This window comes from Paramisgurnus dabryanus, chromosome 4 (genome assembly GCF_030506205.2).
Source record: "Paramisgurnus dabryanus chromosome 4, PD_genome_1.1, whole genome shotgun sequence".
NCBI classification, from domain to species: domain Eukaryota; kingdom Metazoa; phylum Chordata; class Actinopteri; order Cypriniformes; family Cobitidae; genus Paramisgurnus; species Paramisgurnus dabryanus.
Genome location: NC_133340.1, coordinates 48,399,543 through 48,471,631, shown reverse-complemented (window position 1 = coordinate 48,471,631; position 72,089 = coordinate 48,399,543). Strand labels below are relative to the sequence as shown.

Genomic DNA, 72,089 nt, shown 5'->3' with positions numbered 1-72,089 from the left:
TACCCTAGCAACAGAGTAAACAAAGCCTTATATCTCGGCATCAGAACATCGTAGAGACACGGGGGTTGGACCGTTTGACTCGTGACTCGGAGTGTAATCATTATGGGATGCCAATTTTTTCCCTAGCAACCAAATACAGTACCCTAGCAACAGAGTAAACAAAGCCTTATATCTCCGCATCAGAACATCGTAGAAACACGGGGGTTGGACCGTTTGACTCGTGACTCAGAGTGTAATCATTATGGGATGCCAATTTTTTCCCTAGCAACCAAATACAGTACCCTAGCAACAGAGTAAACAAAGCCTTATATCTCGGCATCAGAACATCGTAGAGACACGGGGGTTGGACCGTTTGACTCGTGACTCAGAGTGTAATCATTATGGGATGCCAATTTTTTCCCTAGCAACCAAATACAGTACCCTAGCAACAGAGTAAACAAAGCCTTATATCTCCGCATCAGAACATCGTAGAAACACGGGGGTTGGACCGTTGGACTCGTGACTCGGAGTGTAATCATTATGGGATGCCAATTTTTTCCCTAGCAACCAAATACAGTACCCTAGCAACAGAGTAAACAAAGCCTTATATCTCCGCATCAGAACATCGTAGAGACACGGGGGTTAGACCGTTTGACTCATGACTCGGAGGGTAATCACTAGTGGATGCCATTTTTTTCCCTAGCAACCAAATACAGTACCCTAGCAACAGAGTAAACAAAGCTTTATATCTCCGCATCAGAACATCGTAGAGACATGGGGTTTGGACCGTTTGACTCGTGACTTGGAGGGTAATCACTAGTGGATGCCATTTTTTTCCCTAGCAACCAAATACAGTACCCTAGCAACAGAGTAAACAAAGCCTTATATCTCCGCATCAGAACATCGTAGAGACACGGGGTTTGGACCGTTTGACTCGTGACTCGGAGGGTAATCACTAGTGGATGCCATTTTTTCCCCTAGCAACCAAATACAGTACCCTAGCAACAGAGTAAACAAAGCCTTATATCTCCGCATCAGAACATCGTAGAGACACGGGGGTTGGATCGTTTGACTCGTGACTCGGAGGGTAATCACTAGTGGATGCCATTTTTTTCCTTAGCAACCAAATACAGTACCCTAGCAACAGAGTAAACAAAGCCTTATATCTCTGCATCAGAACATTGTAGAGACACGGGGGTTGGACCGTTTGACTCATGACTCGAAGGGTAATCACTAGTGGATGCCATTTTTTCCCTAGCAACCAAATACAGTACCCTAGCAACAGAGTAAACAAACCCTTATATCTCCGCATCAGAACATCGTAGAGACAAGGGGTTTGGACCGTTTGACTCATGACTCGGAGTGTAATCACTAGTGGATGCCAATTTTCTCCCTAGCAACCAAATACATTACCCTAGCAACAGAGTAAACAAAGCCTTTTATCTCCACATCAGAACATCGCAGAGACACGGGGGTTGGACCGTTTGACTCGTATCTCGGAGTGTAATCACTAGTGGATGCCAATTTTTCCCTAGCAACCAAATACAGTACCCTAGCAGCCGAATAAACAAAGCCTTATATCTTCGCATCAGAATATCGTAGAGACATGTGGGTTGAATTGTTTTACTTTTGGCTTGGAGTATAATCATATATTGTCCCCCGAAATTTGCCACGGCAAGCACCACTTCACATTTTCTTCAGGAAATGTACCTATCTAGTTTATAATTATTATTCTTCTTTTTCTGGACACTTTTTCGGCGCGTAACTCGTCCCGCACGGTTTAACGTAGTCCCACGAAAGAGGGCTCAAATTGACCGGATTATTGAGGAGAGGTGTGCTATGACTTTTATAAGGGATCGGGTGCAGGATTTCTGAAAGGGGGGCAAAAAACCACCCGAAAAATCCCATTGACTTAACATTGCGCCCAACTTTGACAGGTCATAGCTCCGCTAGAGGATTTTATAGAAACATGTGGGTTACAACATTTGAAGAGGGTGGTAGGCTCTGTAAGAACATGGATCACAATGGGGTGTAAGTTGTACCCCTGGGGTGTAAGAGGCACCCAAAAATTCCCATTGACTTATAATGGGGCAGGAAACATGCCCATATAAGGAAATAAAAAAGTTCCAGCTGGGATATCTTCGCTTTACAATGTCCTACAGACAAGTGGGTGGGCTCATTTCACTCCGGCATCCAATCAGTCTCTCAGGATCATCTCAGAGCTATTAAGCCACGCCCCTAGCAACAATTTTGGTCACCCTAGCAACATCTCCCATAGACTGCCATTATAAAATGCCCAGATGGATATCTTTGCACCTGAGTGTCATAGAGACATGGGGGTGGGCTCATTTTACTCAGGCATCCAATCAGTTTCTCAGGATCCTTAAAGACTTACTAAGCCACGCCCCTAGCAACCACTTTTCAGCACCCTAGCAACATAAAATTCAAACAGTTATATCTCAGCATCCGAACATCGTAGAGACACAGGGGTTGGACCGTTTGACTCGTGACTCAGAGTGTAATCATTATGGGATGCCAATTTTTTCCCTAGCAACCAAATACAGTACCCTAGCAACAGAGTAAACAAAGCCTTATATCTCCGCATCAGAACATCGTAGAGACACGGGGGTTGGACCGTTTGACTCGTGACTCTGAGTGTAATCATTATGGGATGCCAATTTTTTCCCTAGCAACCAAATACAGTACCCTAGCAACAGAGTAAACAAAGCCTGATATCTCCGCATCAGAACATCGTAGAGACATGGGGGTTGGACCGTTTGACTCGTGACTCAGAGTGTAATCATTATGGGATGCCAATTTTTTCCCTAGCAACCAAATACAGTACCCTAGCAACAGAGTAAACAAAGCCTTATATCTCCGCATCAGAACATCGTAGAGACATGGGGGTTGGACCGTTTGACTCGTGACTCAGAGTGTAATCATTATGGGATGCCAATTTTTTCCCTAGCAACCAAATACAGTACCCTAGCAACAGAGTAAACAAAGCCTTATATCTCCGCATCAGAACATCGTAGAGACATGGGGGTTGGACCGTTTGACTCGTGACTCAGAGTGTAATCATTATGAGATGCCAATTTTTTCCCTAGCAACCAAATACAGTACCCTAGCAACAGAGTAAACAAAGCCTTATATCTCCGCATCAGAACATCGTAGAGACATGGGGGTTGGACCGTTTGACTCGTGACTCAGAGTGTAATCATTATGGGATGCCAATTTTTTCCCTAGCAACCAAATACAGTACCCTAGCAACAGAGTAAACAAAGCCTTATATCTCCGCATCAGAACATCGTAGAAACACGGGGGTTGGACCGTTTGACTCGTGACTCGGAGGGTAATCACTATGGGATGTCAAAATTTTCCCTAGCAACCAAATACAGTACCCTAGCAACCGAATAAACAAATCCTTATATCTCTGCATCAGAACATCGTTGAGACACGGAGGTTGGACCGTATGCCTCAGGACTCAGAGTGTAATCATTATGGGATGTCAAAATTTTCCCTAGCAACCAAATACAGTACCCTAGCAACCGGATAAACACAGCCTTATATCTCCACATCAGAACATCGTACAGACACGGGAGTTGGATCGTTTAACTTTTGGCTTGGAGTATAATCATATTTTATTTATTTATTCTTATATCTGGACACTTTTTCGGCGCGTAACTCGTCCCGCACGGTTTGTCATAGACCAATGAAACAGGGCTCAAAATGACCGGCTTATTGAGGACACGTCTGCTATGACTTTTATAAGCGATCGGGTGCAGGATTTCCGAAAGGGGGGCGAAAAACCACCCGAAAAATCCCATTGACTTAACATTGGGCCCAACTTTGACGAGACATAGCTCCGCTCGAGGATTTTGTAGAAACATGTGGGTTACAACATTTGAAGAGGGTGGTAGACTCTGTAAGAACATACATCACAATGGGGTGTAAGTTGTACCCCTGGGGTGTAAGAGGCACCCGAAAATTCCAATTGACTTATAATGGGGCAGGAAACATGCCCATATAAGGGAATTAAACAGTTCCAGATGGGATATCTTTGCTTTACAGTGTCGTAGAGATAAGTGGGTGGGCTCATTTTACTCGGGCATCCAATCAGTCTCTCAGGATCATCCCAGAGCTATTAAGCCACGCCCCTAGCAACAATTTTGGGCACCCTAGCAACATCTCCCATAGACTGCCATTATAAAATGCCCAGATGGATATCTTTGCACCACAGTGTCATAGAGACATGGGGGTGGGCTCATTTTACTCAGGCATCCAATCAGTCTCTCATGATCCTTACATAGGTATTAAGCCACGCCCCTAGCAACCACTTTTGAGCACCCTAGCAACATAAAATTCAAACAGTTATATCTCCGCATCAGAACATCGTAGAGACACGGGGGTTGGACCGTTTGACTCGTGACTCGGAGTGTAATCATTATGGGATGCCAATTTTTTCCCTAGCAACCAAATACAGTACCCTAGCAACAGAGTAAACAAAGCCTTATATCTCCGCATCAGAACATCGTAGAGACACGGGGGTTGGACCGTTTGACTCGTGACTCGGAGTGTAATCATTATGGGATGCCAATTTTTTCCCTAGCAACCAAATACAGTACCCTAGCAACAGAGTAAACAAAGCCTTATATCTCCGCATCAGAACATCGTAGAGACACGGGGGTTGGACCGTTTGACTCGTGACTCGGAGGGTAATCATTATGGGATGCCAATTTTTCCCTAGCAACCAAATACAGTACCCTAGCAACAGAGTAAACAAAGCCGTATATCTTCGCATCAGAACATCGTAGAGACACGGGGGTTGGACCGTTTGACTCGTGACTCGGTGTGTAATCACTATGGGATGCCAATTTTTTCCCTAGCAACCAAATACAGTACCCTAGCAACAGAGTAAACAAAGCCTTATATCTCGGCATCAGAACATCGTAGGGACACGTGGGTTGGACCGTTTTACTCGTGACTCAGCGTGTAATCACTATGGGATGCCAATTTTTTCCCTAGCAACCAAATACAGTACCCTAGCAACAGAGTAAACAAAGCTTTATATCTCTGCATCAGAACATAGTAGAGACACGGGGGTTGGACCATTTGACTCGTGACTCAGAGTGTAGTCACTATGGGATGCCATTTTTTTCCCTAGCAACCAAATACAGTACCCTAGCAACAGAGTAAACAAAGCCTTATATCTCCGCATCAGAAAATTGTAGAGACACGGGGGTTGGACCGTTTGACTTGTGACTCGGATGGTAATCACTAGTGGATGGCAATTTTTTCCCTAGCAACCAAATACAGTACCCTAGCAACAGAGTAAACAAAGCCTTATATCTCCGCATCAGAACATCGTAAAGATACGGGGGTTGGACCATTTTACTCGTGACTCGTAGTGTAATCACCAGTGGATGCCAATTTTTTCCCTAGCAACCTAATACAGTACCCTAGCAACAGAGTAAACAAAGCCTTATATCTCCGCATCAGAACATTGTAGAGACACGGGGGTTGGACCGTTTGACTCATGACTTAGAGTATAATCATATATTGTTCCTCGAAATTTGCCACGGCAAGCACCACTTCACATTTTCTTCAGGAAATGTACCTATCTAGTTATTATTATTCTTCTGATCCCCAAAATTTTTGACTGTAACTCCTCCTAGAGCTTTCAAGCTACATTCACCAAACTTTCCAAAAGTCTTCAGACTGGTCTGACTTAGCGTGCTATGACTTTTCTAACTGATGGGACCTACCGAATTCCTAAACGGGGCGTTCAAACACCCCAAATTTTCCATTGACTTAACATTGCGACAAACTTTGACGGGTCATAGCTGCGAGCGAGAAATTTGTAGAAACTTCTGGGTTACCACATTTGAAGAGGCTGGCAGGCTCTGTAAGAACATGCCTCACATTGGGGTGTAAGTTTCACCCCTGGGGTGTAAGGGGCACCCAAATTTCCCCATTGACTTATAATGGGGCAGGGAACATGTCCATATAAGGGAATAAAAGCGTCCCAGATGGAATATCTTCACTTTAGAGTGTCGTAGAGACATGGGGGTGGGCTCAATTTAGTCAGGCATCCAATCAGTCTCTCAGGATCGCCCCATAGCTATTAAGCCACGCCCCTAGCAACCATTTTTGGGCACCCTAGCAACATATCCCATAGACTGCCATTATAAAATGCCCAGATGGATATCTTTGCAGCACAGTGTCACAGAGACATAGGGGTGGGCTCATTTTACTCAGGCATCCAATCAGTCTCGGAGGATTCTTATTGAGGTATTAAGCCACGCCCCTAGCAACCAAATATGAGCACCCTAGCAACATAATAAACAAAGCCTTATATCTCTGGATCCGAACATCATAGAGACATGGGGGTTGGGTCTTTTGGTCATGTTAGCCTTATGCTAGCTCCATGCTAAGTCATACAAGCTTCATGCTAGTTTCGTGCTAGCTTTATGCTAATTTCATAATAAATCTTGCTAATTTCATGCTAATCATGTTAGCATCATGCTAGCTTCATACTAATTCATGTTAGCATCATGCTAACTTCATGCTAATTCATGTTAGCTTCATGCTAGCTTCATGCTAATTTATGTTAGCATAGTGCTAGCTTCATGCTAATTTATGTTAGCATAGTGCTAGCTTCATGCTAATTCATGTTAGCTTCATGCTAGCTTCATGCTAATTCATGTTAGCATCGTGCTAGCTTCATGCTAATTCATGTTAGCATCGTGCTAGCTTCATGCTAATTCATGTTAGCATCGTGCTAGCTTCATGCTAATTCATGTTAGCATCGTGCTAGCTTCATGCTAATTCATGTTAGCATCGTGCTAGCTTCATGCTAATTCATGTTAGCATCGTGCTAGCTTCATGCTAATTCATGTTAGCATCGTGCTAGCTTCATGCTAATTCTTGTTAGCATCGTGCTAGCTTCATGCTAATTCATGTTAGCATCGTGCTAGCTTCATGCTAATTTATGTTAGCTTCGTGCTAGCTTCATGCTAATTCATGTTAGCATCGTGCTAGCTTCATGCTAATTCATGTTAGCATCGTGCTAGCTTCATGCTAATTCATGTTAGCTTCATGCTAATCATGCTAACATCATGCTAGCTTCCTGCTAATCATGCTAGCATCATGCTAGCTTCATGCTAATCATGCTAGCATCATGCTAGCTTCATGCTAATTCATGTTAGCATCATGCTAGCTTCATGCTAATTCATGTTAGCATCATGCTAGCTTCATGCTAATTCATGTTAGCATCATGCTAGCTTCATGTTAATTCATGTTAGCATCATGCTAGCTTCATGTTAATTCATGTTAGCATCATGTTAGCTTCATGCTAATTCATGTTAGCTTCATGCTAATTCAAGTTAGCATCATGCTAGCTTCATGCTAATTCATGTTAGCATCATGCTAGCTTCATATTAATTCATGTTAGCATCATGCTAGCTTCATGCTAATTCATGTTAGCATCATGTTAGCTTCATGCTAATTCATGTTAGCTTTATGCTAATTCATGTTAGCATCATGCTAGCTTCATGCTAATTCATGTTAGCATCATGCTAGCTTCATGCTAATTCATGTTAGCATCATGTTAGCTTCATGCTAATTCATGTTAGCGTCATGCTAATTTATGTTAGCATCATGCTAGCTTCATGCTAATTCATGTTAACATCATGCTAGCTTCATGCTAATTCATGTTAACATCATGCTAACTTAGTGCTAAACATGCTAACATGGTAACTTTTGGTATCATGTTTACGGAAAGTTATAATACTAAACTAAACTTGTTTTAAATTTCTCTCAATCTGTTTTAAACGTTCAGGCTAGGCTTTGTCAAGCCAACATAAAGTTTGTCTTCAAACTTTTCTATCTAGTTATTATTATTATTAGTGGTGCTTGCATTTATGCAAGGCATCACTATTATTATTGCTCATACTTATTATTTATTTATTTATTATTCTTATATCTGGACACTTTTTCGGCGCGTAACTCGTCCCGCACGGTTTGTCGTAGACCAATGAAACAGTGCTCAAAACGACCGGCTAATTGAGGACACGTCTGCTATGACTTTTATAAGCGATCGGGTGCAAGGTTTTCGAAAGGGGGGCGAAAAACCACCCAAAAAATCCCATTGACTTAACATTACGCCCAACTTTGATGGGTCATAGCTCCGCTCAAGGATTTTGTAGAAACATGTGGGTTACAACATTTGAAGAGGGTGGTAGACTCTGTAAGAACATGGATCACAATGGGGTGTAAGTTGTACCCCTGGGGTGTAAGCGACACCCGAAAATTCCCATTGACTTATAATGGGGCAGGAAACATGCCCATATAAGGGAATAAAACAGTTCCAGATGAGATATCTTTGCTTTACAGTGTCGTAGAGATAAGTGGGTGGGCTCATTTTACTCGGGCATCCAATCAGTCTCTTAGGATCATCCCAGAGCTATTAAGCCACGCCCCTAGCAACAATTTTGGGCACCCTAGCAACATCTCCCATAGACTGCCATTATAAAATGCCCAGATGGATATCTTTGCGCCACAGTGTCATAGAGACATGGGGGTGGGCTCATTTTACTCAGACATCCAATCAGTCTCTCAGGATCCTTACATAGGTATTAAGCCACGCCCCTAGCAACCACTTTTGAGCACCCTAGCAACATAAAATTCAAACAGTTATATCTCGGCATCAGAACATCGTAGAGACACGGGGGTTGGACCATTTTACTTGTGACTAGGGGTGTAACAATTGGGCACATCATTGGCCACTCCCAAGCCACGCCCCTAGCAACCAAATTTGAGCACCCTAGCAACCGAATAAACAAAGCCTTATATCTCCGCATCAGAACATCGTAGAGACACGGGGTTTGGACCGTTTTACTTGTGACTCGGAGTGTAATCACTGGGCACATCATTGGCCACTCCCAAGCCACGCCCCTAGCAACCAAATACAGTACCCTAGCAACAGAGTAAACAAAGCCTTATATCTCCGCATCAGAACATCGTAGAGACACGGGGGTTGGACCGTTTTACTTGTGACTCGGAGTGTAATCACTGGGCACATCATTGGCCACTCCCAAGCCACGCCCCTAGCAACCAAATACAGTACCCTAGCAACAGAGTAAACAAAGCCTTATATCTCCGCATCAGAACATCGTAGAGACACGGGGGTTGGACCGTTTTACTTGTGACTCGGAGTGTAATCACTGGGCACATCATTGGCCACTCCCAAGCCACGCCCCCAGAAACCAAATACAGTACCCTAGCAACAGAGTAAACAAAGCCTTATATCTACACATCAGAACATCGTAGAGACATGGGGGTTGGACCGTTTGACTCATGACTCGGAGGGTAATCACTAGTGGATCCCATTTTTTTCCCTAGCAACCAAATACAGTACCCTAGCAACAGAGTAAACAAAGCCTTATATCTCCGCATCAGAACATCGTAGAGACATGGGGTTTGGACCGTTTGACTCGTGACTCGGAGGGTAATCACTAGTGGATCCCATTTTTTTCCCTAGCAACCAAATACAGTACCCTAGCAACAGAGTAAACAAAGCCTTATATCTCCGCATCAGAACATCGTAGAGACACGGGGGTTGGACCGTTTGACTCATGACTCGGAGGGTAATCACTAGTGGATGCCATTTTTTTCCCTAGCAACCAAATACAGTACCCTAGCAACAGAGTAAACAAAGCCTTATATCTCCGCATCAGAACATCGTAGAGACACGGGGGTTGGACCGTTTGACTCGTGACTCGGAGGGTAATCACTAGTGGATGCCATTTTTTTCCCTAGCAACCAAATACAGTACCCTAGCAACAGAGTAAACAAAGCCTTATATCTCCGCATCAGAACATCGTAAAGACACGGGGTTTGGACCATTTGACTCGTGACTCGGAGGGTAATCACTAGTGGATGCCATTTTTTCCCCTAGCAACCAAATACAGTACCCTAGCAACAGAGTAAACAAAGCCTTATATCTCCGCATCAGAACATCGTAGAGACACGGGGGTTGGACCGTTTGACTCATGACTCGGAGGGTAATCACTAGTGGATGCCATTTTTTTCCCTAGCAACCAAATACAGTACCCTAGCAACAGAGTAAACAAAGCCTTATATCTCCGCATCAGAACATCGTAGAGACATGGGGTTTGGACCGTTTGACTCGTGACTCGGAGGGTAATCACTAGTGGATGCCATTTTTTCCCCTAGCAACCAAATACAGTACCCTAGCAACAGAGTAAACAAAGCCTTATATCTCCGCATCAGAACATCGTAGAGACACGGGGGTTGGATCGTTTGACTCGTGACTCGGAGGGTAATCACTAGTGGATGCCATTTTTTCCCTTAGCAACCAAATACAGTACCCTAGCAACAGAGTAAACAAAGCCTTATATCTCCGCATCAGAACATCGTAGAGACACGGGGGTTGGACCGTTTGACTCATGACTCGGAGGGTAATCACTAGTGGATGCCATTTTTTTCCCTAGCAACCAAATACAGTACCCTAGCAACAGAGTAAACAAAGCCTTATATCTCCGCATCAGAACATCGTAGAGACATGGGGTTTGGACCGTTTGACTCGTGACTCGGAGGGTAATCACTAGTGGATCCCATTTTTTTCCCTAGCAACCAAATACAGTACCCTAGCAACAGAGTAAACAAAGCCTTATATCTCCGCATCAGAACATCGTAGAGACACGGGGGTTGGATCGTTTGACTCATGACTCGGAGGGTAATCACTAGTGGATGCCATTTTTTTCCCTAGCAACCAAATACAGTACCCTAGCAACAGAGTAAACAAAGCCTTATATCTCCGCATCAGAACATCGTAGAGACACGGGGGTTGGACCGTTTGACTCATGACTCGGAGGGTAATCACTAGTGGATGCCATTTTTTCCCCTAGCAACCAAATACAGTACCCTAGCAACAGAGTAAACAAAGCCTTATATCTCCGCATCAGAACATCGTAGAGACATGGGGTTTGGACAGTTTGACTCGTGACTCGGAGTGTAATCACTAGTGGATGCCAATTTTTTCCCTAGCAACCAAATACAGTACCCTAGCAACAGAGTAAACAAAGCCTTATATCTCTGCATCAGAACATCGTAGAGACACAGGGGTTGGACCGTTTTACTTTTGGCTTGGAGTATAATCATAAATTATCCCCCGAAATTTGCCACGGCAAGCACCACTCACATTTTCTTCAGGAAATGTACCTATCTAGTTAGTGGTGCTTGCATTTATGCAAAGCATCACTATTACTATTCCTCAAAGATATTATTATTATTATTCTTCTTTTTCTGGACACTTTTTCGGCGCGTAACTCGTCTTGCACGGTTTGGCGTAGTGCCATGAAAGAGGGCTCAAATCGACCGGATTATTGAGGAGAGGTGTGCTATGACTTTTATAAGCGATCGGGTGCATGATTTCCGAAAGGGGCGCGAAAAACCTCCCGAAAACGTCCCATTGACTTTACATTGCGTCGAACTTTGGCAGGTCATAGCTCCACTCTAGGATTTTGTAGAAACATGTGGGTTACAACATTTGAAGAGGGTGGTAACCTCTGTAAGAACATACATCACATTGGGGTGTAAGTTGTACCCCTGGGGTGTAAGAGGTGCCCAAAAGTGCCCTAATGGAAAGTCAATGGGGCGAAAATCCCATAGACTAACATTGCCAAAAAAATTTGACAGGTCACAGGTCCAAGTGAGGATTTCATAGAAACATGTGGGTTACTAAAATTGAAGAGGGTGCTAGACTCTGTCAGGACGTCCCCCACAATGGGGTGTAAGGTTACCATAGCAACCATTTTGGGCACCCTAGCAACCTATACCATAGACTGCCATTATAAAATGCCCGGATGGATATCTTTGCACCACAGTGTCATAGAGACATGGGGGTGGGCTCATTTTACTCAGGCATCCAATCAGTCTCTCAGGATCCTTACAGACTTACTAAGCCACGCCCCTAGCAACCACTTTTGAGCACCCTAGCAACATAAAATACAAACAGTTATATCTCGGCATCAGAACATCGTAGAGACACGGGGGTTGGACCGTTTTACTTGTGACTAGGGGTGTAACAATTGGGCACATCATTGGCCACTCCCAAGCCACGCCCCTAGCAACCAAATTTGAGCACCCTAGCAACCGAATAAACAAAGCCTTATATCTCCGCATCAGAACATCGTAGAGACACGGGGTTTGGACCGTTTTACTTGTGACTCGGAGTGTAATCACTGGGCACATCATTGGCCACTCCCAAGCCACGCCCCTAGCAACCAAATACAGTACCCTAGCAACAGAGTAAACAAAGCCTTATATCTCCGCATCAGAACATCGTAGAGACACGGGGGTTGGACAGTTTTACTTGTGACTCGGAGTGTAATCACTGGGCACATCATTGGCCACTCCCAAGCCACGCCCCTAGCAACCAAATACAGTACCCTAGCAACAGAGTAAACAAAGCCTTATATCTCCACATCAGAACATTGTAGAGACATGGGGGTTTGACCGTTTGACTCGTGACTCGGAGGGTAATCACTAGTGGATGCCATTTTTTCCCCTAGCAACCAAATACAGTACCCTAGCAACAGAGTAAACAAAGCCTTATATCTCCGCATCAGAACATCGTAGAGACACGGGGTTTGGACCGTTTGACTCGTGACTCGGAGGGTAATCACTAGTGGATGTCATTTTTTTCCCTAGCAACCAAATACAGTACCCTAGCAACAGAGTAAACAAAGCCTTATATCTCCGCATCAGAACATCGTAGAGACATGGGGGTTGGACCGTTTGACTCGTGACTCAGAGTGTAATCACTAGTGGATGCCAATTTTCTCCCTAGCAACCAAATACAGTACCCTAGCAACCGAATAAACAAAGCCTTATATCTTCGCATCAGAACATCGTAGAGACATGTGGGTTGGATCGTTTGACTCGTGACTCGGAGGGTAATCACTAGTGGATGCCATTTTTTTCCCTAGCAACCAAATACAGTACCCTAGCAACCGGATAAACACAGCCTTATATCTCCACATCAGAACATCGTAGAGACACGGGGGTGTGATCGTTTTACTTTTGGCTTGGAGTATAATCACTAGTGGATGCCAATTTTCTCCCTAGCAACCAAATACAGTACCCTAGCAACCGGATAAACACAGCCTTATATCTCCACATCAGAACATCGTAGAGACACGGGAGTTGGATCGTTTTACTTTTGGCTTGGAGTTTAATCATATATGATCTCCAGAATTTTGCCACGACAAGCACCACTCACATTTTCTTCAGGAAATGTACCTATCTAGTTAGTGGTGCTTGCATTTATGCAAAGCATCACTATTACTATCTTGCATACTTATTATTAGTGGTGCTTGCATTTATGCAAGGCATCACTATTATTATTGCTCATACTTATTATTTATTTATTTATTATTCTTATATCTGGACACTTTTTCGGCGCGTAACTCGTCCCGCACGGTTTGTCGTAGACCAATCAAACAGTGCTCAAAACGACCGGCTAATTGAGGACACGTCTGCTATGACTTTTATAAGCGATCGGGTGCAAGGTTTTCGAAAGGGGGGCGAAAAACCACCCAAAAAATCCCATTGACTTAACATTACGCCCAACTTTGATGGGTCATAGCTCCGCTCAAGGATTTTGTAGAAACATGTGGGTTACAACATTTGAAGAGGGTGGTAGACTCTGTAAGAACAGGGATCACAATGGGGTGTAAGTTGTACCCCTGGGGTGTAAGCGACACCCGAAAATTCCCATTGACTTATAATGGGGCAGGAAACATGCCCATATAAGGGAATAAAAAAGTTCCAGATGGGATATCTTCGCTTTACAATGTCGTAGAGACACGGGGGTTGGACCGTTTTACTCATGACTCAGAGTGTAATCATTATGGGATGCCAATTTTTTCCCTAGCAACCAAATACAGTACCCTAGCAACAGAGTAAACAAAGCCTTATATCTCCGCACCAGAACATCGTAGAGACACGGGGGTTGGACCTTTTGACTTGTGACTCGGAGTGTAATCATTATGGGATGCCATTTTTTTCCCTAGCAACCAAATACAGTACCCTAGCAACAGAGTAAACAAAGCCTTATATCTCCGCACCAGAACATCGTAGAGACACGGGGGTTGGACCGTTTGACTAGTGACTCAGAGTGTAATCATTATGGGATGCCAATTTTTTCCCTAGCAACCAAATACAGTACCCTAGCAACAGAGTAAACAAAGCCTTATATCTCCGCATCAGAACATCGTAGAGACACGGGGGTTGGACCGTTTGACTCGTGACTCAGAGTGTAATCAGTATGGGATGCCAATTTTTTTCCCTAGCAACCAAATACAGTACCCTAGCAACAGAGTAAACAAAGCCTTATATCTCCGCATCAGAACATCGTAGAGACACGGGGGTTGGACCGTTTGACTAGTGACTCAGAGTGTAATCATTATGGGATGCCAATTTTTTCCCTAGCAACCAAATACAGTACCCTAGCAACAGAGTAAACAAAGCCTTATATCTCCGCATCAGAACATCGTAGAGACATGGGGTTTGGACCGTTTGACTCGTGACTCGGAGGGTAATCACTAGTGGATGCCATTTTTTCCCCTAGCAACCAAATACAGTACCCTAGCAACAGAGTAAACAAAGCCTTATATCTCCGCATCAGAACATCGTAGAGACACGGGGGTTGGACCGTTTGACTCGTGACTCGGAGGGTAATCACTAGTGGATGCAATTTTTTTCCCTAGCAACCAAATACAGTACCCTAGCAACAGAGTAAACAAAGCCTTATATCTCCGCATCAGAACATCGTAGAGACACGGGGGTTGGACCGTTTGACTCGTGACTCGGAGGGTAATCACTAGTGGATGCCATTTTTTTCCCTAGCAACCAAATACAGTACCCTAGCAACAGAGTAAACAAAGCCTTATATCTCCGCATCAGAACATCGTAGAGACACGGGGGTTGGACCGTTTGACTCGTGACTCGGAGGGTAATCACTAGTGGATGCCATTTTTTCCCCTAGCAACCAAATACAGTACCCTAGCAACAGAGTAAACAAAGCCTTATATCTCCGCATCAGAACATCGTAGAGACACGGGGTTTGGACCGTTTGACTCGTGACTCGGAGGGTAATCACTAGTGGATGCAATTTTTTTCCCTAGCAACCAAATACAGTACCCTAGCAACAGAGTAAACAAAGCCTTATATCTCCGCAGCAGAACATCGTAGAGACACGGGGGTTGGACCGTTTGACTCGTGACTCGGAGGGTAATCACTAGTGGATGCCATTTTTTTCCCTAGCAACCAAATACAGTACCCTAGCAACAGAGTAAACAAAGCCTTATATCTCCGCATCAGAACATCGTAGAGACACGGGGGTTGGACCGTTTGACTCGTGACTCGGAGGGTAATCACTAGTGGATGCCATTTTTTCCCCTAGCAACCAAATACAGTACCCTAGCAACAGAGTAAACAAAGCCTTATATCTCCGCATCAGAACATCGTAGAGACACGGGGTTTGGACCGTTTGACTCGTGACTCGGAGAGTAATCACTAGTGGATGCCATTTTTTCCCTAGCAACCAAATACAGTACCCTAGCAACAGAGTAAACAAAGCCTTATATCTCCGCATCAGAACATCGTAGAGACACGGGGGTTGGATCGTTTGAGTCGTGACTCGGAGGGTAATCACTAGTGGATGCCATTTTTTTCCTTAGCAACCAAATACAGTACCCTAGCAACAGAGTAAACAAAGCCTTATATCTCCGCATCAGAACATCGTAGAGACACGGGGGTTGGACCGTTTGACTCATGACTCGGAGGTTAATCACTAGTGGATGCCATTTTTTCCCTAGCAACCAAATACAGTACCCTAGCAACAGAGTAAACAAGCCCTTATATCTCCGCATCAGAACATCGTAGAGACACGGGGTTTGGACCGTTTGACTCGTGACTCGGAGTGTAATCACTAGTGGATGCCAATTTTCTCCCTAGCAACCAAATACATTACCCTAGCAACAGAGTAAACAAAGCCTTTTATCTCCACATCAGAACATCGCAGAGACACGGGGGTTGGACCGTTTGACTCGTATCTCGGAGTGTAATCACTAGTGGATGCCAATTTTTTCCCTAGCAACCAAATACAGTACCCTAGCAACAGAGTAAACAAAGCCTTATATCTCCGCATCAGAACATCGTAGAGACACGGGGGTTTGACCGTTTGACTCGTGACTCGGAGTGTAATCACTAGTGGATGCCAATTTTCTCCCTAGCAACCAAATACAGTACCCTAGCAACCGAATAAACAAAGCCTTATATCTTCGCATCAGAATATCGTAGAGACATGTGGGTTGAATTGTTTTACTTTTGGCTTGGAGTATAATCATATATTGTCCCCCGAAATTTGCCACGGCAAGCACCACTCACATTTTCTTCAGGAAATGTACCTATCTAGTTATTATTATTCTTCTGATCCCCCAAATTTTTGACTGTAACTCCTCCTAGAGCTTTCAAGCTACATTCACCAAACTTTCCAAAAGTCTTCAGACTGGTCTGACTTAGCGTGCTATGACTTTTCTAACTGATGGGACCTACCGAATTCCTAAACGGGGCGCTCAAACACCCCAAATTTTCCATTGACTTAACATTGCGACAAACTTTGACGGGTCATAGCTGCGAGCGAGAAATTTGTAGAAACTTCTGGGTTACCACATTTGAAGAGGCTGGCAGGCTCTGTAAGAACATGCCTCACATTGGGGTGTAAGTTTCACCCCTGGGGCGTAAGGGCCACCCAAATTTTCCCATTGACTTATAATGGGGCAGGGAACATGCCCATATAAGGGAATAAAAGCGTCCCAGATGGAATATCTTCACTTTAGAGTGTCGTAGAGACATGGGGGTGGGCTCATTTTACTCAGTCATCCAATCAGTCTCTTAGGATCACCCCAGAGCTATTAAGCCACGCCCCTAGCAACCATTTTGGGCACCCTAGCAACATCTCCCATAGACTGCCATTATAAAATGCCCAGATGGATATCTTTGCATCACAGTGTCACAGAGACATGGGGGTGGGCTTATTTTACTCAGACATCCAATCAGTCTCTTTGGATTCTTATTGAGGTATTAAGCCACGCCCCTAGCAACCAAATATAAGCACCCTAGCAACATAATAAACAAAGCCTTATATCTCTGGATCCGAACATCATAGAGACATGGGGGTTGGGTGTTTGGGTCATATTAGCTTCATGCTAGCTTCATGCTAAGTCATACTAGCTTCATGCTAGTTTCGTGCTAGCTTTATGCTAATTTCATAATAAATCTGGCTAACTTCATGCTAAATCATGCTAGCTTCATGTTAAATCTTGTTAGCTTCACGTTAAATCATGTTAGCTTCATGCTAGTCATGCTAGCATCATGTTAGCTTCATGCTAATCATGTTAGCATAATGTTAATGTCATGCTAATCATGCTAACATCATGTTAATCATGTTAGCTTCATGCAAGCTTCATGCTAATCATGCTAGCATCATGCTAGCTTCTTGCTAATCATGCTAGCATCATGCTAGCTTCATGCTAATCATGCTAGCATCATGCTAGCTTCATGCTAATCATGCTAGCATCATGCTAGCTTCATGCTAATCATGTTAACATCATGCTAGCTTCATGTTAATCATGCTAGCATCATGCTAGCATCATGCTAGCTTCATGCTAATCATGCTAGCATCATGCTAGCATCATCCTACCATCATGCTAATCATGCTACCATCATGCTAGCTTCATGCTAATCATGCTAGCATCATGCTAGCTTCATGCTAATCATGCTAGCAACATGCTAGCTTCATGCTAATCATGCTAGCATCATGCTAATCATGCTAGCATCATGCTAGCTTTATGCTAATCATGCTAACATCATGCTAGCTTCATGCTAATCATGCTAGCATCATGCTAGCTTCATGCTAATCATGCTAGCAACATGCTATTTTCATGCTAACATCATGCTAGCTTCATGCTAATCATGCTAGCATCATGCTAGCTTTATGCTAATCATGCTAGCATCATGCTAGCTTAATGCTAATCATGTTAGCATCATGCTAGCTTCATGCTAATCATGCTAGCATCATGCTAGCTTCATGCTAATCATGCTAGCTTCATGCTAATCATGCTAACATCATGCTAGCTTCATGCTAATCATGCTAACAACATTCTAGCTTCATGCTAACATCATGCTAGCTTCATGCTAATCATGCTAGCTTTATGCTAACCATGCTAGCATCATGCTAGCTTCATGCTAATCATGCTAGCATCATGCTAGCTTTATTCTAATCATGCTAGCATCATGCTAACTTCATGCTAATCATGGTAGCTTCATGCTAATCATGCTAGCTTCATGCTAATCATGCTAACAACATGCTAGCTTCATGCTAATCATGCTAACATCATGCTAACTTCATGCTAATCATGCTAGCTTCATGCTAGCTTCATGCTAATCATGCTAACATCATGCTAGCTTCATGCTAATCATGCTAGCATCATGCTAGCATCATGCTAACTTCATGCTAATCATGGTAGCTTCATGCTAATCATGCTAGCTTCATGCTAATCATGCTAACAACATGCTAGCTTCATGTTAATCATGCTAACATCATGCTAACTTCATGCTAATCATGCTAGCATCATGCTAGCTTCATGCTAATCATGCTAACATCATGCTAGCTTCATGCTAATCATGCTAGCATCATGCTATCTTCATGCTAATCATGCTATCTTCATGCTAATCATGCTAGCATCATGCTAATCATGTTAACATGATGCTAATCATGCTAGCATCATGTTAGCTTCATGTTAATCATGCTAGCAACATGCTAGCTTCATGCTAATCATGCTAACATCATGCTAGCTTCATGCTAATCATGCTAACATCATGCTAGCTTCATGCTAATCATGCTAACATCATGCTAGCTTCATGTTAATCATGTTAGCATCATGCTAGCTTCATGCTAATCATGCTAACATCAAGCTAGCTTCATGCTAATCATGCTAGCTTCATGCTAATCATGCTAGCATCAATGCTAGCTTCATGCTAACCATGCTAGCATCATGCTAGCTTCATGCTAATCATGCTAGCATCATGCTAATCATGCTAACATCATGTTAGCTTCATGCTAATTCATGTTAACATCATGGTAGCTTCATGCTAATTCATGTTAACTTCATGATTGCTTAATGCTAATTCATGTTAGCATCAAGCTAACTTCATGCTAATTCATGTTTGCATCATGCTAGCTTCATGGTAATTCATGCTAACATCATGCTAACTTCATGCTAATTATGTTAGCTTCATGCTACCTTCATGATAATCATGCTAGCTTCATGCTAATCATGCTAACATCATGCTAGCTTCATGCTAATCATGATAACATCATGCAACTTCATGCTGATCATGCTAGCTTCATGCTAATCATGCTAGCTTCATGCTAATCGTGCTAACATCATGTTAGCTTCATGCTAATCATGCTATCATCATGCTAACTATATGCTAAATCATGTTAACATCATGTTAGCTTCATATTAAATCATTTTAGCACCATGTTAAATCATGTTAACTTCATGTTATATCATGTTCGGTGTATGTTAAATCATGTTAGCTTCATGCTATCTTCATGCTTAATCATGTTTGCATCATGTTAGCTTCATGCCAAATCATGTAAGCATCATGCTAGCTTCATGCTTATGTCATGTTAAATCATGCTAAATCATGAAAGCTTCATGCTAGCTACAGTTTAGCCTTATGTTAAATTATGTTAGCTTTATGCTAACTTCATGCTAAATCATGCTAACTTCATGCTAAATCATGCTACCTTCATGTTTGCTTCATGCTAGCTTTATGTTAAATCATGTTAACTTCATTTGAAATCATGATAGCTTCATGTTAGCTTAATGTTAAATAATGTTAGCTTTATGAAAAATCATGCAGGTTTCATGTTAAATCATTCTAGCTTCATGCTAGCTACATTTTAACTTCAAGTTAAATTATGTTAACTTTATATTAACTTCATGCTAAATCATGCTAACTTCATTATAAATCATATTAGCTTCATGTTAACTTCATGTTAAATCATGTTAATTTCATGCTAACTTCATGTTAAATCATGCAAGTATAGCTTTATGTTAAATTATGTTAGCTTCATTTTATATTATGCTAACATCATGCTAACTTCATGTTAAATCATGTTAGCTTTATGATAAATCATGTTAACTTCATGCTAAATTAAATTATGCTTAAATTTAAAATGTTTAATAACTTTATGAATAAACAATGTGTTAAATCATTTAAGTTTCATGTTGAATCATGCAAACATCATGCTAGTTTCATGCTAAATCATGCTAGCTCCATGATAAATCATGCTACAGTCATTGACATTGACAGTCATTCTATTATTTGTTTACTTAAAAATGTAAGTAGTTTTATCTATCTTTTCAGAGTAAGTTGTAGCTAACTTTGCAAAATGCAAATTCCTAATAATTTCTCAATATACAACGGTTACCAGCTTGAAACTATTAGTAGTAATTCATTTTAAGTAAAGCATGTACAAGTGGATCGCATTTAGTCTGGAACCTCACCTATCAAGCAAGCCAATCTGAAGTTAAAATCAGCTTCCAACCAACTTGCTCTTAGGATCTTCGGAACACTCAAGCCTTTCCACCACGTCAAGGTAGCGATCCTTGGAAAGGACACCCCCCCTCCCCCCCCTCCCCCCCCCCCCGACACACACATATTTTGTGATAAAGTATTGCTTACTTTACTTTTAATATAGTTTTTTGATTTTGATGTTATGTTTATTCTTTAGTTTTTCCTGAGATATTTCTCAAGTGGCTATAATTAATTCATGTTGCCCAAAGTGTGATCATTATATTGTTCTGGAAACAAGAAATTGCCTGTCAGGATGATGCGGTCAATAGGATTCTGGTCGAGTGGATTTTATATTAAGGCAGCCTATAATTTCTTACAGCCCCTCATTTGATGCTTTTGGCCCAGAAAGCATCACATCCACTTCAAACATCACATCCATTTCACACCCCCCTTGCTTGGGCAGGTGCCCAGGGCGATGATGTCCTGCCTTAGGTTGCCCCCCGATGGCCAAAAGGAAGTCTTACCCGTCATTGGATCATCACCTCATGCCACTGGTTACCGCTCTATCCCATTAGGCAAAAATTATTATAGGATCCCATTTTTGTTCTAAAGTATGATTTAGGTGCTTTCTTGGAGTTGGAAGAAAGGCACTTGAGATCAACCATCCACCACAAGCAAATCTGTTAGAGAAAACAGAAGTGTTGATTAATAGATCATATTTAATTATTGTTTTGTGTTTACCCTGCTGAGAAAACATAATTTACTGTTTATTGTGCCATGTTTTAATGGTGAAAAGCACAGGACTGCAGGTGTGCCATTGTTATATTACTTTATATTAAATACTAAAACTTTAATTTCCAGAAGAATGATGCTTGCAAAAAGTTTTATTGGTGGTCCACCAGCTAGACTATTATTAAAATAGCATTAATAAGCATCATTCTTGTTAAGCTGTGCTGCTTTAGAACCGTGTGTGGGGGGGGACATTTGTGGGGGGAGCATTTGTGGGGGAGGGGACCGTTTGTGGGGGAGGGGAGCGTTTGTGGGGAAGGGGAGCGTTTGTGGGGAAGGGTGAGGGGTACCGAAAACAGATGTAACTATATAAAAACAAAACCATTATATAAATATATAAACAGCTACATAACATCATACAAAGGAAGGAAACATGAAGTCGTATCATATGACCGTTTTTGGTCTATCAATGTCTCACGGTTTACCGTTTTTTTCAAAGTAATTAGTCTAAGGATGCACCAAATATTAGTCCTGGAGACTTTTATCACAGAAACAATACAGCCGAAATGTTGGGATGACGCAAACAGAAACCACGACCTGCACATGCTTGTCTGAAGCTACATGTCTGCGGTGTGAACATATTTCAGTATCCCTGTGTCTCAGTATCCCTTCCTTTGTAAAAAAGCAATCAAACATAAAATCTTTCTGTTAATACACAATAAACCAAAAAATATTATTGTTAATTAGGGCTGTCCTCGACTAAGGATTTACATATTCGAATCAGAATTTTCTAATCTTTCCATAGTCGACCGATAGTCGAATCATCTATGTGTGTGTGCATGGGTTGGGAGGGGCCAGGTACAAATGGGTAACTTTTATTTTTTTTCACAAGCAGCACACAGAAACAACTTTCTGATAAAGTGACCAAAGTGATGAACCAAGACAAAACTGACGATGCATTTATATATTTTTTAAGGTAATATGAAAGGCAGCATAAACATTTGTTAAATGATTCCTCGTGACATTTTAAAGCCACAATCTACAGAACATCACACAAAGATATAACAAAAAAATTGTAATTAAGACTAAAAATATTAAAAATGTGATCCTGCCTTGGAAACGCCAGCTACAATTCAGTGTTTTTATTTAATTTTACGATTTAGCGCATCAAAGCAGTCATGACAAAAAAAAATAACAACGAGAAATGACATATAATTTGTGATTGTTACTGTAAATGCTAAAATTTAAGCTTCATATACAATTCATTAAAGGTTAATTTATAACAAGAAAAACACTGAAATTAATAATTTTATAGACACTATGCGTTATTATTTAAGACAGAAATACCTGCTTGCTACTTTCACTTTGATCATCTCTATTCAATGAAAAGCAATCCAAATGTACAGACTTGTATTAGATCAGAATTTACGTTTATAAGAAATATTTTTTTTTAATAAAATAAGGTCAGAAGTAACAAGGTGCAGAACAAATACATGCAAAATGCTTGAAGTGCACGGAAACAAAACACAAGCCAAATAGTTAAATCAAATAACCCAGAGTGATTTATAAATAAAATAAAATAAAATAAATTATTAAAAGAACGAAAGTATAACCAGAATTGCCAGCTTTGTCTTTTAAATGTAGAAACAAAGAGGCAATGGTTTATAAACAGGAAAATCCCCAGTGTTAAATTAACTCTACCAGTGTTAAATCAACACTATTTGGTGTTTATATAATCCACACCAAGATCGATATTAAAAAAGACTGGTGTTAAAAATATAACTCTGAATCAGTGTTAAAGTTAATGAGATAATGAAGTGACTTAATTGTAAACACCGGCTGGTCATTCCGTGTCAAATCAATTACATTTTGGAAATTTTCCTGTCTCTACATTTTTATTTTGATGACTTGTTTTCTGGAGAAAATAATACTAAAATGATAAAGAAAGACAAATTACTAAATGCAATAGATGAAAACTGTTAGGTGTATGCCTCCAAAAGCTGCAATCTTTCACATTTGCCTCTCTATCATCATCTCTGTTTGAAAAATAAAATAATAACTTGCATAGTTATTTTATAAATGGATAAGTTTAACTTCTAAACAGTTGTCGGAACAAAATACAAGTGCTCAACTATTCCAGCATCCACACACGTGACTTAGTAGACAAATCTTCTTTCTTACGTGATGTAATCACAGAATGTATCACATTAAATCTTAAGTTTGTGTTTGTTTTGGGTTCATTTGAAGTCACCATTATTGTGATTAACGTTTCCTTTAGTAAGGCATTTGTCCGTTGACCTTCACAGATCTAACTCTCCTCTTTTAGCAATAGCAACAGTGTTTTAATAAGATCACTTGTTTGTTGTGTAGACGAGTAGAGATAGTTTATTTTTGTTGTATTCTACTCTCCAAATCATTTAAACACTTGATCACAAATTAATTATGAAGAAAGTGAAGCATGTTTTAGTATTTTTTTTTTTTTTTTGCTTAAGAGAGACATCATGATTTCTGATACAAATCTCAACGATGGTGACAGTTAATGGTAAGAAAGTTGTTAAAATTTTGTCATGTTGCAATGCATGATGGGAGTTATGAATGAGTTTTCTACAATCCTGGTACCCAGCATGCATTGTGGCATGAAGCTTTGTTGTTGATTGTCACCATGATTGTGTTTTATAGGCTGATTGTTGATGTCTCATTGTGTCTGTCTAACACCACAGATTAGATTTGGGTAAACAATATTTAACTCTTCAGGGTATGTGGACTTTTACAGCACTGTTGGATTTCATGGGAGCCTCACAGGGTTGGCAGAATGTAAAATTATACACTTATATTCAGTGATTATTGTTTTTTTGTATGAGATCATTGAATCATAAGACTTATACTTTCACAATAAATAACATAACAGTTTAAAACTTGAATTCTCTGATCGTCCTCTGCTCTAACAAATGTGTTTTATGAACACACTACCATAATGAGCAGAAGATAACTAACACTAAACTTTAAGACCCAAGTACCCAAGTAAAGGAAACACTAATCAGCACAATGGTAACTAACTTTATTCACCAGATTTTCAGCAGTTCTTTAGAAGTTAAACTTATCATCCATGTAACTCTGCAAGCAAGTTGTAATTTTAGTTTTCTAACAGAGATGATGATAGTGTTCATTGAACTCTAGTCATTTTGTCTATTGCATTTAATATTTTGTCTTTCTTCAACATTTTAGTATTACTTTTAAAAAGAGTCAACAAAAAAAAAATTAAGGACAGGAACAATTCCAAAATTGAGTTGATTTGACACGGAATGACCAGCAGGTGTTCACCATTAATGACTCAATCACTTCATTATCTTATTAACTTTAACACTGATTTAGTGTTTTTTAACACCAATCTTGGTGTGGATTATATAAACACCAAGCAGTGTTAATTTAACAATGGGGATTTCGCTGTGTAGAAACCTCTTATGAACGTGTAGCCCTGTCACAGGCTGTTGGATTTATTAACGCATTTTAAAAATATTTATTGAAAGCTACATCTTCACATATTATTTGCATAGCATTACCATAATATGCTGTATATTAATATATTGGGAGAAAGCTGTTATATGTGAAATCTGATAATGTGTACACATATACGGCCAAAATTTAATGATCCTCTTTCATAACACGTCTGCGACGATTCGACTGTGAGATTGGTTGTCGAATCAGGCTTCTCCTATCGATGCATCAAATCTTCGACTATTCGGGGTCACCCCTAGTGTTAATACATGTACAAAAAAAAAATGATTTCCACAGTATTCTTTTTCTAATAAAAACATTTGTTTATGTCTTAATTGTATGTATAGATTAGAGTCAAAAACCTGTCTGTGGTAATTTGGTCTTAAAGAGACAGTAACCTCAATTAACCTACTTAAGTCTGTGTCATTAATGTTAATCAAACAACCCAAGACAAAGAGAAAATCACTTATGTAGCTCTAAAAAAATAATAATCATATTTAATTTATACAATAAAGACAGTATTATGATTCATTTAATTCGATTTCTATACTTAATGCTAATTTCAGATCTTACTTAATGTGCAACTTTGTTCTTTTTTATAAATATTTGTAATTTCTTTATTTGTTATTAGATTTTTCCCACCCAACTTTTGCTGATCCGAAAAATTATCTGATACATGCCTCAAAAACTATAGTCATAGCCATAAATGCAATGGTACTAATAATTGGCATAATTTCTTTCAGTGTTTCGGCCTTGGTTTCCTCTTTTTCGGTTTTTGGTTTCGGCCAAGAATTTTCATTTCGTTGCATCCCTAAACTAGTCCAAAACACAGTAGACAGGATCATGGTAACTGTAGTATGTCTGGAGTACTCCTGCTCTGGCATGTGAGTGTGAGCTGCTAATGAACACAGGATCCAGAAGGGTGTTGTTTTCTGTGGTCCCAGTATGAATCAGTTGTGTGTATCCCTTGTCGTTAAACAACTTCAGAATGGGTTTGTTTTCATGGGACAATTGGTCTTCATTGAAGTCTCCACAGACTATAACAGGGTTGATGTCTATGATCTCTAGGGATGTTAAAAGTGCATTTAGACTTTTCAAAAATTCTTTTAGGTTATAATTAGGTGGTCTGTAAATTACTGTAACAAGTGCTTGTTTGGGACCTTCTACCTTTAAAACCAAATATTCCATGTCTGTCACATTCTGTATGTACATCAAAGGATGTGCTTGTAAGCAGTTTTTCACATACATGGCCACACCACCACCATTTCTGTTAGCCAACTGTACACTGTTTGTGTAGGATGCATGTCTGTTGCGCTTGTAGATTCTGTATCCATCAAGCTGAAGAGATTCAGGAACAGCTGAGCCAGAAAGGTGTGTTTCAGTGAGACACAAAATGTCAGCCAACAAAAGCTCATGGTGACTTTTTAAATCATCCATATGACACTGCAGTCCTTCTGTGTTATGATGAATGATTTTAAGAGCTGAATTCCAGTTTGAAACCTGAACAATGTGTAGAAAAGGTTGGACTTTGTGAAAGTCAGCTTTTGGCATGCTATCCAATGAGGAGCTTATTTCTGGATCACAGAAAATTTTCTTTTCTTCAAAGTCAATAATGTGCAAACCAGTAAGTGATGTGGTTCTGCTAAGTGCAACATATGCCATGCCTGGTTCAAAAATATGTTTAAGAGATACAACAGCACAATGGGTTGTCATTCCTTGCACTTTATGGATGGTGCATGCAAATGCAAGTTTCATAGGAAATTGCCTTCGAACTGTGCCTTTTCTTTTTAACGGTTCTTCTGACCTCTCTATATACACAATGTTGTCATCTCCACCAGGTGCTTTGTTACGATGTTTCTGTCCAGCATTTACATTATCCAAGTAAAGACCAATTAACAGCACAAATAGAACACCATCTCGTTCCTGAGTTGTTATTTTTGCCACTTTACCAAAAGTGCCATTAACCAGTCCATCTTCCACATCAATATTTCTGGTAAGCATTACTCGTACACCAATAGCAATCTGTAGTCTGTCACTAAGATCACATTTGTCTCCTTTAAATGGTGCAGCCTGCCTTTTCATTTCACCTGTTCGAGAATCTTTTTTATAATCATGTGCATCAATGGTAACAATATTTGAGAAGCCAGAGGATATGGCTGCAGTGTTGTAATTGTCTACCTCTTTGTTTGTTGCATAAATGTGTAGGACATCAGTGGGACACTCTTCAGGAGATGATTTTATAACAGCCTGTAACATACAACTGTCTGCCTCAGTGAGTTTCTCGTGCTTCTGTTTTACCCTCAGTCGGTTGAGCAGCTCAGCATAAGCCAGATCATCCCTCTGTCTCATAATCTGTGTCAGTGTAATGATCTGAAATTGATCTTTCCAGAAGTCCAGCACATGGTCCTCATATACACAGAGTGGTTTTGCTCTTCCAAGAGGAGGTAACTGTTGAAAGTCTCCTACAGCAAGAACTGACAATCCACCAAAAGGTTTCTGGTTTCCTTTAATCTGCTGGAGTCTCCAGTTCACATAGGCAAACAACTGTTTTGACACCATGGATATTTCATCAATAATTAGGATGTGTACATTTGAAAAGTCTGCCCTAATTTCATCCAAGCTATTTCCCAGGCCTTGGTATGGAGGTTTTAAGCTTCTTGGGAGTTTTAAAAGACAGTGCAGTGTTTTACCAGAGATGTTAAAGGCAGCAGTACCTGTGAACGCTGATAAAAGTACAGATGGTTTGGAAATATCAGTGTGCTCTCTTACACATGGAAGCTTGCGCAATATTTTAGTTGCTTCTGCATATATAGATTTAATAACATGTGATTTACCAACTCCAGCTCCTCCATTCAAGAAATACAGAAACTGTTGTGGTTTTTCACCAAAAACACATTTTCTGCACCAGTCTCGCACAGCATAAAATACAGAAGCTTGTTTTTGATTCAAGCTTTGATACATTTTGCGAATCTGTACAGGATTCAGCTGGGCAGCTTCCATGACTGGCATAGCTGTGTTACTTACAGAGGTAGATGCTGTGTATTCAGGAATGTCATCTTGTTCATGTTCATCATTAACATTGGTTGGTTCGCATTCCAGTATGGTCTCTAATCGGATAAGTTCATTTGCTGGTGCTAATGTAGTCCATGCATCCTCAACTGGACCATTCTGTTCAAAATCCTCGATTGCCTGTTCTATAGCTTCATTATGCTTTTCATACTTCTCACGATTCTCATTCACAATCCTGTACACACGCTGCAGTTCATCAGAACCTGATAATCTTACTGAAGCAAATGTATAAAATGATTCATATGTCTTAAATCTTAATGACTTTAGCTGTTCATCTGTGCGATATGGAAGGTAGAGTTTTAACAGTGTTCCGAAATATTTCTCTGGATTTTTTTGTTGTGAAAAACGGGCAAATCTAATAACAGCAGGTTTTCCCTTTGTTCTTTTCTGTATGTGTCCTGTATTGTTTTGGAGTGGCAAAACATTTTTTCCTTTTTTCTGTCCTCCATAAACAATGCGATATTCACTTACAAATTCAGCCATGCACATGTTCTCAAATTCAGGTCTGTTTTGTCTGGCCTTGTATTTGTCTGGCAATCCAGTCATCCACACATTTTCCAAGTCAGGGTCCATCGTTTGTAAGTACTTCATTGGTAAACTCATCTTTACAGCATTATCATCAGTAGGTATGAATATGACAGCTCGTGATGATGATTTCAGTTTCAGACTGCATGTGCGAGCGACTGCTTCTTGACAGCTTACCTCACGATTTTTCGCATAGGAATTCATGACTTGCTTCATGCTCTCACGGTCAGACAGGTTATCATGACTAGAGTCTTTTATTACTTTTTTTAAATAGTCACTCATCTCATGTTCAGCTTTTGAAATGTATGAGAGAATGTACATGATGCAGGTGTAGGGGTTCAGAATAAACTGTATGTCCATGTTTGCGTTCCAAGCTCTTAACAGCAGTGGATTATACCCATTAACCCAGCAGTCCTGTGGACGTCTCTCCATGACTACTAAACTTGATGTAGACAGACACTCAACATATTTTTTATACTCTTCATAGCTCATATTTAATGTATGGAGAAGTTGTACAGTTGTTTCAAAATTCTGATTCGAGTCATTCAGTAGATCCCACACCTTTTGAAGCTGTTCTTTTGCTTGTGCAGTACTGCCCATTTCTCTTTCCTCTGCTGCATCATTTTGTTCATCAGACTCATCTATAGGAGAAGGCCTGGGATGAGTTATCATAGTCCTGTTCATGGGTGGTTTAGGAAATCCAAATCTGCAGTGCTTGTTATTTTTTCTACAAGTTCTGGAGTGGTTACGACTGTGCATTTGTACTTCACTTACAATTCTGTGCAGTTCTGGATCTTTGTTTGGATCTGGAAGTTTACATGAGATATATTTATCAATGAAATTGCACACATCTTCATCTTGATCTTTTTCAAATTCTGGAGCATCTTTTACCCAGAATAAGCAGTGTATGTGTGGGGAGCCACGCTGTTGGAATTCTACTCTGTAAAAAAAGTCAATGACTTCACCGATAGGTTGAGCTGGTGACATTATAAGATCTCTCATTAAAGCTTCAACTCGTTTTTCAAACATCCGCATGGCTGTAACAGGGTTACTTTTAAGTATTTCACATTTTTGTGACCACTCTAATTCAGAGAAGTCTATAGTTTCACCTTGTTGTATTTTGATAGCAGTAATAACTTCTGGCCATCTCATTTCAGCTGCACTGAATGTACAGAAAAATGTTGGTGTGCCCAACTGCCTTAGCATGGCAAACAAATCACGCAGGGTTTTCTCCCAGTAAGCTGGTGTTCCTCTCAAAGGTTGCATGAAACGTGTTGCCTCTTTGTGATGCACAAGTTTTTCTAACTCATGTTTATCCTGTAGCAGTGAACAGTTTATTCTGCGTCCTTCACGTGTCATAGGTTTCGCTTTTCGCAACTGAATGGACATACTAGAAGTCGCCATGTGCATTTCTGTCACAAATTGTGCAAAGAAAATGTAGTTTGTATCACATGCACAACGATTATCAACAGAAAATAGTCTTGTGTTAAAATATCTGCTGGGAGAGATACTTTTAACTCTGTCAGACTCATCAAAAGTGTTCTTACCATCAGGAAACTGCACTGGAAATGCCATAGACTCAAGCTTAGGAATTTTAAAAATGCTTACAGGGCTGTTTCTTTCTGCTGGGGCAATGCAAAAAATCCCATCATCATAAGACAACAACTGCTGTCCAAGATCTGGGGGCTGTAGACATGTGTCTAAGACAAGACCTGAATGTTGTTCTGTGGGAGAATCAGGGTCATCACCTAAACCATCATTATCGTCATTGCTCTGTTGTTCTGTGATCTCACTTTGGCTGTTGTTTTCAATGTCCATTGGCTCATCATGTGCACTAGGCTGTTCCTGCTCATTAAGCATTTCGCTGGCTGAAAGTGTTTGATTAATATTTATGTCTTTATATTCTGAATTAATTTCTTTCAGTTTTCTTAAAACAGACAAAACTTTGTGCATATTCAGAGTCTGATACTGATAATGACCTTGGTAACAAAGACGTCTTTTTAGTTTCACTGTAAGCAGCTGTGATTCACTTCTTGGCCTGGGTAAACTATTTACTGTTGTTTCCACTTCAGATGCAACAGAAATTACAGCTCCCTTTATAGCTCTCTGTTGGCCTTTAGGAAGTGTTAAAATTTTAGCAAAGGGAATGTACTTTGCAATAACATGTCTTTCTAGGATATTCAAATTACACAGTTCTGATGGAATTGGAGTAAAATTAAGCTTGTTGGCTACAGCAATGTTTGGCATTACACCTTTCAAAAGTGTTGTATGGCAGCTGTGACAGATCCATTCTGTGTTTCTTTCCTCAAAAACACACTGATCAGGGCAATCAGAGCAAATGTGAACATGGTTACCTGTCAAACATTGTGAAACAACGGCTTGATTCTTTTGATAGCTTTCATGATCACAACTACGCACTTGATTTGAAAAGAGTGCTCTTGCACAGCATGTGCAGACATAAGTTGGACCTTGTTTAATTACCTCTCTAAAAATATTCAATGCTGTCAAAACAACTGGATTTAGTATTTCAACAGGCTGGCTGTTACTGAATGCTTCTGTCATTTGCCGCACGTGATGAATTAGTCTGTATTTGTACTGTATGTGTTGTGCACACTGTATCTTGTGAAGTACTTTGAGTGCAGACAACTTGCTTTGAGATTTGAATATGGAGTATTGTTTGTGACGTGCCTTGAAATGTGAATCACAATGATAAAGTTGTTTAAATGTTTTCTTTCGTTGATCATAAAAGTTTAAATCATTTTTGCACCTGTTAGTAAAATACTTCTTTTGATTTTGTCTGAAAATAGGATCTCTTAAATATCTATCAACAATATACTGCATGTGTTGCTTCTTATATTTAATATTATTTCTGTAATTAGTAGTTACATAATGTTTTTGTCTCTGCCTGAATTGTTCATCATTCCTGTAATTAGTAGTTACATACTTTTTTTGTCTCTGTCTGAATTGTTCATCATTCCTGTAATTAGTAGTTACATACTTTTTTTGTCTCTGTCTGAATTGTTCATCATTCCTGTAATTAGTAGTTACATACTTTTTTTGTCTCTGTCTGAATTGTTCATCATTCCTGTATTTAGTAGTTACATACTTTTTTTGTCTCTGTCTGAATTGTTCATCATTCCTGTAATTTGTAGCTATATAATTTTTTTGTCTCTGTCTGAATTGTTCATCATTCCTGTAATTTGTAGTTATGTAGTTCATTTGTCTCTTCCTGAATGGTTCATCATTCCTGTAGTTAGTGATTAAATTACTCTTTTTTTTCTCCTTGTATTCTGTATTATGTGTATATCTGTTTTTTATGACTTGTTTGAGTTTTTCTCTATAACTGACATTCATCAAATACTTGGTTCTCATTGCCTGCTTATGTTTTTCTTTGTATTTAGCACTTTTTCTGTATTCATAGTTTTTCATCAGTTTCCTTTGATTTTGTTTATTTTCTTCATTACTATTCTGAGATAGTGCCTCTTTTTTGCCACAAGTATCTTTTTTTGCAACCATTTCCTCATGCCATTTTTTACTATAAACTTTTCGTTTTCGAGTCATGCTAAGTTTTTTAGATTGCTGCTTTACATCTGTTGATTGTAATTGTTGGGAATTTTGAGCTGACAATGTCAGTTGCTGAAAAGAACCATTTGAAAGTATGTCAGGACCAAGTTCACTGAATTGTGTAATTTTATCTCTATCTATATTTTCAGTAGTGGTAGTTACAACTTGCATTTCATCTTGTTCAGTCAGTTGTTCATATCCATCAGTAACTGACCTTGTAAATGATACTGGCAGCAGATCAAATTGTTCCTGATCACTCAACTGTAAACACCCTTGAAACAACAGCAATAGTCTCTCTATAAGGTCTTCTAAATGGGCAAATGTCAACATTACAGCAGTACCTGTGCTCTCGTCAGCAAGCATGCCATCTGGCGTTCTGCAGTGCGAATCAAAATATCCAAACCTTCCTGAGCAATCTCTGAATACCGCGATGCAATGGACTCCACAGAGTAGTAGGGCATATTTTATATCAAATCTCAGGCATTGCAACGTATTTTCAAGGTTTTCAGACCCCATTAGTGCAGGTGTATCTCTTAGTAATCCAAACCTCAAGGGATGTTTGACAATGTCATAGGACTGAGAGTTTGTCTCAATTATGTTTGGAAGCTCGTCAAAATGTAAAAAACTATTACGAAACTGTCCATTGCTCTCTAGTGATTGTTTCACGCTAGTGTACACAGCATCACCTTTATGCAATATGCAGTCTAAATCCAAACTTTGCAACTCATTATGTTCACTATGAATTGCGAGAAACATTAATGCATTGCAAGTACACTGGCTGCCTCTAGAATAAATGTTGTACCTTGGATCACTTTGACAGTGGGACGCCACAACAGACAGCACGTATGGGTTCAGGTCATCTGTACCTGTTGCAGAACTGGCAATACTGCTGGTGTCTAATGGAACTTTTACCTTCCAACGCTGCTTCTGGGCTTCACTTCTCTTTCCTTTCCTTGGCATGTTAACAATGTTTTAAACTAAATTTGTTTATATACAAGTAATGTATTTTTTTATTTATGCAAATAATTAAACCAGGAACAACTTTTAGTATTTCAAAAGTATCGTTTTACTTGTATAAAATGCCTATATAATCAACTACACAGTAAGCTTATGAGATAAAGGCAAGTTCGGTTGAGCAGATGTAATGCTTAACCACAGATCAATTTTAAAATATATGACTGATTATGAACTTCCAGCCACAGGTAATGTCTATTATGCAATCAATTACTCAAGGAAGGTAAATATATGACACACAAGTATGTGAAAAGATTACTTATGTAACTGTAAACACGAATGCTATAACTCAGATTAATGTAATACACAGATTTAATAACTGACACTAATGCAATACTTAACCCAGACTAATGTAAAACAGATGTTATAATTCAGACTAATGTAATACTAGCACAGATTAAATAACTCAAGACTAATGTTATACTTAACACAGATTTAATTACTTAAGGCTAATGTAATACTTAAAACGGGTGTAACAACTAAAACTAATGTAACACAGATGTTATAACTCAGACTAATGTAACAATAGCACAGATTAAATAACTCAAGACTAATGTAATACTTAACACAGGTGCAATAACTCAAAATAATGTTATACTTCACACAGATTTAATAACTCAAGACTAATGTAAAACAGATGGTAAAACTCAGACTAATGTAATACTGGCACAGATTTAATAACTCAGACTAATGTAATAGTAACACAGATGTAATGTTTATAATAAATAAAATGTCACCCAAATGTACTTTAACGTCAACTGTACAGTAAATGTTTTTGTATCAAAATGGGATTAACAAGACTACATAAAGAATATTTAATGGTATATACCTTACAAAACCTATTTAAATAAAATAAACCTGTATGATAAACAACACCACAAAAACTGAACTAATGTAATGTTAAACAGTAGGCTTCAAAAGCTGAGCTTGAATCAGTGGTCCTTCTTGAAGACAACAGCAAGGTGTACTGGAAGAGGAGAAGTTTCCTTTTCTCTTGCAGTAGTTGTAGTTCACGAACTTGTGCTGATGTTCAATTGGTTTGTGTGGTTATTCACTTGGGGTTTTTTTTGTTTGGTGCAATATAAGGCTCACAGGAAGAAGATTTTCAAGCTCACAGGAAGGTTTTTTTCAGAATCACAAAAAGCTTTTTTTTCAGAATCACAAGAAGCGTTTTTTTTTTTAGAATCAAAAGCGTTTTTATGCGTTTTCAGCGTTGTATGCGTTTCTGGCCTTTTTTAAAGATGCGTAGGCAAGCAGCAAGATGCATTTGTCAGGTTTGCATTGGCAGATTGCAGTTAGGGTGCATTTGGGGGTGCAGGCAAGCAAGCAGAGCAGCAGCATTTTGGGGTGCATGGCCAGTTATTTTATTATTTGATGAAGTGAAAGTACAGCATGGAACAGCAGTGAAGATTTAAGCAGTAAAGGTTTGAAATTTAAAGGTATTGAAAGGACAAGACAGAACATACAACAAACAGAGAAAAAAAACAAGTTACTTACACTGTAAAGATAAACCCGCATACATAATATTACAAAACATTATTATTATTATTACAAAATACACAGTAACTGTAAATGAGAACATTAATGATTAATGAACAGGACATTACATGCATTACTATATTTATCTGTTTTTCTATTTTACTAAATGTGTTACGAATAATAAAAATCACTACTTGTATATTGTAATGTAAATATAAACTTTTTTCGTGACAGCCCTAGTTACAGTATCTCACAAAATTGAATACACCCCTCACATGTCTGCAACTGTTTTAGTATATCTTCTCAAGGGAAAATACTAGGGGTGGGACAAAAAAATTGATTCCTCAATGCAACGCGATGCGGACATGGCTGATTCTGAATCGATTCTTAAATGTTAGTTTACAAAATAATAAGAGACTAGTAGCAAAAGCGCAAAACTAGTCTGGCTTTAAGAGCAAATGTGATGTAATGTCATCACAAATAGGCAAATTAGTATGTCAAGAATTGTTTCTGAATCGAACCAGGACCCTAAGAATTGATTCTGAATCAATTCATAATTGTCCAAACGATTCCCATCCCTAGACAATACTACAAAAATACATTTTGGATATATTTTAGAGTCAATGTGCTACTTGTATAGCAGAATAGGTTTACTATCCTCTGAAAATAACCTAATATACAAACATTATTATCAAAATAGTTGACAACAAAAATAAGTACACCTTATGTGATAATAGATGTTGAGTCCTTATGCTGTACGTCAGGTGCAGAAGCTGGCTTAAAAAAACAACAACCCATAAGTGCTGCCAACATTGCATTACAAGTTCAGGTCAGATTGTCAGTGCTCAGACCAAATGCCACACATTGCAACAATTCGGTTTGCATGGTCCAACACCACACTAGACACCACCTGAGCCAAACAAATTCATATTTAAGTTTGTTTAAGACCACAGGACATGCTTCTCGTAATTCATGCTCTTGGACAGGTTATCTTTAGCAAACTTTTTGTGGGGTTTCTTGTGAGCCAGCTTCAGAAGAGGCTTCCTTCTTGGATGACAGCCATGCAAACTGACGTACTGTAGTGTGTGACATATAGTTTGAGCACTGACAATCTGACCTCCCATTTCTGTAACCTGTAAAGCAATGTTAGCAACACTTATGTGTTGTTTTTTAGACTGCTCTAATACAAGATACACAAATTTGTATGGTCCTGTCTCGCAAATAAAAACATGAACATAATGAATAGGACATATGGCTTTGTATTGTTAAACAATATACATTTATAATCACTAAGGGTGTTACTCACTTTTGTTGCCAGCTATATTGAAAATAATGGCTGTACAGTAAATCTACACTACTATACAAGTTGCACATTGACTGCTCAAAAATATATCCAAATTTCTATAGTACTGTTCCTTAAGAAGATATACTAAAATTGTTGCTAAAATGTGAGGGTGTACTTACTTTTTTAAGATACTGTAAATCTGTAATATATGACAGTGTTACTTACAATAATGAAAAAGACGTCCAATAGAAAATGTCCTAAAAGAAGAACAAAAAGACAAATTTTGGTTTAAAGTTCAGACAAGGTGTGATTAAAGTTATACAAAAAATACAGCATCATCAACCTATTGTGTTTCTGCTATCCCTTAAGTCAGGGGTGCTCAACCCTGCTCCTGATGATCGACTGTCCTGCAAAGTTCAGCTCCAACCCAAATCAAATACACCTGAAGCAGGTAATCAAGGTCTTCAGGATCACTTGGACTGAATCCCAAACCGCCTACTTCCATACTATATAGTACGCAAAGTAGCGCTTTTTACATACTATATAGTATGGAAGTAGGCGGTTTGGGATTCAGCCATGGAAATTAAAGGCAGGTGTGTTTGATTAGAGTTGGACCTGAACTCTGCAGGATAGTGGATCGCCAGGAACAGGGTTTGGCACCCCTGCCTTAAGTCATACACTGCATTCCTAAGCTAGTCATATGCATTAGGGCTTTGTATCGACAACAATTTCTGAACTCTCTTCCCCTAAACACACATTTTACACCTGCAGCTCTTTGTCGTCTTTTTTCCTAAATGCGCTACTGTATTATATGAAAGTGAATTAAAGACCAGCAGCGCACGCATCATTGATTTTAAAAGCACACAACAGGTTTATTGTGAATTGCTTAAGACACGATGTGCAGTCTTTTTGTGCAATGCTACTTAAACTGCTGAATAGGCAAGTCATGATGTTAAAGTTAAGATATCTACATATAAAGAAAGACAGTACACGCTTAGTAAAGGATGTGCAGTGCAGACAAGTGTGTGTGCAAGACAGAAACAATAGCTGGAAAGATAACCCCCGCTCATGGTTCTCTGCTCCCCACTTAACGTTCTCCGTGGGTCACATGCGTGCGTCCCTTCCGTATGACCTCAGATCAAATGAAGAGTTTGGTTCCAAAACGCAATAAATCCATTTTGACAAATTTCGGTAAAAACGTGTTTTCTATACCAAGAAAGTGACAAGATGAAAACCACTATTTTCTGTTACAAACGTTCACATATCATCTTTAGGTTATAAAAACATAAAAAATTCAAATCCATAACTTGATTTTCAAAGATTTATTATAAAAACAAATAATTTTTTCCACAAAATGCAATAAATCCATGTTTTTTTATTTCAAAATGCTATAAATCTATTAAATCAATGTATAAATGTGCATTCATCTTTACCATTTTATATTTATTTAGTTGACTAGTGGTATACAATGATTAAAAAATAAACAATAATGGCATTAACCAAAACACTTACTTTGTTATTTTAAGAACACTGTCATTGCTGCGGTTATACTTGACGTCGTCTCTTTAAATTTTTCACAGCGATTAGCTGTAAAATGTTTTGGTCCTGCTCGATTTTTGTTGACTTTGAGTAAAATAATGTAAAGTTTTTCATAAGATCCTCTGGGGTCAATGTGTTAGCATGAGAAACTTGATGCTGTCGGGAGAACAAGCAAACGGCTCCAGAGTGCCTCTCGCGGAAATTATTAGATGTTGATGGCTTACATTTCTTTCCCGTCACAGAAAACCATCACAGGTTTATCAATGCAATTAAAGTATAATTTTGTTTTGTTTGTTGATCACAAAGTACAAAGTAGAAGAGGAAAACTAGGACTCCGTGTTCTCAGTGCGCCGCCATTGTTTGTTTACATTGCGTGACTGGTGGGCTGTAATTTCAGGAATGGATTTATTGCGTTCTGTAAAAAAGAAGGAGTGGCGTTTATCGCATTTTTGGAAAAAAAGGGAAAAAAGATGACAGAATAACACGGCGGATATTGGATTTTGCGTAAAATTAAGAATTTACTTTTAACTTCTGACCTGATATAATACTGATTTTGGCAGTAACTCATTTTTTTCAAAAATGGTGTTTATCGCGTTTTGGAACCAAACTCTTCAAATATATGATCTGTAACACTACCTTCAAAAGTGCGTCAGAATCGATATGGAAGGTGCTGTATCAATGCGCATCTCCATGAGTTCATGACAATGTATCTATATTTTGAACACAGCACTAATATGCATTACAATGAACGATACGATCCTTAGGATTAGGGGTGGGAGATAAACCGGTAGAAATTTGTCAACCGGTAAAGATTTTGGACTATAGTCTCTATCGTGGTTACACGCCCACGTCACGCTCCTGTAACGCTCTAACGTTTTTACACATATTTAAGCACAGCAGTTTTAAAACAAGTTATTTAAAGCCATTGAAACACAAACAACAGATCTATATGCGTGCACTCTTTCTGTGTGAGGAGGGCGCAAGTCACGAAACCGCTGCTTTTTCTGTCTGTAAAGAGCATGCAAGTCGCGCAACCGCTGGTCATTAACTCTTTCCCCGCCATTGACGAGATATCTCGTCAATTAAGAGAAAACGCTTCCCCGCCAATGACGAGATTTTCCGTCTTTCCGCAATACCGCTATTATCCACCAGGTGGCGCACTTCCGAACTTTTAAAAACCGGAAGTATTGCCCTATGGCAAGCTGCTGCATGTCCGTGTCTGTTTTAAAGATCGCTCTGAATGGGATCTCTATGAAAAGTCCGTCACAAAAATTGAATTATCTCTGCTTTTTGCTCAAAATATGGTATTTTTGCAAAAACCTACCCATATTCAAAAGCTGATTGCAAAAGAACCACTAAAGGTAGGATGAAACGTTTTTTTTTTGTTTGAAAGCTTTTACTGCTCTTAACCAAATCACTTTTCTACCTTAAATTAAATATATATACATACATACATAATTAATTATTACCATTCCTTTATCATTGACTGTTTAGAGCTTGAGTTTTGTTTGTTTTATCTTCTTTTTATGCTTGTATAAAGTTTTTGTGAGAATTATGAACATTTCTATGGTATTAAAGATTTTAATAACAGAAAAACCTTATTAAAATATAAAAAAACTCTACCATGATACATATCGTTATCATGATATAAAATTAATCCTATCGTGATAGAAGATTTTATTCATATCGCTCACCCCTACTTAGGCAAAATGTCCCTGTTATTGGAATATAATTATAAAGCAGTCAGTTGTTTACTAAATTAATTGTAAATGAACAGGTGCTACAAAAACTACTAAGGAATTACTTGATTCAAAATGACATAAAATTGACTTACCTGTGCAATGTGGATGGCTCTTAAAAGAGCCTTTGGGTTCGCTTAAATTTTCCACCAAAAAGTGGGTTTTGTTGTGCAGCACCACAAACTGGATGTTAGCTGATGTTTAGGGAACATAAAATGAGAAGAAATAAATAATCACTAAATATCTACATTAAATATTACAGCTCTGTCTACAAGTCTGTATACAGACAATTTATCATTTAAAAATAATACTCACACAGCTGAAGCAATGACCTGTCTGTAGAACAGCAGAAAGAAAATAGATATTACTAACTAAAAATTAAATGCAACTAAAAAAATAACTTGCCACAAACGTGTCTAGACAGCACAAATTATGTGAAAGCAAAGTTAGTTAGTGACAAGGAAAGGCGAGGAAACACAACTTAGCACATTTTTAGAATTGCTATAGCAGCATGCATTGGTATCCAGTATCAGAAGTACAAAGTAAACACAAGTACATTTTGTTTATAAGACCCAGAGTTCCCCAACACGCTCAAGCTAAACTTTGTGTCTCACAAACAGACACAGCTGATTCTTCTCGTCACTCGTGCATGTTCGAACCCTCAGCAGATGCAGGGAGTAGGGCTGTGTATCGCCAACAATTCCCCGATACGATACGTATCCCGATACGATGCGCATCACGATACAAGACTATTTTGAATTACATTTTTGTTCAGAATTTAGTAACATTATTATTATTATTTTTATTATTATTTGTTTATTGTACATTGAATAAGCAGTGTTGTAACAGTTGGGTTTTTGCCATTCATTTATTAGCTATTAGAAATATTTAAACTCCCAGAGTTAGTACTTAACTTATGTTTTTTTTAAAAGCAGTTTTACAAAGATGGTGCCTTACTCTTGTCTCTCATTATTCTACATCTATGAATATATCTATAAACATGCAGTCAGACTTAATACTATTTAATAGAAATCAGATTATTAATGTGACAGTTATAGTTTGGAGTAGCTCTGTATCTCTTCTCTAGACATACACATGCAAATCTTTGTCGTGTTTCTTCTCAAATGCGTTAGTACTGTTTTATAAGAGCATGGCTAATAAAGCCCTTTGCAGTAGTATAGGTTAAGATATCTGCGCTTTCATACTGAACTCATTTGCCTTTAATGCGCGCGCGCGCGAGAGAGAGAGAGAGAGAGAGAGAGAGAGAGAGAGAGAGAGAGAGAGAGCGCGCTGGTACGCTGGTAAACTTCATGCTAACAAACGTTAAACTTAATAATAAACGTTGAAACAAGTAAATATATACTCTTACTCGTGGTACATCTCTAATTGTGATAAAAACACAGCTCACATTTAAACCACGCCTGCAAAGGTTCCAGTATTTCGTGTGGCACTATATAGTTCATCGTTTAAACTACCGGGAAAAAAAAACAGATATCGAAATTACCCATCGCATTTTGTCTAAAATAATCATGTGAATTAAATTCACCGTCGTATTTAATTTTTTTACGAATTCTTGACGAAAAATACCTCAGAAAATACCGGAGAAAACCGTTGTAATGCACTTACCTGGCTGGAGGCAACTAGATCTCTCAGGTCATGACCAAATCTCGCGAGATTTAGTAAAAACAGCGCACATCCGGCGAGATTTTGGCCGTAGTTGTATTCCTTTTAGCCTATGCTATGAGATGCTTTATAAATTAATTATGTGCTGTCACCTTTTATTACAGAAATAGTGCATATATATGTGTCACAATATTTATAATTGGGCAATACGACTACTTAATAATAATAATACTATTAATTTAATAAACGTTTATTTTTATTAGCATAACTATATTTACAAAGACACACACACACACACAAATATTGCTATTTTCTATTTTGATTTGTCTGTGAGATTTTCAATGAAATAATTTAATGGATTTAATAAGCTTGTAACCTAGTGTCATAAATCAATATATAGTTTGGCTGAGACCTGCAATAAGTAAAAAAAGTTTACTATTACACTAAAAACAGTTAAAGTTAGCAGAAAACGATGAAAGTCAAGATTTGTACTGTCACATTCATTGCAGTTGATGGCCAAACACCGCGTTCTCCTACCTCTTTCGTAGGCATTTTTACTCCAAAATGGCTGCCGCACTACCGAAGTGCCACCTAGTGACAGTTTATAGAAAAGCTTCAGAGTTTCGCCTCTTGGGTTGTACACTCTTTGATTTTACGATCTAAAATAAAAATCTAAAATGAAAATTATGTTGTTTTGCGATTTCAATTTTTTTTTGCATAATAAATAAAACTGCTTCTCTCTGTGCACCATTTTAAAGACACTATAAATACAAAAAAATGAATAAGATATCGGTTCTAAGTCCATACAATACGATTTTGAAACTCATATTTTTATTGCAGCATTGTATAAATTATTATTTCACAAATATTTTGATGAGTTTAAAAATATTACATTTACTGTATTTGATATATTAACACCGTCCAATAAGATCTCTTTTTCAAACGTTGATTGCTTGAAACTCCCCTTGGCAGTCATTGGAAGAGTTGGATATACGTCACAGCCAGTCCGTGGAAAAGTGCGGCAAATGCGAAACTGGACTGGGTTCAGTCAGTTTAAAATTCAGCGGAAGTGAAGGCGGACAATTGTTTCAAGGTAAGAAGACATTTTAATTTAGAACAGCTTGTATCCATTATTAAACTGTAGCATGCTTGGAAAAAGTTTATATACGACTAAAGGGTAAAAGTGTAATTACAGTTTTGCAGAATCGTCTAAAGGGACAGTGTATTTTCTGAGGCAGTTTTTACCTCAGATCAAGTTATCAGTTAACGTTATTTATTAGAAGTTGTACACAGTTATGCCATAACGTTAACTTAGTCTGACAGGATATTATCAGTGACTTGTAGACAGTACCAGGGTCCGTGTACCTTCGGATAATTCGTTTATTCGTTTCTGTCTTCAAAACGGAAAAACAAATAAACAGTTCATTTATTACATATTCCACTATACTCGTGAACATAAAACACCAGTTTTGGGTTTGTTTTTGTCAGAATGTGATCTAATGCATTAAATTAATTTACAATAAAACCAAAACGAAAAATCAAGCATTTTATGATCAAAGTTCGTTTTTGCCACCGGAAGTTCACTTGTTCTGATCGCTTGTGTATTATAAATCTTAACATTAAATAGCATCTTAAGGGGAACACGTGGTCGCATCGCAGTACATCACTTTAGAAGGCGACGGACACATAAAGCTACCTGCTGTGCTGGAGCGTGAGGGTGTAGCAGCCAGTAGCATAACGTTACACGCGTAAACAACATTATTATACTATAATAATAATATACTATATAATAGGCATACTATAATAATAAATAATACACAAGGTTGAAGACAAATTTATAGGCGTTAACTTGTAGAACAGCCCCTAGGCTTCTTCACACTTAAATCAATTTAATACGTTAGCAGACATATGCCAATGAAATCATTTTAATAAGGTTGTGCATATGACAGAGCAATCATGCTCTCCTGTAAGTCTAATTCGCTTATACAGTCCCACTTTTAAACTTTTTTTCTGCTATTATTATTTATTCGGATATGGCATGCACGGTCATAAAAAATGTGTAGGCTATTGCCTAAAAATAAATGCTGCCCAAACCTCTTCCACTACATGAGAAGATGTGGCTGCTTCGCGATTTCACGGTTTGCAGCATACCGTGTAAAATGACAATAAGGATTCTTGTGGTGTGGGATTAAATTTAAGAGTATAAATACGGTAGGGGTCGGAACTCTGGTCTTCCCTGACGCCAGTCCTTCCCATTCACTTATATGGCGAATCGTTTCGTAGACGTTTTATTTATTGTTTTCTCATTTGTTTTCTGTTTTTTTTTGACCATTTTCTCTTGGGTTTAGGGTTAGAACAACTTTTTGTTATATAAAAATGACAACCCCAACTCTAACCCCAACTCCAAGCGACCATGGCTTAAATATAGATAAAAACTTAGAGAAACCTGTATATTAAATAACCTACTTAAACAAATGTGAAATCTAACCCTAAACCCAAGCGAAAATGGTTTAAAAAACAGAAAACAAATGAGAAAACAATAAATAAAACGTCACGAAACGATTCGCCATATAAGTGAATGGGAAGGACTGGCGTATCATATGCACGCAAAATCGGAATTTGGCGTATCTATTGCACGATAATCACACTGCGTGTCATTTGTACGCATCTTGGTGAGAACGGGTAGCCACCCCGATAAAATTGAACTTAGCACTTAAGAGCGCTTTCTACAAGCTTTAATGAACGTTAGTTATTCTTTCACGTGCATTCCCCAAAAATGCACTTAAACAAGATCGCACAGTGGCTATCCATTTGTCAAGAACTGAAATGTCGCCTGTAGATGACTCTTAATTGTAGCACAAACTTGTTAAAAGTTTAGCCTAATGATCTTCACCCAATGTGCATGTAATAATATTTTTGGTAATATTGTTTAATATTGTTCAATGACAAATTGCACGTTTTAATAATGTATGCCATGTGAAATCATCTTTTCTATATTTAGTTAGGACTCATTTCATTGTGAATTGCCTTTTTAAGTTTATAAAATTACTTATTTGGCTATCATTGATATATTAATATCTTATGCCTTTCTATGTAATGTTTATTTTACATTTATTTTACCAGCACGGATGTACACTGTTCTATGCATAGGCTACTGTACACATTATATTAAGCACAACCTTTGGTCATTATTAACTTCACAATCAAAGAATGAATTATATGAGCTTAATGATACAATGTCTCTGCAAATCGTTAGTCTCCTCAAGTATTGCCTTCTACATTTTATAGAATAGATGAAAGGCGAAACATCATCATGGTAGAGCTGTGCTACTTAAGTTACGATGCTTTTGGGAAATGCAGCCCTGACTGACAATAGCCACTCCCGACATCCTTTGATAGCGTTAGCGTTGGCGAATCCGCACTTCATTCTGATCACATGTACACCTGCAAGATTGTTTGGCAGAAAATAGGTTTATATGGTTTTTAGTGATATGTTTATATAGTGATATGCTTTGCCCTATTTAATGTCTGTTTCTCTGTTACATTTTGCGTTGACCATGAATGTTTTTTTTAAATATGCCCTTTAAACCTGGCAATATGTCTTTGCATCCCGATGATGCCACAAGGGCCCCTTAAAAGACAGTCTATGAACATTCTTTATAGGGTGAATGTCGGTTAAGCTAGTTCAGTTAAAAGTTATTTTTTACATAGCACTACCTACGTTTTCCCTTCATTCATATTTTGCTAATAATTAGTGACAAATGTCGCAGGGAAAGAAGTTTGGAAAAAAGCATTCTAAGCGGTGAAACAGAGTGAATTTAGGTGCGGGACGAAAAAAAATGCCGCGCAGACCTCTATTTTATGTGTGTGCCTCGAATAAATAATAATAATAAAAGAAATACAATTCAAAACTCGGACTGTAAGCGAATGAGATCTTACATGGGAGCACAGTGCAATTCACGCCCTTATTATGGCTGTAATCTGTTACTACTTCAATAATTCTACGTCCAATAATTCATTGAAAAATATTAAACAATAGTATTAAAAATATGATTACATGCACATTGGGTGAAGATTATTAGGCTAAACTTTTAACAAGCTTGTACAATTAAGAGTCATCTATAGGCGACATTTCAGTTCTTGACAAATGGATAGCCACTGTGCGATCTTGTTAAAGTGCATTTTTGGGGAATGCATGTGAAAGAATAACTAACGTTCATTAAAGCTCGTAGAAAGCGCTCTTAAGTGCTAAGTTCAATTTTTTCGGGAAACACAGGCCAGACCGCCCGTTCCCGTCAGGGAAGACCAGAGTTCCGACCCCTACAGTATTTATACTCTTAAATTTAATCCCACACCACAAGAATCCTTATTGTCATTTTACATGGTATGCTGCAAACAGTGAAATCGCAACGCAGCCACATCTATTGGGCAATAGCATACACATTTTTTTAATCACCGTGCAATATCCGAATAAATAATAATTGCAAGAAAAAAGTTTAAAAGTCGGACTGTATAAGCGAATAAGACTTACAGGAGAGCATTGCTCTGTCATATGCACAATCTTATTAAAATGATTTCATTGGCATATGTCTGCTAAGGTATTAAATTGATTTAAGTGTGAAGAAGCCTATGGGTCTGTTCAACTTAACGCCTTTAATTTTGTCTTCAAGCTTGTGTATTATTTATTATTATATTATATGCCTATTATAAAGTGTATTATTATTATTATAGTACAATAATGTTGTTCGCTGGTACAGGTATGCTACACCCTCACGCCCCAGCACAGCAGGTAGCTTTATGTGTCCGTCTCTTCCTTAAGTAATGAAGTTGCTTTTTAATGTAAATATTATAATGCTACTGTTCACAAGCGCTCAGAACAAGGGAACTTCGGGTGGACAAAAACGAACTTTGATCATAAAATGCTAGATTTTTCGTTTTGGTTTTATTGTAAATTTATTTGATGCATTAGATCACATTCTGACAAAAACAAACCCAAAACTGGTGTTTTATGTTAACCAGTATAGTGGAATATGTAATAAATGAACTGTTTATTTGTTTTTCCGTTTTGAAGACAGAAACGAATAAACGAATTATCCGAAGGTACACGGACCTACCAGTCTGCCTGTGAAACTAAAGTCATTTTATGTGATTTTTAATGTTTGTAAGACACAGTCTTAACGTACGGCTACTGTATGTTTATGCAACCGGCTACAGGTAACGTTATCAGTCAGTCAGCGGGAAAAAACGGCAAGCACGAAGGCGGATTCCAGAAGGCCAGTACATTTTTACAGGTAAGACGACATTTTATTTATCAAAAGATTGTTTAAAAAAAAACTTTACAGGTTCCCGCAACGGATTCTTTGACTTAAAAAAAATCACAGTTTTAACAGAACATCGTCTGACAGAACAGTGTATTTTTGAGGCAGCTTTCCCCCCATGTCAATTTATCAATTATTGGCTAAAAGTTGTAACGTTAATTACAGGTCACAGTAATGACATGTATTCTAGTAGGATGTTGTTTGAAGGTAAAGTTTCTGAGGTCAGTGTGTTTTCTAAGGCATATTTACCTAACAAAAAAAACTGTATCAATAGCTATATTTACATGCACAAAATTTTGTCAATCCATTTGAATTTAATCCGATTGTCGGTTACGACAGTATCATTTACTTGTACCCAAAACATTGCATTCTGTCTTTAAATTAATGATTTTATCAGCAATTGGTAAAGACAAAACTTTTGATTAAATAGAATAGATTTCTTTGGTCACATGTGATCGCTTTTTGTTTGGAAGGACAGGAGTAGGGAACCTTGGGTCCTGGAGGGCCACTGTCCTGCAGAGTTTAGTTTCAACCCTAACCAAACACACCTGAATTTCAATTTCAAGTAATCCTGAAGAGTTTAGTTTGATTTTTCAGGTGTGTTTAATTAGGGTTGGAACTAAACTCTCCAGGACAGTGGCCCTCCAGGACCAGGGATGCCCACCCCTCGATGGCATTTTTCTTCTAACATTAACATTCTTCTTGTGTAATAATTAATAATGTGTTATTTTTTTCTAGCCCTAATTCAGGATGTCTACGAAACACAAACCATATGAGTACTCTCCACCACTGATATGCAGATGCATAATCAACAATACCACTTCAAAAGCTGCATCATTTATTATAGAGGGAGAGAAGATCAAAATTGAGTCCCGTATAATTAAAACTGTTAGTGTCCTCTCTGATGGGGAAGGCATATATTTGGCACATACTGAGGGAGAAAATCCCCTTTTTGAGCAAGGAGAGACCTACGTACTCAAAAAGCATACAGTGTCTATGAAATATGGAAGGAAGTGCATTTTTCTGGGTCCATCATCTAAGAAATACCTCGCCCCTCCGATGGAGCTCAGTGAAGAGATGCAACAGAAAGCACACCAGGCCCTCACCAAGCCCTCAACTCTCATGACTGGAAAAGAGCAAGACTTGACAAGTAGAGGAGGGTACATAACCCTCAAGGGTAATGTGGAAAAAGTAAGTGAATTCATATTACAGTTTCTCTAATTTTGTGTGTGACTGCGGTTGGTGCCTACGATACAAAATTTACAGTGAAAATCTCGCAGTTCTTATATACCCACTATTATTTTTCTTTGCAGCAACTATATATGTGTATATAAATATCCTTTATGTGACTAATATCAGTTTTTGTGCCAGTGCTCTCACGAAGGTCTTGCTGCAAGTGTACCCCTTTACATTTCTTCTGACGTCACTCATCAGAACCGCTGGTCTTGTGGGTAGTGCTGTGCACAGTGATTAGGGCAGACATACTATCGGCGATTTGAATACCGGCTTGACATATTTCAGTTTTATTCATAATAAACATTTATATAGTTCGTAGCCTTTTATGCAAAAGTCTTATGCCTAATTTAAGTGTTCATGAAGTGATGCTTTTGTTTACCAGATCTCATATGTAATCCATTTATTAAGTTAGTGTCTTGGGAGTATTTTGTGAACTTTTATAATAAACAATTTTCGACACGTGTGCAGTAGGCACTTATTTTGACAAGATGAATGCTTCACATGAAATTAGGCACAAGACTTCAGCATTAAAGGCTACAAAGTTTATAAATGTTAAATGTTTTGGACTTTTATGCCAAAATCTTATAATTTCATTCTTAGCTGAGGTGTTGGTATCTTTTTGTCCATAGGATTGCATCTGCATAAGGTTCTATAATGTACAGTTCTCACTTTATTTCCTTCTGATATTTTAACCATGATGAAAAAATAAGTGTATGCCTTTAATAGAAATTCTTGTAGTTGCTGTAAACTTGCAGCAACATTTTCAGTTTTAATAATAAAAAGGATTTGGACCTCTTTTTTACGTGCTGTTGCTATGATGAATCGTAATATCAGAGCTCCATTGATGATGGCTTTTCATAGTAGTTGTGCAGAGTCAACCTACTTTGAGTCGATTGAACTAACTAATTTCAGCTGTTCTGTAACCAAAAACTGAGTTAAAAGTTGACTTACTCCGAGATGGCAAACTCTAAGTTGGTTGAACCTTCTTACTGAAATAGGCCCCTGATGAACACACAGGAAGTTATTTTGATGAATGTTTGTAACCAAACTGAGCATAAGCCCCTTTCACTTACATGGTAGGAAAAAGAATACCATGGAAGTGAATGGGGCTCATGAATGGTTTGGTTACAAAAATTCCTCAAAAGGACCTTGGTGTTTGTCACAAAATTTTTCATTTTGGAGTTGGACTGCAATAAAACAAACTACTCATTGTAAATGTAAAAAAGATTGTACGGCCCTCATAAAAACAAAATGTCCAAATAGGGCAATGATATCAACTGCAAATCGAAGAACACATTAAATCTGTCAGGGTCTTGCTTTTTAAACTGTATAGTGGTATTCATAAGAACATTAATTTAACATAGGATTTTTTTTCTACTTTTGTTTTGTACTAACCAAATCTGTTCCACTGTAATCTCATTCATCAGTTGCAGGTCCCAAGGATGATTACTGTAAAAGAGGGAAGGGTTCCAGTGTTAGATGTGTCCCTTCGTTGTGATGAGTGTCTTCTGGAAATCACCCTGTGGAGAGATGTGGCTCTAACGGAGCTCCACCTCGAGGATGAGGTGGAGTTCTCTCACCTAAGAGCAGTCGTGAGACCGAATGGACATTTTAAGTTTAACTCGTCCACCTTTACGTGTGTAAAGGTAAGCCAAAGCACACATTACTTTAGAGTAGGCATGGGCCGGTTACCGGTTTCAAGGTATACCAAGGTTTTAAACAGTCAAGGTTTTAAAACCAATACAATGTTCTGTGATACCATCTTCAAGGTATGAGCTGTGTTTATACAAAATTCATTAAATCATTAAGTTATGTGATTGATTTGATGTTTACATTTAATATACATTATGAAAATATTATATATATTTTTTAAAGGATATTATAACTTAAAGGCTTTATTTTACCTGGCATTTGAAAATAACACATTTTATTGTTGCTATAAAGGTTATCATACCGCCAGAATCTTGTACCGCCCCATGCCTAATTTTAGAATGAGTTCACACAGCAAACTTTTAAGAGTGAATACTGGATTCAAATGCAGAAGTGAATCCACTAAATGATTGTTCCATGTCTGTACCGAACATGACCTACTCACAAAAAATGTGATTATGTGGCACAGAGGTACCAAACAACATTCTACAGTGTTGTGTAGTTATCCGTCCTGGCATTTTTTTTACAGGGTGCTGTCTTGCAGTGTTGCCTGGCCCATCTTTTTGGGGGGGCTTATATACAAAATGTTTGTTTTATTTGGGTGTGTTCGGCTGCATGCGTCGCTGCAAGAACCATCAAGTATCATGAGAGCGACGTGACATCATACAAGGGAGTCTACATTTAAATTCATGGAACACTGATCTCAGCTGTCTGTTGGTTCTTGCAGTGCCTAGTGAAGTCAAACACACCTATTTGTGTGAGCAGAGATTTTGCTTTTGAAGTAGCACTGTCAAATAGTGTGGAAACTATGCCACATTTAAGACATTTTAAAGAACATGCATGTTTTAATAACATGACACTTAACATAACACTGAGATGAAAGACATTTCTCTAATATGCAACATGCGGGACTAAAATTCAAAATGCTGTGCAGTACAACTCAAAGTTGGATAGGTGGTCACCCTGAACTGACATATTCATGATGCATGTTTAAATACTTCATCAACATTTAGTTGTTTGGGTCTGTACACACTATGCAGGATATCACTGCTGTAAATCACTGAAGTGTGTGCATACAGAGGAGGATTAAGCACTAAAAGGTGAAGTGACAACCAAATTCAATGCAGTGTGTACAAGGCCTTTATTAATTCTACATCAGAGCTATTCAGTTCAGGTTCTGGACTGCCGGTGTCCTACAGGGTTTAGCACTAACTCTAAACCAACACACTTGAAGCTAATGTATGGCTACAGGATTATTTAATAATGATAGGCAGGTGTGTTTGATTAGGGTTGGAACAAAACTCTGTAGGACATCGGCCCTCCAGGACCAGAATTAAATGGCCTGTGTTCTCTGAGTGGGAGGGAGTTGTACAAGAATGCGGTTAGGCCTTGGCTCTAATCACCTGTGTCTGGGAGAGGGGAAAGGAAGTAAAAAGAGGGCGGGAACACTGAAACATGAGCATAAAATGTGACTTTATATTCTTTAAATGCAGGTTTCTGACCCTTTCAAAGAAGAGGAAGTAAAAATAATCGCTGTGACCGCAGAGGAGGATGGACTTCAACTCCTTGCATCTGATTTTGAGGAGTTTCTGCTACCAAAAGATGTGTATGGAGGAACATGTTCTGATTTATTGAAAAGGCTCCCCATGGAAATAAAAATAGTACATACTAAGGGAAAAATAATTGAAATGCACAATCCGGAAATGTAAATGTAAAAATAACCCTATACCTCTGATGTTCAAAGGAATTAATATTAACAAACATTTTAGTTAATACGGAGTTTTAAATGTTATGTGACTGCTGTTGTTGGTGAATGTGTTTTGTTGTTAAATGTTATTTATTTCAGTAATTGTATATTTTATATTTATTGTCAATAATAACAGTAATAAGAATGTTGTTGTGTATGTTTATGAAATGTAAAACGTTTACCAAACAAAAAACAATTGCAATATGCATGTGAACGTAATTCTCAATGTAAATTCACAATTGTAATGAGTAGTGTTCATTAAAAAAAGAGCATTTTTCAATCACAATGGCAGCATCTTTTTCCACACAACACACATGTAAATATAACACTGTGCTGTATGGTTAATTAATGAAACATTGCAAAGATTACTATGCAGGGCTTAAAATTCACCCTCTCATTTGTTTACAAAAAATTATATTTAATTATCTTATTATTAGTAGATTAAAAACATTTTTAGACTTGCTTTTTAACAAAGATAACGTTTTCTGTTAGTTTAATTATAGCAAATTAATAAGTGGTTACAATGGACTTGCAGTGTAAGCACTTTGTGCTATTAATGATTAAAAATTTAAACAATGCTGAAACAAAAACAATACTGGTGTGCATTTCGAAACTTAACAATGGCACTGATATATGCTTAGATGGGATAGTGCAAGATGTTTTTAAGTTAAGAAAGCCAAACACGCATTTTAGTCTTAAACTTTATAAGTTCTGTCCGAAAACTGCCTATTAGAGTGCGCCCTTGTGGTTTGTATCTCCATGCTTGGAGTGGTTTCCTGGACAGAACTTGTTCTAGTTGCAGACTTAAATGCATGTATGAGCTGTTTAAACTTAAAAACACCTTGCACTTGGATATCACACATCATTGTCATTGTTCGTCTCAAAATGCACATCAGTAATGTTTTTTCAAAGGTAAGTTTGTTAAAACAATTTAAATGTCCTAAAATAATCAATGCCTAGTCCTGGATTAATCTAAACCCTGTCTGGGAAACTGCCTATGAAGCTGTTCTCTGTGCACACTGTTTGATTTGTCCACCATGGTAACACTTTACAATAAGGGTCATTAGTTAACATTAATTATTGTACTAACTAACATGAGCAATACATTTGTTACAGTATTTATTTATCTTTGTTAATGTTAGTTAATGGCACACCGCGGAACTTTTTGGCCACTAGGGGGTGGTAGACATGTATTTTTCATGTTTATCGCCCCTAGAGGCCACAAGCGCCGCAGCACTTTCGCAAAGGAAAATAATACAACTTTATAGGTCACAAAGTGTGCCTTACAGCATGTCATATAAATATAATTTTATGGGTTTTATTTTTTTCAAACGTCGAAAGATCGCGTAGCTCACATTTACAAGCCAGTTGTAATGGTGGTCGCTTGGTTAAAGTTCATATTTATTTAGAAAAAATAAATGTCTTAATTGGGAATCGAACCTGGGTCGCCCGTGCCGTAGGTCAATGAGAATACCAGGACGCCACATAGTCACGTGATAAAAGTAATTCTTTACACTCCTGAAGTAGCCTCCAGCAAAATTCACGTTAAAAAATTTTTTTCTGGCGCCAGACAAGATTTGTATACGCACAACCAGCGCAACGTCATAGAACAGGGGTCTTCAACTACGTTTCTTCGGGTCCAGATTTTAAAATTGTAAATATGACACGGGCCAAACTTTTACCCCTATTTTTACTTTTGATATAGTTTTTACTTTTACCATATTTGTGTCTGTGTTGTTGTCGTTTTTGTTACTTTTGATAAAACATATTAAAAACATGCATTAAAAAAAAAGAAATTTAAAAGCTTTTAATTACTGAAAACTCATATTTTTTTTTTATTAATATTTAAAAACAATTGCAGTTTAACATGTAAGAGCCAAATGTTAATAGTAAAAGTGTAAAAGATCAACACTCCTAAACATATTTTGTCTATAACTGTTTAACTTTCATTAATTGTTACATGTCAAGTATTCACAACATATAACCTGTCTTCTCCTAATGACTAAAATTGCACTACATGTGTTCTTTTTTAATATTTTATAGATATATAGGCTAAACAGCTTTTCCATTGTACATTACATACAGATATAACTGTCGGGAGTTCGCCCCCTAGTGGCAGTCGTAATAAAAATGTAGTTTAATCGTAAATCTGTCATGGGAGTGAACCTTTAATCTACGAATATATGTATAGTTAATAATTTACTTACCAGTAATTGAAATATTCAAGTGTTACTGATAAAGTAAAATAAAAAATAATTAATAATTTTAACTTTTTTTACGTTTTTATTTTATTTTTTATTAATGAACAATTATTGTACATACATATGAATAAAACATACAATTTGTCACAGGAACATACGAGGGAAGGGGAGGGGAAGGAGGTGGTATCAATAAGTCAGTTCATATTAAGTTTGTGTAGTAAAGAGTTAATCGTAGAAAGTAAGAAGCATCATGTTTTTCTTGTTGTTAATTCTTCGAAGTGTGGATAAGAGGTACTGGAATTCAATGAGAAATATTTTAAATAAAGGTTTTTCTTTTTTGAATTTCTGTTTGTGAATGTAATGTTTGGATACAAGTATAAAATAATTGGTAACAAATTCAATACATTTCTGTTTGTATGTAAAATAAAAAACAATATCTCTTTTTGTAAAAGTGTAAGAATTATCAAGAAAACCAAGGTGATTATAACATCAACCAGAAATGACGTACATCCTCACATTCATAAAAAATATGCAAAATGGATTCATCATCTTTGTTACACAATGAGCATTTTTGGTCAATGTCTATGTATTTGAAAAAGCAATAAATTACAGGGGTATATCTTATGAAGTATTTTAAACTGAGTCTCTATTATCCTGTTGGAGATGCAAAACTTGTAACAACCAAGTCTTTTTCCAATCAACATCAGGAATCAGATTGTCCCAGAAAAATTTCCCCCGAGGAGAGCTCTTATTCTTACTATGTATCACATTTCTAATTAATTTGTTGTTACATTTTCTATCAGTTAGCAAATATCTATCAATGGTGAGTGTAGGATTATAACAACTCTTTTGTAAATATGAAGAATGACATTTCATAAGTTGTAGAATACCAGAGGGAATGGCTTTACAAACAGTGATAATTCATGAGCACGTATGGGAAAATTAAAATAAGACATGAAGTTTTCATAAGTCAAAATGTTACCATGCTCATCAAAAAGGTCAAAGATAAAAGAAACACCATGTGCATGACAAGTAGGAAAGAAAATGGATTTGTTTTTAACAATGATGTCTTGGTTATTCCATAAAAGTGATTTGTGGGGATGAGAAAAGTTATGAACATAGATCAGTTTCCAAGATAATAGAGCTTGTTTGTTGAATTTGGATAAATGGAGAGGAAGTTTAGAAGGGGAGTAGTTACATTTGAGAAGAAATTCTAGACCACCACATTTTCTAAATATATTGTGAGGAATAAAATACCACAATGATTTTTCACCCATTAGTAAACATCTTTTTAACCAGTTAATTTTAAAAGTGTGGTTTGTATCAATAAAATTAATGATTTCTAGGCCTCCATCTGACCAGACAGATTTTTTAAGCTTATGTTGCTTTCCGATTGAGAAACGGCCAAAGGTGACCGGCGGGCCGGATAAAGATGATTGGCAGGCCGCATTTGGCCCGCGGGCCCGCCAGTTGACTAGCCCTGGCATAGAATGTCTCTGAACAGGTTCACGCCCACTTCTGGGGGAAAACAAACCAGACTTCTCATTGATTTCCATACAAAATAGCGGAACAAAGCAACGTTCGTACACAGCCGGCAGGCGTAAATAACTTAGGAAATCACTCAGATTAAACATGTTGAGTAATTATCTGTCCACCCTGCCTGCCATAGAGCGTGAAAGATACATTAACACATTTAATTTGGTCAATATAAAAACATGTCCCCTTCATTCTCACAGCGTCAAATTTGTGTAACAACACTCCCCATTGAGGTGTCTTACCCGGACATTTGCTCGTACCTCATCGAGTCAACAGGAAAGCCAGTGAATGATTTTACTTCGTATTTCAAAGTTACTTCGTATTTATATATTATGTCTTTATATTTAGAGTACTGAGTGCACTTTTCCGTCCAGCCATACAACTAGCGTTAGTGATATATCCAGCAATGACTGGTTAGCGTTGTTACCCTATTTTGTATGGAAGTCTATGAGAAATCTGTTTGTTTTCCCCCAAAAAGGGGCAGTGACAAAATTTACATTCAAGTTCCCGGATGTGCCGGTAGTCCGTAAATAACATTACTTAGTTCAAAAGCATGACGGCCAAGTCATCATCTGTCAGGAACCCCTCCTCTGCTAGATCACGCCAGCGAGCGAACGCAGGCCCAATATTGATCTTCGTCCTTCCTTTTATTCTGTTATTCCCCCGTTTTCTCTTTCTGGTCTCCTCCGACAAAACAGTGGGTTTCTTTTTCTCAGTTGCTGCTTCAGCCATGGCAAAAACATACGGAAAATAAATTATTGTGCTCTAACGTCCGAATTTAAGGAAGTGACGTATGCTGTAAAGCAGTCAAATATTGTAGTTCTTTTGGTGTTCGGGTTACTACCCGAAACTCTTAAGTTTATAAATACAAATAAAAGTTATACAGACCCTGTCAGGCTATGGTAGACGTGTCATTCAATCTATTTTAAGTCGATGTACCCTCACAAGGGTTTTGGAAATGTATTATGAAGGTTGAAAAACTACACAGTGTTCCTTTAAATGTATCTGTATGGGTTAAAGTATGTGTAAAATTATTTAACATGTTATGAGATGGCACACAACAGAAACTTTATTAATTTGAATGATAAATAAACAACAGATAAATAACAGTAAATAACAGGAAAAATAGGCAGGATTATCTAGTCTTAAATCCTGAGGTGTTTGCGGCTGTTGAAACCATGTCATTTGCATAGCTGTTGTCTTTTGCAACTTTTAAATGCCACTAATCTGAATGGATGCCAGGACCAAGCTCAGTGGCTCCACTGCTCCATTGTGTCACATTAAGCCAGCATTTAGCCATACTTAAAAAAACCTAAACACAAAATATAAGAAAAACTGACCAAAATTCCCTAAAAGAGGGGTGCAAAACTGAATTCCTAGAGGACTACAGCCATGCGGGGTATAGTTCCAGCACTGGTCTAACACAAATACGTGTGGGTTTTCTAAGTAGCCCTAAGCCCGAAGGACAAGATGAGTTAAATCAGATGTGTTTAATTAGGTTTGCAAAACAGGCTCTGCAGAAATTCAGTTTTTACCCCTTCTCTGAAACACCCCAGAAATATATTTTATTCAGCCAAAATAAACCTCACATCACTTAACAACTACCTAAAACATGCCAAAAGTAAACTTAAAAAAATCAAATGCTAAATTTGTCAAACGTAAAGAATATTTATTATTTATTTTAAACTTTTTAGACAAGGTTTTGTCAAGCCAACATAAAGTTTGTCCTCAAACTTTTCTATCTAGTTAGTGGTGCTTGCATTTATGCAAAGCATCACTATTACTATCTTGCATACTTATTATTATTATTAGTGGTGCTTGCATTTATGCAAAGCATCACTATTACTATCTTGCATACTTATTATTAGTGGTGCTTGCATTTATGCAAAGCATCACTATTACTATTGCTCAGGGATATTATTATTATTAGTGGTGCTTGCATTTATGCAAAGCATCACTATTACTATCTTGCATACTTATTATGTTGGCTTGAAAAAGCCAACATATTGTTATTGCTATTAAACTTATATCTTATTAGTGGTGCTTGCATTTATGCAAAGCATCACTATTACTATTCCTCAAAGATATTATTAGTGGTGCTTGCATTTATGCAAAGCATCACTATTACTATCTTGCATACTTATTATTAGTGGTGCTTGCATTTATGCAAAGCATCACTATTACTATTGCTCAGGGATATTATTATTATTATATTTTATTCTTACATCCGGACACTTTTTTCGGCGATTAACTCGTCCCGCACGCTTTGTTGTAGACCCATGAAAGAGGGCTCAAATCGACCGGATTATTGAGGAGAGGTGTGCTATGACTTTTATAAGGGATCGGGTGCAGGATTTCCGAAAGGGGGGCGTAAAACCACCCCAAAAATCCCATTGACTTAACATTGGGCCCAACTTTGATGGGTCATAGCTCCGCTCGTGGATTTTGTAGAAACATGTGGGTTACAACATTTGAAGAGGGTGGTAGGCTCTGTAAAAACATAGATCACAATGGGGTGTAAGTTGTACCCCTGGGGTGTAAGAGGTGCCCAAAAGTGCCCCAATGAAAAGTCAATGGGGCAAAATCCCATAGACTTACCATTGCAAAAATTTTGACGGGTCATAGGTCCGAGCCAGGATTTCATAGAAACATGTGGGTTACTAAATTTGAAGAGGGTGCTAGACTCTGTCAGGACGTCCCCCACAATGGGGTGTAAGGTTACCATAGCAACCATTTTGGGCACCCTAGCAACCTATACCATAGACTGCCATTATAAAATGCCCGGATGGATATCTTTGCACCACAGTGTCATAGAGACATGGGGGTGGGCTCATTTTACTCAGGCATCCAATCAGTCTCTCAGGATCCTTACAGACTTACTAAGCCACGCCCCTAGCAACCACTTTTGAGCACCCTAGCAACATAAAATACAAACAGTTATATCTCGGCATCAGAACATCGTAGAGACACGGGGGTTGGACCGTTTTACTTGTGACTAGGGGTGTAACAATTGGGCACATCATTGGCCACTCCGAAGCCACGCCCCTAGCAACCAAATTTGAGCACCCTAGCAACCGAATAAACAAAGCCTTATATCTCCGCATCAGAACATCGTAGAGACACGGGGTTTGGACCGTTTTACTTGTGACTCGGAGTGTAATCACTGGGCACATCATTGGCCACTCCCAAGCCACGCCCCTAGCAACCAAATACAGTACCCTAGCAACAGAGTAAACAAAGCCTTATATCTCCGCATCAGAACATCGTAGAGACACGGGGGTTGGACCGTTTTACTTGTGACTCGGAGTGTAATCACTGGGCACATAATTGGCTACTCCCAAGCCACGCCCCTAGCAACCAAATACAGTACCCTAGCAACAGAGTAAACAAAGCCTTATATCTCCGCATCAGAACATCGTAGAGACACGGGGGTTGGACCGTTTTACTTGTGACTCGGAGTGTAATCACTGGGCACATCATTGGCCACTCCCAAGCCACGCCCCTAGCAACCAAATACAGTACCCTAGCAACAGAGTAAACAAAGCCTTATATCTCCGCATCAGAACATCGTAGAGACATGGGGGTTGGACCGTTTGACTCGTGACTCAGAGTGTAATCATTATGGGATGCCAATTTTTCCCTAGCAACCAAATACAGTACCCTAGCAACAGAGTAAACAAAGCCTTATATCTCCGCATCAGAACATCGTAGAGACACGGGGGTTGGACCGTTTGACTCGTGACTCGGCGGGTAATCACTATGAGATGCCAATTTTTTCCCTAGCAACCAAATACAGTACCCTAGCAACAGAGTAAACAAAGCCTTATATCTCCGCATCAGAACATCGTAGAGACATGGGGGTTGGACCGTTTGACTCGTGACTCAGGGTGTAATCATTATGGTCTGCCAATTTTTTCCCTAGCAACCAAATATAGTACCCTAGCAACAGAGTAAACAAAGCCTTATATCTCAGCATCAGAACATCGTAGAGACACGGGGGTTGGACCGTTTGACTCGTGACTCAGATTGTAATCATTATGGGATGCCAATTTTTTCCCTAGCAACCAAATATAGTACCCTAGCAACAGAGTAAACAAAGCCTTATATCTCAGCATCAGAACATCGTAGAGACATGGGGGTTGGACCGTTTGACTCGTGACTCAGAGTGTAATCATTATGGGATGCCAATTTTTTCCCTAGCAACCAAATACAGTACCCTAGCAACAGGGTAAACAAAGCCTTATATCTCCGCATCAGAACATCGTAGAGACATGGGGGTTGGACCGTTTGACTCGTGACTCAGAGTGTAATCATTATGGGATGCCAATTTTTTCCCTAGCAACCAAATACAGTACCCTAGCAACAGAGTAAACAAAGCCTTATATCTCCGCATCAGAACATCGTAGAGACACGGGGGTTGGACCGTTTGACTCGTGACTCAGAGTGTAATCATTATGGGATGTCAAAATTTTCCCTAGCAACCAAATACAGTACCCTAGCAACCGAATAAACAAAGCCTTATATCTCTGCACCAGAACATCGTTGAGACACGGGGGTTGGACCGTATGACTCGTGACTCAGAGTGTAATCATTATGGGATGCCAAATTTTTCCCTAGCAACCAAATACAGTACCCTAGCAACCGGATAAACACAGCCTTATATCTCCACATCAGAACATCGTACAGACACGGGAGTTGGATCGTTTAACTTTTGGCTTGGAGTATAATCATATATGGTCCCCAGAATTTTGCCACGGCAAGCACCACTCACATTTTCTTCAGGAAATGTACCTATCTAGTTATTATTATTATTATTATTATTATTATTATTCTTTTTCTGGACACTTTTTCGGCGCGTAACTCGTCCCGCACGCTTTGTCGTAGACCCATAAATTAGGGCTCAAATCGACCGGCTTATTGAGGAGAGGTGTGCTATGACTTTTATAAGCGATCGGGTGCAGGATTTCCGAAAGGGGGGCGAAAAACCACCCAAAAAATCCCATTGACTTAACATTGCGCCCAACTTTGACGAGTCATAGCTCCGCTCGAGGATTTTGTAGAAACATGTGGGTTACAACATTTGAAGAGGGTGGTAGGCTCTGTAAGAACATGGATCACAATGGGGTGTAAGTTGTACCCCTGGGGTGTAAGAGGTGCCCAAAAGTGCCCCAATGAAAAGTCAATGGGGTAAAATCCCATAGACTTACCATTGCAAAAATTTTGACGGGTCATAGGTCCGAGCCAGGATTTCATAGAAACATGTGGGTTACTACATTTGAAGAGGGTGCTAGACTCTGTCAGGACGTCCCCCACAATGGGGTGTAAGGTTACCATAGCAACCATTTTGGGCACCCTAGCAACCTATACCATAGACTGCCATTATAAAATGCCCGGATGGATATCTTTGCACCACAGTGTCATAGAGACATGGGGGTGGGCTCATTTTACTCAGGCATCCAATCAGTCTCTCAGGATCCCTACAGACTTACTAAGCCACGCCCCTAGCAACCACTTTTGAGCACCCTAGCAACATAAAATACAAACAGTTATATCTCGGCATCAGAACATCGTAGAGACACGGGGGTTGGACCGTTTTACTTGTGACTAGGGGTGTAACAATTGGGCACATCATTGGCCACTCCCAAGCCACGCCCCTAGCAACCAAATTTGAGCACCCTAGCAACCGAATAAACAAAGCCTTATATCTCCGCATCAGAACATCGTAGAGACACGGGGTTTGGACCGTTTTACTTGTGACTCGGAGTGTAATCACTGGGCACATCATTGGCCACTCCCAAGCCACGCCCCTAGCAACCAAATACAGTACCCTAGCAACAGAGTAAACAAAGCCTTATATCTCCGCATCAGAACATCGTAGAGACACGGGTCTTGGACCGTTTTACTTGTGACTCGGAGTGTAATCACTGGGCACATAATTGGCCACTCCCAAGCCACGCCCCTAGCAACCAAATACAGTACCCTAGCAACAGAGTAAACAAAGCCTTATATCTCCGCATCAGAACATCGAAGAGACACGGGGGTTGGACCGTTTTACTTGTGACTCGGAGTGTAATCACTGGGCACATAATTGGCCACTCCCAAGCAACGCCCCTAGCAACCAAATACAGTACCCTAGCAACAGAGTAAACAAAGCCTTATATCTCCGCATCAGAACATCGTAGAGACACGGGGGTTGGACCGTTTTACTTGTGACTCGGAGTGTAATCACTGGGCACATAATTGGCCACTCCCAAGCCACGCCCCTAGCAACCAAATACAGTACCCTAGCAACAGAGTAAACAAAACCTTATATCTCCGCATCAGAACATCGTAGAGACACGGGGGTTGGACCGTTTGACTCGTGACTCGGAGGGTAATCACTAGTGGATGCCATTTTTTTCCCTAGCAACCAAATACAGTACCCTAGCAACAGAGTAAACAAAGCCTTATATCTCCGCATCAGAACATCGTAGAGACACGGGGTTCGGACCGTTTGACTCATGACTCGGAGGGTAATCACTAGTGGATGCCATTTTTTTCCCTAGCAACCAAATACAGTACCCTAGCAACAGAGTAAACAAACCCTTATATCTCCGCATCAGAACATCGTAGAGACACGGGGGTTTGACCGTTTGACTCGTGACTCGGAGTGTAATCACTAGTGGATGCCAATTTTCTCCCTAGCAACCAAATACAGTACCCTAGCAACCGAATAAACAAAGCCTTATATCTTCGCATCAGAATATCGTAGAGACATGTGGGTTGAATTGTTTTACTTTTGGCTTGGAGTATAATCATATATTGTCCCCCGAAATTTGCCACGGCAAGCACCACTTCACATTTTCTTCAGGAAATGTACCTATCTAGTTATTATTCTTCTTTTTCTGGACACTTTTTCGGCGCGTAACTCGTCCCGCACGCTTTGTCGTAGACCCATAAATTAGGGCTCAAATCGACCGGATTATTGAGGAGAGGTGTGCTATGACTTTTATAAGCGATCGGGTGCATGATTTCCGAAAGGGGCGCGAAAAACCTCCCGAAAACGTCCCATTGACTTTACATTGCGCCCAACTTTGACGAGTCATAGCTCCGCTCGAGGATTTTGTAGAAACATGTGGGTTACAACATTTGAAGAGGGTGGTAGGCTCTGTAAGAACATGGATCACAATGGGGTGTAAGTTGTACCCCTGGGGTGTAAGAGGTGCCCAAAAGTGCCCCAATGAAAAGTCAATGGGGCAAAATCCCATAGACTTACCATTGCAAAAATTTTGACGGGTCATAGGTCCGAGCCAGGATTTCATAGAAACATGTGGGTTACTAAATTTGAAGAGGGTGCTAGACTCTGTCAGGACGTCCCCCACAATGGGGTGTAAGGTTACCATAGCAACCATTTTGGGCACCCTAGCAACCTATACCATAGACTGCCATTATAAAATGCCCAGATGGATATCTTTGCACCACAGTGTCATAGAGACATGGGGGTGGGCTCATTTTACTCAGGCATCCAATCAGTCTCTCAGGATCCTTACAGACTTACTAAGCCACGCCCCTAGCAACCAAATTTGAGCACCCTAGCAACCGAATAAACAAAGCCTTATATCTCCGCATCAGAACATCGTAGAGACACGGGGTTTGGACCGTTTTACTTGTGACTCGGAGTGTAATCACTGGGCACATCATTGGCCACTCCCAAGCCACGCCCCTAGCAACCAAATACAGTACCCTAGCAACAGAGTAAACAAAGCTTTATATCTCCGCATCAGAACATCGTAGAGACACGGGGGTTGGACCGTTTTACTTGTGACTCGGAGTGTAATCACTGGGCACATAATTGGCCACTCCCAAGCCACGCCCCTAGCAACCAAATACAGTACCCTAGCAACAGAGTAAACAAAGCCTTATATCTCCGCATCAGAACATCGTAGAGACACGGGGGTTGGACCATTTTACTTGTGACTCGGAGTGTAATCACTGGGCACATCATTGGCCACTCCCAAGCCACGCCCCTAGCAACCAAATACAGTACCCTAGCAACAGAGTAAACAAAGCCTTATATCTCCACATCAGAACATCGTAGAGACATGGGGGTTGGACCGTTTGACTCATGACTCGGAGGGTAATCACTAGTGGATGCCATTTTTTTCCCTAGCAACCAAATACAGTACCCTAGCAACAGAGTAAACAAAGCCTTATATCTCCGCATCAGAACATCGTAGAGACATGGGGTTTGGACCGTTTGACTCGTGACTCGGAAGGTAATCACTAGTGGATGCCATTTTTTTCCCTAGCAACCAAATACAGTACCCTAGCAACAGAGTAAACAAAGCCTTATATCTCCGCATCAGAACATCGTAGAGACATGTGGGTTGAATTGTTTTACTTTTGGCTTGGAGTATAATCATATATTGTCCCCCGAAATTTGCCACGGCAAGCACCACTTCACATTTTCTTCAGGAAATGTACCTATCTAGTTATTATTATTATATCTTATTCTTATGTCTGCACACTTTTTCGGCGCGTAACTCGTCCCGCGCGGTTTGTCGTAGACACACGAAAGAGGGCTCAAATTGACCGGTTTATTGAGGAGAGGTGTGCTATGACTTTTATAAGCGATCGGGTGCAGGATTTCCGAAAGGGGGGCGAAAAACCACCCGAAAAATCCCATTGACTTAACATTGCGCCAAACTTTGACGGGTCATAGCTCCGCTCAGGGATTTTGTAGAAACATGTGGGTTACATTATTTGAAGAGGGTGGTAGGCTCTGTAAGAACATACATCACATTGGGGTGTAAGTTGTAACCCTGGGGTGTAAGAGGCACCCAAAAGTGCCCCATTGACTTATAATGGGGCAGGAAACATGCCCATATAAGGAAATAAAAAAGTTCCAGCTGGGATATCTTCGCTCTACAATGTCCTACAGACAAGTGGGTGGGCTCATTTCACTCGGGCATCCAATCAGTCTCTCAGGATCATCTCAGAGCTATTAAGCCACGCCCCTAGCAACAATTTTGGGCACCCTAGCAACATCTCCCATAGACTGCCATTATAAAATGCCCAGATGGATATCTTTGCACCAGAGTGTCATAGAGACATGGGGGTGGGCTCATATTACTCAGGCATCCAATCAATTTCTCAGGATCCTTAAAGACTTACTAAGCCACGCCCCTAGCAACCACTTTTCAGCACCCTAGCAACATAAAATTCAAACAGTTATATCTCAGCATCCGAACATCGTAGAGACATGGGGGTTGGACCGTTTGACTCGTGACTCAGAGTGTAATCATTATGGGATGCCAATTTTTTCCCTAGCAACCAAATACAGTACCCTAGCAACAGAGTAAACAAAGCCTTATATCTCCGCATCAGAACATCGTGGAGACATGGGGGTTGGACCGTTTGACTCGTGACTCAGAGTGTAATCATTATGGGATGCCAATTTTTTCCCTAGCAACCAAATACAGTACCCTAGAACAGAGTAAACAAAGCCTTATATCTCCGCATCAGAACATCGTAGAGACACGGGGGTTGGACCGTTTGACTCGTGACTCGGCGGGTAATCACTATGGGATGCCAATTTTTTCCCTAGCAACCAAATACAGTACCCTAGCAACAGAGTAAACAAAGCCTTATATCTCCGCATCAGAACATCGTAGAGACACGGGGGTTGGACCGTTTGACTCGTGACTCGGAGGGTAATCACTATGGGATGTCAAAATTTTCCCTAGCAACCAAATACAGTACCCTAGCAACCGAATAAACAAAGCCTTATATCTCTGCATCAGAACATCGTTGAGACACGGGGGTTGGACCGTATGACTCGGGACTCAGAGTGTAATCATTATGGGATGCCAAATTTTTCCCTAGCAACCAAATACATTACCCTAGCAACCGGATAAACACAGCCTTATATCTCCACATCAGAACATCGTACAGACACGGGAGTTGGATCGTTTAACTTTTGGCTTGGAGTATAATCATATATGGTCCCCAGAATTTTGCCAAGACAAGCACCACTCACATTTTCTTCAGGAAATGTACCTATCTAGTTATTATTATTATTCTACCCCAAAATTTCTGACACTAACTCGTCCTAGAGTTTTCAAGCTACATGCACCAAATTTTCCACAGACCTTCAGACTGGTCTGACTTAGTGTGCTATATCTTTTCTAACTGATGGGACCTTCCGAATTCCTAAACGGGGGTCTCGAACACCCCAAAATTTCCATTGACTTAACATTGAGACAAACTTTGACGGGTCATAGCTGTGAGTGAGAAACTTGTAGAAACTTGTGGCTTACCACATTTAAGGTGGCTGGCAGGCTCTGTAAGAACATACATCACAATGGGGTGTAAGCTATACCTCTGGGGTGTAAGAGGCCCCCAAAATTTCCCATTGACTTATAATGGGGCAGGAAACATGCCCATATAAGGGAATAAAAGCATCCCAGATGGAATATCTTTACTTTAGAGTGTCGTAGAGACATGGGGGTTGGACCGTTTTACTTGTGGCTTGAAGGTTGATCATTATGGGATGCCATTTTTCTCCCTAGCAACCAAACTTAGTACCCTAGCAACGGAATAAACAAAGCCTTATATCTCCGCTTCAGAACATCATAGAGACACGGGGGTTGGACCGTTTTACTTGTGGCTTGAAGGTTGATCATTATGGGATGCCAATTTTCTCCCTAGCAACCAAACTTAGTACCCTAGCAACGGAATAAACAAAGCCTTATATCTCCGCTTCAGAACATCATAGAGACACGGGGGTTGGACCGTTTTACTTGTGGCTTGAAGGTTGATCATTATGGGATGCCAATTTTCTCCCTAGCAACCAAACTTAGTACCCTAGCAACGGAATAAACAAAGCCTTATATCACTGCTTCAGAACATCATAGAGACACGGGGGTTGGACTGTTTTACTTGTGGCTTGAAGGTTGATCATTATGGGATGCCAATTTTCTCCCTAGCAACCAAACTTAGTACCCTAGCAACGGAATAAACAAAGCCTTATATCTCCGCTTCAGAACATCATAGAGACACGGGGGTTGGACCGTTTTACTTGTGGCTTGAAGGTTGATCATTATGGGATGCCAATTTTCTCCCTAGCAACCAAACTTAGTACCCTAGCAACGGAATAAACAAAGCCTTATATCTCCGCTTCAGAACATCATAGAGACACGGGGGTTTGACCGTTTTACTTGTGGCTTGAAGGTTGATCATTATGGGATGCCAATTTTCTCCCTAGCAACCAAACTTAGTACCCTAGCAACGGAATAAACAAAGCCTTATATCTCCGCTTCAGAACATCATAGAGACACGGGGGTTGGACCGTTTTACTTGTGGCTTGAAGGTTGATCTTTATGGGATGCCAATTTTCTCCCTAGCAACCAAACTTAGTACCCTAGCAACGGAATAAACAAAGTCTTATATCTCCGCTTCAGAACATCATAGAGACACGGGGGTTGGATCGTTTTACTTGTGGCTTGAAGGTTGATCATTATGGGATGCCAATTTTCTCCCTAGCAACCAAACTTAGTACCCTAGCAACGGAATAAACAAAGCCTTATATCTCCGCTTCAGAACATCATAGAGACACGGGGGTTGGACCGTTTTACTTGTGGCTTGAAGGTTGATCATTATGGGATGCCAATTTTCTCCCTAGCAACCAAACTTAGTACCCTAGCAACGGAATAAACAAAGCCTTATATCTCCGCTTCAGAACATCATAGAGACATGGGGTTTGGACCGTTTTACTTGTGGCTTGAAGGTTGATCATTATGGGATGCCAATTTTCTCCCTAGCAACCAAACTTAGTACCCTAGCAACGGAATAAACAAAGCCTTTTATCTCCGCTTCAGAACATCTTAGAGACACAGGGGTTGGACCGTTTTACTTGTGGCTTGAAGGTTGATCATTATGGGATGCCAATTTTCTCCCTAGCAACCAAACTTAGTACCCTAGCAACGGAATAAACAAAGCCTTATATCACTGCTTCAGAACATCATAGAGACACGGGGGTTGGACCGTTTTACTTGTGGCTTGAAGGTTGATCATTATGGGATGCCATTTTTCTCCCTAGCAACCAAACTTAGTACCCTAGCAACGGAATAAACAAAGCCTTATATCTCCGCTTCAGAACATCATAGAGACACGGGGGTTGGACCGTTTTACTTGTGGCTTGAAGGTTGATCATTATGGGATGCCAATTTTCTCCCTAGCAACCAAACTTAGTACCCTAGCAACGGAATAAACAAAGCCTTATATCTCCGCTTCAGAACATCATAGAGACACGGGGGTTGGACCGTTTTACTTGTGGCTTGAAGGTTGATCATTATGGGATGCCAATTTTCTCCCTAGCAACCAAACTTAGTACCCTAGCAACGGAATAAACAAAGCCTTATATCACTGCTTCAGAACATCATAGAGACACGGGGGTTGGACTGTTTTACTTGTGGCTTGAAGGTTGATCATTATGGGATGCCAATTTTCTCCCTAGCAACCAAACTTAGTACCCTAGCAACGGAATAAACAAAGCCTTATATCTCCGCTTCAGAACATCATAGAGACACGGGGGTTGGACCGTTTTACTTGTGGCTTGAAGGTTGATCATTATGGGATGCCAATTTTCTCCCTAGCAACCAAACTTAGTACCCTAGCAACGGAATAAACAAAGCCTTATATCTCCGCTTCAGAACATCATAGAGACACGGGGGTTTGACCGTTTTACTTGTGGCTTGAAGGTTGATCATTATGGGATGCCAATTTTCTCCCTAGCAACCAAACTTAGTACCCTAGCAACGGAATAAACAAAGCCTTATATCTCCGCTTCAGAACATCATAGAGACACGGGGGTTGGACCGTTTTACTTGTGGCTTGAAGGTTGATCTTTATGGGATGCCAATTTTCTCCCTAGCAACCAAACTTAGTACCCTAGCAACGGAATAAACAAAGTCTTATATCTCCGCTTCAGAACATCATAGAGACACGGGGGTTGGATCGTTTTACTTGTGGCTTGAAGGTTGATCATTATGGGATGCCAATTTTCTCCCTAGCAACCAAACTTAGTACCCTAGCAACAGAATAAACAAAGCCTTATATCTCCGCTTCAGAACATCATAGAGACACGGGGGTTGGACCGTTTTACTTGTGGCTTGAAGGTTGATCATTATGGGATGCCAATTTTCTCCCTAGCAACCAAACTTAGTACCCTAGCAACGGAATAAACAAAGCCTTATATCTCCGCTTCAGAACATCATAGAGACATGGGGTTTGGACCGTTTTACTTGTGGCTTGAAGGTTGATCATTATGGGATGCCAATTTTCTCCCTAGCAACCAAACTTAGTACCCTAGCAACGGAATAAACAAAGCCTTTTATCTCCGCTTCAGAACATCTTAGAGACACAGGGGTTGGACCGTTTTACTTGTGGCTTGAAGGTTGATCATTATGGGATGCCAATTTTCTGCCTAGCAACCAAACTTAGTACCCTAGCAACGGAATAAACAAAGCCTTATATCTCCGCTTCAGAACATCATAGAGACACGGGGGTTGGACCGTTTTACTTGTGGCTTGAAGGTTGATCATTATGGGATGCCATTTTTCTCCCTAGCAACCAAACTTAGTACCCTAGCAACGGAATAAACAAAGCCTTATTTCTCCGCTTCAGAACATCTTAGAGACACGGGGGTTGGACCGTTTTACTTGTGGCTTGAAGGTTGATTATTATGGGATGCCAATTTCCTCCCTAGCAACCAAACTTAGTACCCTAGCAACGGAATAAACAAAGCCTTATATCTCAGCATCAGAACATTGTAGAGACACGGGGGTTGGACCGTTTTACTTGTGTCTTGAAGGTTGATCATTATGGGATGCCAATTTTCTCCATAGCAACCGAACTTAGTACCCTAGCAACGGAATAAACAAAGCCTTATATCTCCGCTTCAGAACATCATAGAGACATGGGGGTTGGACTGTTTTACTTGTGGCTTGAAGGTTGATCATTATGGGATGCCAATTTTCTCCATAGCAACCGAACTTAGTACCCTAGCAACGGAATAAACAAAGCCTTATATCTCCGCTTCAGAACATCATAGAGACATGGGGGTTGGACTGTTTTACTTGTGGCTTGAAGGTTGATCATTATGGGATGCCAATTTTCTCCCTAGCAACCAAACTTAGTACCCTAGCAACCGAATAAACAAAGCCTTTTATCTCTGCTTCAGAACATCATAGAGACACGGGGGTTGGACCGTTTTACTTGTGGCTTGAAGGTTGATCATTATGGGATGCCAATTTTCTCCCTAGCAACCAAACTTAGTACCCTAGCAACGGAATAAACAAAGCCTTATATCTCCGCTTCAGAACATCATAGAGACACGGGGGTTGGACCGTTTTACTTGTGGCTTGAAGGTTGATCATTATGGGATGCCAATTGTCTCCCTAGCAACCAAAGTTAGTACCCTAGCAACGGAATAAACAAAGCCTTATATCTCCGCTTCAGAACATCATAGAGACATGGGGGTTGGACCGTTTTACTTGTGGCTTGAAGGTTGATCATTATGGGATGCCAATTTTCTCCCTAGCAACCAAACTTAGTACCCTAGCAACGGAATAAATGTTAGCTTCATTCTAGCTTCATACTAATCATGTTAGCTTCATGCTAGCTTCATGCTAATCATGCTAGCTTCATGCTAATCATGTTAGCTTCATGTTAGCTTCATGCTAATCATGTTAGCTTCATGCTAGCTTCATACTGATCATGCTAACATCATGCTACCTTCATGCTAATCATGCTAGCTTCATGCTAATCATGCTAACTTCATGCTAATCATGCTAACAGCCAGATAGCCTACTAAAATAAACTTCTGTCAAACCATTTTAAATGTTCAGGCTACGCTTTTTCAAGCCAACATAAAGTTTGTCCTCAAACTTTAATATCTAGTTATTATTATTATTATTAGTGGTGCTTGCATTTATGCAAGGCATCACTATTACTATTGCTCATACTTATTATTTATAATTATTATTCTTCTTTTTCTGGACACTTTTTCGGCGCGTAACTCGTCCCGCACGGTTTAACGTAGTCCCACGAACGAGGGCTCAAATCGACCGGATTATTGAGGAGAGGTGTGCTATGACTTTTATAAGGGATCGGGTGCAGGATTTCTGAAAGGGGGGCAAAAAACCACCCGAAAAATCCCATTGACTTAACATTGCGCCCAACTTTGACAGGTCATAGCTCCGCTAGAGGATTTTGTAGAAACATGTGGGTTACAACATTTGAAGAGGGTGGTAGGCTCTGTAAGAACATGGATCACAATGGGGTGTAAGTTGTACCCCTGGGGTGTAAGAGGCACCCAAAAATTCCCATTGACTTATAATGGGGCAGGAAACATGCCCATATAAGGGAATAAAACAGTTCCAGATGGGATATCTTTGCTTTACAGTGTCATAGAGATAAGTGGGTGGGCTCATTTCACTCGGGCATCCAATCAGTCTCTCAGGATCATCCCAGAGCTATTAAGCCACGCCCCTAGCAACAATTTTGGGCACCCTAGCAACATCTCCCATAGACTGCCATTATAAAATGCCCAGATGGATATCTTTGCATCACACTGTCACAGAGACATGGGGGTGGGCTCATTTTACTCAGGCATCCAATCAGTCTCTCAGGATACTTACATACTTACTAAGCCACGCCCCTAGCAACCACTTTTGAGCACCCTAGCAACATAAAATACAAACAGTTATATCTCGGCATCAGAACATCGTAGAGACACGGGGGTTGGACTGTTTTACTTGTGACTAGGGGTGTAACAATTGGGCACATCATTGGCCACTCCCAAGCCACGCCCCTAGCAACCAAATTTGAGCACCCTAGCAACCGAATAAACAAAGCCTTATATCTCCGCATCAGAACATCGTAGAGACACGGGGTTTGGACCGTTTTACTTGTGACTCGAAGTGTAATCACTGGGCACATCATTGGCCACTCCCAAGCCACGCCCCTAGCAACCAAATACAGTACCCTAGCAACAGAGTAAACAAAGCCTTATATCTCCGCATCAGAACATCGTAGAGACACGGGGGTTGGACCATTTTACTTGTGACTCGGAGTGTAATCACTGGGCACATAATTGGCCACTCCCAAGCCACGCCCCTAGCAACCAAATACAGTACCCTAGCAACAGAGTAAACAAAGCCTTATATCTCCGCATCAGAACATCGTAAAGACACGGGGGTTGGACCATTTTACTTGTGACTCGGAGTGTAATCACTGGGCACATAATTGGCCACTCCCAAGCCACGCCCCTAGCAACCAAATACAGTACCCTAGCAACAGAGTAAACAAAGCCTTATATCTCCGCATCAGAACATCGTAGAGACACGGGGGTTGGACCGTTTTACTTGTGACTCGGAGTGTAATCACTGGGCACATCATTGGCCACTCCCAAGCCACGCCCCTAGCAACCAAATACAGTACCCTAGCAACAGAGTAAACAAAGCCTTATATCTCCACATCAGAACATCGTAGAGACTAGGGGTTGGACCGTTTGACTCATGACTCGGAGGGTAATCACTAGTGGATGCCATTTTTTTCCCTAGCAACCAAATACAGTACCCTAGCAACAGAGTAAACAAAGCCTTATATCTCCGCATCAGAACATCGTAGAGACATGGGGTTTGGACCGTTTGACTCGTGACTCGGAGGGTAATCACTAGTGGATGCCATTTTTTTCCCTAGCAACCAAATACAGTACCCTAGCAACAGAGTAAACAAAGCCTTATATCTCCGCATCAGAACATCGTAGAGACACGGGGGTTGGACCGTTTGACTCATGACTCGGAGTGTAATCACTAGTGGATGCCAATTTTTTCCCTAGCAACCAAATACAGTACCCTAGCAACAGAGTAAACAAAGCCTTATATCTCCGCATCAGAACATCGTAGAGACACGGGGGTTTGACCGTTTGACTCGTGACTCGGAGTGTAATCACTAGTGGATGCCAATTTTCTCCCTAGCAACCAAATACAGTACCCTAGCAACCGAATAAACAAAGCCTTATATCTTCGCATCAGAATATCGTAGAGACATGTGGGTTGAATTGTTTTACTTTTGGCTTGGAGTATAATCATATATTGTCCCCCGAAATTTGCCACGGCAAGCACCACTTCACATTTTCTTCAGGAAATGTACCTATCTAGTTATTATTCTTCTTTTTCTGGACACTTTTTCGGCGCGTAACTCGTCCCGCACGCTTTGTCGTAGACCCATAAATTAGGGCTCAAATCGACCGGCTTATTGAGGAGAGGTGTGCTATGACTTTTATAAGCGATCGGGTGCAGGATTTCCGAAAGGGGGGCGAAAAACCACCCAAAAAATCCCATTGACTTAACATTGCGCCCAACTTTGACGAGCCATAGCTCCGCTCGAGGATTTTGTAGAAACATGTGGGTTACAACATTTAAAGAGGGTGGTAGGCTCTGTAAGAACATGGATCACAATGGGGTGTAAGTTGTACCCCTGGGGTGTAAGAGGTGCCCAAAAGTGCCCCAATGAAAAGTCAATGGGGCAAAATCCCATAGACTTACCATTGCAAAAAGGTCATAGGTCCGAGCCAGGATTTCATAGAAACATGTGGGTTACTAAATTTGAAGAGGGTGCTAGACTCTGTCAGGACGT

General features: G+C 39.5%; 1 long non-coding RNA gene across 1 annotated transcript; it reads right to left on the bottom strand.

Moving 5' to 3' along the window:
• Positions 1-33,538: 33,538 nt before the first annotated feature.
• LOC135735551 (uncharacterized) lies at positions 33,539-39,290 on the bottom strand. The gene is made up of 3 exons (XR_010527640.2): positions 39,192-39,290; positions 36,044-36,075; positions 33,539-34,284 (listed from the first exon to the last, which is right to left on the bottom strand). It is a non-coding gene; the product is annotated as an uncharacterized lncRNA (long non-coding RNA).
• Positions 39,291-72,089: the final 32,799 nt, after the last annotated feature.